The sequence below is a fragment of the Mixophyes fleayi genome, chromosome 6 (assembly GCF_038048845.1).
Source record: "Mixophyes fleayi isolate aMixFle1 chromosome 6, aMixFle1.hap1, whole genome shotgun sequence".
Lineage (NCBI taxonomy): Eukaryota > Metazoa > Chordata > Amphibia > Anura > Limnodynastidae > Mixophyes > Mixophyes fleayi.
In genome coordinates, this window is record NC_134407.1 from 109,636,081 (window position 1) to 109,708,169 (window position 72,089).

A 72,089-nucleotide genomic window follows, 5' to 3' on the forward strand; every position below is an offset into this window, starting at 1 on the left:
TTGGTAAGACCTCATCATGAATATGCAGTACAGTTCTGGGCACCACTCTATTAAAAAGATAATTTGGAACTAGAAAGGGTTCAGAGAAGGGCGACAAAATTGATAAAGGGTATGGAGTCATTAAGTTATGAGGAAAGGCTAACCTTTAATAGCCTAGTAATTAGGCATGTTTACTTTAGAAAAGAGGTGTCAAAGGGGAGATATGATTACTATGTACAAATACATTAAGGGTCAATACAGAGAACTTTCATGGGAACTTTTTACCCCAAGGACTATACACAGGACACGTGGTCACCCACTAAGGTTAGGGGAGAGGAAATTTCACAACCAGCAAAGGAAGGGTTTTCTTACAGTAAGGGCAGTCAAGATATGGAATTCATTGTCAGGGAAGGTTGTGATGGCAGATTCAATAGATATGTTTAAGAAAGGGTTAGACAATTTTTAGCGGAAAAGTGTATCCAGAGATACGACCTTTAATTAAAATGAAGAATAGTAGTGGATATAGGGTAAAAATAGGAATGCACAATTGAGTCTAGGGAGATTTTCACAATTTCAATAGATTGGCGGTTGCTTACTCTGGATCAATTTCAAATATAAGTGCAGGATCGCAGGAAATCCAAAATAGGTTTAACTTGATGAACTGGTGTCTTTTTTCAACCTCATCAACTATGTTACTATGTTACACTAGTTTAGCTCTATTCAGCACTGTTACCTGCTCTTTCTATGCTCCAGAAACCCCTATCAACTCAAATAAGGAAGTACCTTGCTTTTTATCATGTTGGTGAGGTCAAAATCGCGGTAGTTTTGCATGTAAAACTTCCAACCAATCATAAATGAGTGTTGGTTTGAAAATGGCGATTTTACAGCTAAACACGGGCGATTTAAAATTGCGAGAGTTTGACATTGATTTCTTATTTGAGACTGCAAATACCCAGTTAATATGTATGGCGACTTGGTGGCTCAAATTGTATTATTTAGTTTTGGATCGGTACACTCTAGGTGAGGGCCTTCCCCCAGAGTGCCAAGCCTGATGTTGATGTTGTTTTATGCTACAGCAGGAGGAGGCAAGTTCTCTGTCTCACTGTTATTAATGTTAAAAGAGCCACTGGCAGGGCATTACCACCAATGTTTTCCTCCTTTTCGTGGGAAACAGCACAAGTTGCACAGCAAAGCAAAATATTTAAGAATTGAAACGGGAGCACACTTTTTATAAAATGAATTATTTTACTCTTTCAGAAAGACAAGATAGCTGAAGCAACATGTGATATAATCTATCTTGCCTGTCAGAATCACAATCTTACTACATGGTGATTTGCCATGCTGTTTGGTGTCACTTGATAAATAGTATTGTTTGTATCCCAGCAAGGCCAACAAACCACAAATTGTTTTGAAACCTTGAGATTTTGCTTGATGCCACTGTTTACAACTTCACATCCAACATCATAGGTTTTGTCAAACCTCCCTTAAGTCTTAGCCCCTAACTCTTAAGGTGCAAAATCAAAGAAATGATATTGCCACATCCTCCCAAATATTATTATTATTATTATACTTTATTTATAAAGCACCAACATACTATGCTGAACTGAAGACTGAGAGGATCATGACATAAACAAATTTAATACATTTAAATTAACTAAAGATAAAGATGGCACTGCCCAAATGAGCTTACAATCTGTGAAGATACCAGGACATTAGGGTAGGAACTGTCGAAGTCAGCAAATTGGATAAAGTCATTTCAATTAATATCGAGCAAACTTGATTGTCTTTGTGAGGTTGTCGTACACACAGAAGAGTCAGAGCAAGCGTTCTTTAATCTTAAAGATAGTCTGACTAGAGCACCTGCATTGGGAATACCTGATTATGAAAAGCCTTTTGATCTTTACGCTAGCAGACCGGTAGCATACTACAGTGCAGAATTAGACACTGTGGCATGATCACTCCCAACATGTCTCAGAAGTGCAGCAGCAACAGCTCTTCTGGTAAGTAAGAGCGAGGACGTAGTATTAGGACATGATTTAAGTGTCTATACACCCCATGCTGTATCAGCTCTGTTAAACTCAGCTCAAACCAGACATGTTTCCTCAGCTAGATTCACAAAATGGGAACTAGCTCTGATGGCACCCTCAAACATCACCATCAAACGATGTAGCACCTTAAATCCAGCTACATACCTTCCGTATGTGTCTCTAGAGACACAAAGGGTGGGAGGTGAGGAGACACTGGGTAATGATGAGTTTGGCAAGAGTACTGATACGCATGACTCTATAGAATACCTGAACCAGACCTTTACTGCCAGGCCCGACATACGTGACACCCCCTTAGAGAATGTAGATTTTACGTTTTATACAGACGGGAGTTGTCATAGACAGACAGAGACGGGAGAGCTATGTACTGGTTACGCTGATGTAGATGATCAGTATGTTGTAGAAGCTGAACCACTTGGCCCACCTCACTCAGCCCAGGTGGCGGAACTAGTAGCACTAAGGAGAGCTTGTGAGTTGGCAAAAGGTAAATCAGCTAATATATACATTGACTCTAGGTACGCCTTCGGTGTAGTGCACGATTTTGGGGCCCTTTGGCATCTTAGAAACTTTATGACAGCAGTAGGCACGCCAGTGGCACACTCACAACACATAAAAGGACTTTTGACAGCGATACAGTTACCCAGGACGGTAGCCATCATAAAGTGTAAAGCCCATACCTCTGAAGAAGACCCAGTGTCATTGGGCAATATTACGGCGGACGAAGCTGCTTAATGGGCAGCAGGGCAACCTATGACTGTATCGACCGAGACTATGATGGTTTTTCAGACATTAGACATGCAGAAATTAATTCAAATGCAAGATTTGTGTTCCCTGCAGGAAAAGGCGGTCTGGAAGGCGAAGGGATGTGGTCAAGATTCCTCAGGACTCTGAAGGCATGGACAAGGTAAGCCTGTAGCTCCCTGAACATATTATCCAAGCCTGGCTGAAGCAGCACACGGTCTGACTCACCTGGGTAAAGAAGGTATTTGCAAACTGGTGAGAGCATACTGGTGTGCTCCTGGATTTTCCTCTCAGGCTGGTAAGAAAGCAATGTCTTGTCTTACTTGTTTGAGGAAAAATGTCGGGAAAACTATTCCAACTAAGCCATCTCACATCCCTCCTACAGACGGACCTTTTCAGGTAATACAAATTGACTATATCCAATTACCACCTTGCAGGAATCTAAAGTATGTGTTAGTATGTATTGATGTGTTTTCCGGTTGGGTAGAAGCATATCCGGCAGCCACTAATACTGCTGTGTTCACTGCAAAGAAAATTGTACAATAGTTTGTGTGTAGGTTCGGTATCCCTAGAATCATTGAAAGTGAGAGGGGTACCCACTTTACTGGTGATATCTTCCAAAATATGTGTAAGCTCATGGGAATCAGTAGCAGACTTCACACCCCTTACCGACCACAAGCCAGTGGTAATGTGGAAAGAGTAAATGGTACTTTTAAGAACAAGCTTGGTAAGGTAATAGCTGAAACTGGGTTAGCGTGGCCTGAAGCTTTGCCACTAGTCCTCCATAGCATCCGAACCACTCCTAGACCTCCTCTTAATCTGTACCCCTTTGAGATACTGTTCGGCCGACAACCTCATTTGATCGTGAGTCCGCAAGACGACTTAAAGTGTAATAATGAAGTGACTGTACACTATCTTATCAAAATGAGCAGACAGCTAAAACAACAACAACAAAAACTCAAAATGCTGTCACCTGGTATGCCAGAAACGAACTGTCATGATGTTGAACCTGGGGACTATGTTATGATCCGCAATTTCTTACGCTCAGGTTGTTTAACAGACCGTTGGGGAGGCCCGTACCAAGTGCTGCTGACCAGTACCACATCACTGAAGGTTGGAGAGAGAGACACTTAGGTCCATTCCACCCACTGCAGGAGAATCAGTAACCCGGAGAAACTGCGAGATAAAGCTGAGACCGACGACACTGATCTGTCACTCGTAAATCTGTTCCGGGAGACCTAAAGGCTGCAGTCAAGACACCTGAACCAGAGACGTTGCCTCAGAACTATCTTTCCAGCCATGGAGTGGCGGTTTTTCTTTTTCTTTTGTTCCAGGATTTTCCTTGTTTTTACTTTTTCTAGGACACTCGATTTTTGTGAAGGAGGATGGAGGATAGAGGCAGGTTCTGGTAGTGATACAGATGAGATTAAGTTATTAGAATACCCAGAGCAGCCCATTATCAAGCTTGGTCAAGGGGTCATGTAAAGGTCTACCAGCTCGGGAACTCTGAGACAGTGTGAGGGGCTATTGTCTGATGAGTAGTGTATCTGTAAGTTCTGTGACTCCCTAGTTGAAGAAAAGTGCATCCAGCGATGCCAGTCCACCAGTACCCTGGACATGGGCGGGCATACTCTGGAGGATTATCACTCCTTAGTGGGTAATGTTCTAAATCAAACTGAGTGCTGGGTGTGCTCACATGTGCCTCAGGGACAGCATAACATAGGACTAGTACTATTCCCACTAAACATCTCTGAGGTACTAGAATTGAAGGGAGGGAGACCCATAGAAGGGAGGTACAATAACACTAGGTCCCCTAGTCTGAAGCTTCGACAATACTCCTTAGACAGATCCTTACTGTGCCTAAACATCTCTCATGCAAAGTGTCTGGAGAATTGGGAAGCTGACCTATCAGATCAGACAATGGCTCGCCACACTCATTTTGGAGGGAGACTTGTAAGGTCACCAATAGGCAGGACTGTTGATGGACACCACAAATTAGGGCGTGTAACTAAACATAAGAAAGTATCCATTGGAAAGGTTTCTATAAGTAATTGTAAGAATGTCATCCATGCTGACACGTGTCTCAAACAAATGGAGGCACTAGGCATGGGTAGTTTTGTCAAAACCTTATGTGACATAATTAATGGGCATACTGTTCCTAATGTTCTCCCTGATGATGTGTACTTTGTTTGTGGGAGAAAAGCTTATTCCTGGGTGACTCTAAATTCCAAGGGTTTGTGTTTCTTAGCTAAACTGGTTCCTGAAATCATGACTATTACTCATGAAGAAATGGTTGGTATTTACAAGACTACATCACCACCTTACATACACACACAGTATGGACACCGTGGCAAGAGAAATATGATTCCTGTGAGGAGCCCATAGCTACAAAATTGATTAGTGAAACTGCTGGTTTTCAAGTTATGGTTGCTCTAGACCTCACCAGGACTGCTCGGGGAACGTTAAATTTTAAATATATTCAAGACTTAACTAAAATAATAGACAATATCACCGAGATGTATGATGACACTTTCAGGTATACTGGAAGAGAGCTACAAGCGTACAAGAAGGAGTTGGCGCAACATAGGTTTGTACTGAATTATCTCACCTCTATTACTGGTGGATACTGTGTGACTTTGGCCACCCATTTTGGTGTCAAGTGTTGCACGTACATCACCAATAATACAGACGATCCCAAAGAGGTTATAGACCGGAAGATGGATGAAATTCTGCAACTGAAATGGGAATTTCGAAGGAACCATAATTCTTTGTTATATGAGGTCAGGGAAAAGGTGGCAGGTTGGTTCTCGTGGTTGAACCCTGTGAAATGGTTCTCTGGTCTGGGAGAGTGGGTACAGGAAATGGTTGCTAGTGTAGGTAAGCTCCTTCTCCTTATACTTGGTGTCATCTTAGCAATTGGTTTATGTTTCAAGTGTGTTCCTACTGTGTTGAAGTGTGCAAAACAGTCTTCTGGGAGAATCACTGAGAACGAGACTGAAAGGGTCGTGAGAGATACCGCGATCATGGTCTGTGAAGAAGTGTTGTATAATCCTGAACTTGAGGCGGTGATTAGGTGATAGTTTATAACACTATCAAAGGGTGGAGCTGTCGAAGTTAGCAAATTGGATAAAGTAATTTCAATTAATATCAAGCAAACTTGATTGTCTTTGTCTGAAATTATGCGTAGAGCACGCTACGGCGTGGAAGGGCGTATCCAGCCGCAACACGTGGCAATAACAGTTTTTACACTTTTGTATACATTCGCACAAACACACACAGTTGTAAATAGTACACATTAATTGTAGTCGCAACACATAGTTATTTATGTCAAAATATAGTAGTGTTTATATGTAATATTATAAGTTATATGCATATTAGTGATACATATGGTTCAGGTTAAAGTAAATGTGTCATGTCTGGTATCATATTGATCCCCTTTACATCAGCAGCTGTTCGGTGAATTCGGCGAAGAGATCGGACATTGCATACTCTAGTTATTGTTGTTAGGGAATAAACCTTTAATATGATACTGACTGTAAAATGCTAATGGACTGGTTGTAATTGGAGTTTTGGCGGGAAGAACAGAGCTCATCTCCTGGAGAGATGACCCCCACCTTTGGATTCCTTAGATTGAACCAGCCTATGATCTGCAACCCCCCTGGACCTTCCTGAAGCCTGGACCAATAGAAGCAAGCCATACCATATCCATTGTTTCACTGTATTTCTGTTTGCATATAAGCAGTAGCTCTCATCTAGTGTTCAGTCACATTGACCACAGACTTCAGACCTGAATGACTGTTCACTGGATCCAGAGCCCCTGCGATAAGTAACAGCTGTACTTACTATTATTTCGCTTGAATTATTCTGCTACTTTTTGAGAATAAATATTTGTGCGTTGGAAACACAAATCGAGATTCGACAATCGCTATTGGATAGCGACAAAATGTGCATAACAGAACCTAGAGGAAAGTCCTGTTATCTAGGGGATCGGGATCACACGGAGAAAGAGAGATCATCATCATCATCATTTATTTATATAGCGCCAACATATTTCGTAGCGCTGTACAATTGGGGACAAACACAGTAAACTAATAAACAAACTGGATAAAACAGACAAAGAGGTGAGAAGGCCCTGCTCGCAAGCTTACAATCTATGGATAGGAAATATACACCTTTATCTTTATTACAAAAGATGAACATCAATTGCAATCAAAGCCAAACTAAATAAGATAATAGAAATAAACCACCAAATGATCACCACACTCCAAATAACACTCAATAAATGTCCAGTGCTTTTAAGCCAAACCTAGTAAAAAGAGGAACATTCTTGGTTGCATACGAACCAAGTTCCATTAGACCATTCTCTGGACAAGCTATAGTTGAGTGGAAGGGTGCTGAGGATGTTGCCATAGCAACAAATCATTTTTTTTTTTCCGAGAGCAAGTACCTGGCCAAGCTGTTGCTGCAATCCTCTTCTTGTCTGATGATTCAAGTCATTCATTCCAAAAGCTCTCTACCGACTTGGTATGAAACTGAAACCCAATTCTCTGCTCCAGCATGCTCACCAGGTGAACACATTTCCGAGCAACTCCAGATGGAGAATCGGCTCTTAGCAGCAAAATCGATTGACAGGATGCATACCACAATTGCGTTTTAGTTGCAGGAACTGGTGCAAGAACCATGATGGAGCTGGTGAGAGACAAGACCAAGATCAAGAAATCCTGGTACACCCCTTGATCTCCCCATGCAGGCTCTTTTAAACTGTTCAAATTCTCCACAGTGAGAATCCCACCCTGCATGACACTGACCCCCATGTTCTGGTTTTGGTTTTGGAGCTGGATTAACTTCGTGTTTTGGTTTTGGTCTTGGCAAAACTGCCCTTGCGTGTTTTGGTTTTGGATCACAATTTTTTTCAAAAACCCTATTTTTTTTGCTAAAATCACATATTTTTGCTTTTTTTTCCCCTACATTATTATTAACCTACTTTCTTTATTATTAACCTATAACCACAATATTATTTTCATACACTTTCAAACAAAGACTGCAGAGACCTCACTGGATGCTAAGCATCAGAGCAATGACTCAAACACACGGCAGTTCCTAGCACATGTAGGAAATATTGCCACGCAGCAGTGTCAGTAAAGAAAAGTGGTGCAAGATGGTGTTATCCTTGGATCATGAATTCAGTTATGGTTCATTTGATCGCTCCACCTGTTCCTTGGATAACAAGCTAATACATGGCGGTCGACAAGCGCTGACAACTCCCCTTCCCCCCCGGATGCGTGCTTTTATCAGACCCAGACCAATCCAGAGTGCCAGACAATGCACTAAAAGAGCCATTGTAATTCAAAGCAAAAAGCAAGTTCATCACTGAGCTTCGAATCAGCCCCAATTCCCACAAAATTATAATATAGTTAGGTACCTTTGATGTAAAGTGTAGATTACAAACACTTTGTGCAATACTGGTGAATCAGCAGCAAAGTGGAAGGTAATACATATTCGTCTCTTTAGACATCCATGCTTACATTACTTCTGCAAGCAACATTGTTGTTTGTTAATAAAACTGTTGTCTTTATACCGTTCAATATTTTTTTAAGTAATCCTCCACCATTCTTTGGATGTTTATAGTTGATAGTAGGATCAGGTGGAGTTACAGCAGAGGTGTCACTAATTATGGTCAATTCTTTTACAGTAGACAAGACAAGATGTCAAAATGGTGTGCTGAATCTTCTGCATCATCAATGTGTGTCTAAGATTTTTGCAAAGCACACAACACATGTAGGTAACATTGGCACACAGCAGTAACTGAAAGGAAAAGTGGCGCAAGATGGAATTGTCCTTGGGCCCTTCCACCCACCTTTATGTTGGATCTTAAAAAGGATATGCACACTTTAACAAACCAAGCACTTCAGTGACAAGGAGTGACACTTTTGAGGCTGATGTGCTTGGTTTGTTTGGGCCCAAACAAAACAAGCTAACAATGGGCTTAAGGCACCTAAGGTAACAGTGCTGTTAATGAACTCTACTGTGACAAGATGATGTTGTCATCATCCTCAGACTCATCCTCACCCTCAATAGTTTGTACATTATCCTCACACATTATTAATTCATCACTGCTGGAATCCACCATTACAGAAGTCTCAGTATTTTGATGTTATTGGCTGGAAAGGCCTTCCTCGTGGAAATTAAAGTTAATTTTTATGAACATCATCTTTTCCACATTTTGAAGAAGTAGCCTCCTACGTCGATCGGTGACAAGGTTCCCGACTGTGCTGATAACTCTTTCCGAGTTCACTCTGGAGGGTTGGCAGCTTATGCAGTGCAAAATGAGTTGATACATGGGTCTCCAAATTCCTTTTTTTTCCTCCCAGTATGTTAAGGAACTGTCTGATGTGTGTCACTCACCGGACTGTGAGTGCTACTTCTAAGGTAGCTAGGAACCGTGTCCGTCCATTATAATGAGGTACTGCGCATGTGCAGTCCCTTTTAACCTTCAGTTCTGTTCCTTTAACTTAATTGGCTGATCAGGCAACACTCCCTATATTAAGCACCTGTGGTCAATACCACGTTGCCTGATCTTGGAGTCTCATTCCTCATGAGTCTCTGAAGGTGTTCCAGTGCCTGCTCGTGTGTTCAGCTTATGCTGATTCCTGTTTGCCGTTTGTGGTTTCCAGACCACTTCTATTCCTCGTGTTCCTAGTGTCTTCAGCAGCTGATTCCTATCCGCTGCCTCCGTATATTTACAGTTACAGATTACTGCAAACTCTCCTGTGTTTCATCGTGACTCCAGCAGCTGATTCCTATCCGCTGCCTCCGTATGTCTACAGTTACAGATTACTGCAAACTCTCCAGTGTTTCATCGTGACTCCAGCAGCTGATTCCTATCCGCTGCCTCCGTATACCTACAGCTACAGATTACTGCAAACTCTCCTGTGTTTCATCGTGACTCCAGCAGCTGATTCCTATCCGCTGCCTCCGTGTATCTACAGTTACAGATTACTGCAAACTCTCCTGTGTTTCATCCTGACTCCAGCAGCTGATTCCTGTTCGCTACTTCAGCGTGTCTACAGAGTCTGCTCGTCTCAGCGCTCCAGTCTGCATTCTACCTGCCGTCAGCTGACCCGCTGCCTACTGCTTCTACAGTGTGTCCATTTGTGTCAACTTGCCTGTTGCATGGAGTCTACGCTCCTCGGCCTCCAGCTTTGCTACATCGCTTCAACTCTCCCGTGGTCTCCTGCTGTTCTATTCGATATACTACTGCTTCCTGGGTATTTGTCATCCTTGCTGGCCTACCTACAGTGCGCTGCACCTACCTGCCGCTTCCATTCTGCAAGGACTTCTCATCTCGTCTGTTCCCGGCCGCTCAGGTATCCCTGCAGCTATCTCTAACAGCCTGCTCATCTGAACCACGGTATGCATACTTCTCATTGACTGTGCTGGTGTATTGCATATCCATCTGGACTGAGTTGTTCTCCTCCGGAGTTTCCATCCTCTGAGACTATTGCTATTATTGACTGTGTTTCCTTTTGCTGGACTATTTGAGTGACCTTGTTTATCAGTGAAGTGCTGTTCATTCATTATTATTATTGTGTGCAGTTCAACGTGGGATCAAGTTCAGTGTACCCGTGTAGACTCTGCATAGCATTTATCTCCTCGTGTCCTTCCTCACATATATATTCAGTGGTACAACTTGCTAGAGGCAGACCACTGATTCCTGTTTCCCTGTGTCACCAGTTGCATATATCCTCTCACATAAGCTGTGGTACAACTTGCTACTCGCAGACCACTGACTTCCCCGTTACCTTCACCTGGATTCCGTTCCTTCACTACAGACAGCGGTACCACTTGCTATACGCAGACCGCTGACTTCCACCTCCTTATTACTCCTGGACATTCTTCTCACTATAGCAGTGGTACAACTTGCCGTGCGCAGACCACTGACTACCCTCACGTGTCATTGTCCATCCAGATCCTCGTGTTCAGTTACCTATTGTTTACCAGTGCTGCTAGTCATAGACTTTCTGAGCATTCTCTAACCATCTGCTGTTTCCAGTTCCATTATCACCCTGCCATCAGAGTATCATATATCAACTCTACTGCTCTGATAAGACCATCAGCGGGTGATACTGGGTAAAGACTCCTAGTGCCCGTGACAATGTGTCTATTTCTATGCTGTTGTAAAAATAATCCTCCACCATCCTTTGGATGTTGATAGTAGGATCAGATGGAGTTACGGCAGAGGTGTCATGTTTTTTTGGTCAATTCATTTAGACCAGACCAGATTTCAAAATGTTGTGCTGAATCATCTGCGTCATCCCTGGGTCTCTTGGGAAAGCTAAGTTTTTTCCTAGCGGCAGTTGACTGAGAGAATGAAAGAGGAGATGCCGTCCTGTCACATAACACTTGAGCTGTTACCAGATCTGAAGAGATGCAAGGAGCTCCTGGTGAGCAAGGTGACAGCTCAAGTGTCACATAACACTTGAGCTGTCACCCTGCTCACCAGGAGCTCCTTGCATCTCTTCAGATCTGAGTCAGTTGGAAACAAAGAGAAGGCATAGCTCTTAATCCTAGAATCAAGCACAGTCGCCAAAATGTAGTGATCCGATTTCAAGATTTTGATAACTCTTGGATCCTGGCGAAGCAAATAAAGTACTTGATCTACAAGTCCGACATACTTAGCAAAATTGCTTTGTTTAATCTCCTCCTTCAGTTTCTCAAGCTACATAGTTACATAGTTGATGAGGTTGAAAAAAGACACCAGTCCATCAAGTTCAACCTATTTTGGATCTCCTGCGATCCTGCACTTATATTTGTAATTAATCCAGAGTAGGCAACCGCCCATCTGTTTCAATTTTGAAAATCCCCCCCAGACTCAATATTGCAATCCAATTTTTACCCTATATCCACTACTATCCTTTATTTTAAATTAACGGTCGTATCCCTGGATACACCTTTCCGCTAAAAATTTGTCTAACCCTTTCTTAAACATATCTATTGAATCTGCCATCACAATCTTCCCTGGCAATGAATTCCATATCTTGACTGCCCTTACTGTAAAGAACCCCTTCCTTTGCTGGTTGTGAAATTTCCTCTCCTCTAACCTTAGGGGATGACCACGTGTCCTGTGTATGGTCCTTGGGGTAAAAAGTTCCCATGAAAGCTCTCTGTATTGACCCCTAATGTATTTGTACATAGTAATCATATCTCCCCTTAGACGCCTCTTTTCTAAAGTAAACATGCCTAAACTGGCTAACCTTTCCTCATAACTTAATGACTCCATACCCTTTATCAATTTTGTCGCCCTTCTCTGAACCCTTTCTAGTTCCAAATTATCTTTTTTATAGAGTGGTGCCCAGAACTGTACTGCATATTCAAGATGAGGTCTTACCAATGATTTATACAGTGGCAAAATTACACTGTCTTCCCTTGCATCTATGCCCCTTTTTATGCATGCCAATACTTTGTTTGCCCTTGCAGCTGCTGCTTGACATTGAGCACTATTGCTAAGTCTACTGTCTACGAGCACTCCCAAATCCTTTTCCATTATAGATTCTCCCAAATTAATTCCATTTAATTTATAGATTGCGTTCTTGTTTTTGATCCCTGAATGCATAACCTTACATTTATCTGTGTTAAACCTCATATTCCATTTAGCCGCCCAATCCTCCAGTTTATTTAAGTCTCTCTGTAGAGAAGCTACATCTTGCTCTGATTTTATTATAAGCTGCTTTTCCAAAAGTCTAATTAAGGGAATTACTTCACTCAAGCCAGTAGTGTCTGATCGCACTTCACAGGTGACTACTTCGAATGGTTTCAACACCTTGCACAACATGTAAAGTATTCTCCATTGTGCTTGGGTAAAATACTTGTGAAGTAAGCGTGGATGGCTTTTCGCTGTTCCTCCATCCGCAGAAGCATATACAGGGTGGAAATGCTCTTGCAGCTGCTGCAATCTCCTACACACTGTTGCCGAATGCCTGGCATTATTTAAGAATCAGGTGGGGTTAAGTCTATTTTATATTATAAAGAATTGGTGAGCATAACAGTCCATAAATAAACACTCCAGTTTGAATGTTTAGGGTGAATGATGGGGAAGATGAGGTCTATCAAACCCATTGTCTCACACAATCTAAGAAGTTTGAGGAACACCTGAAACATACAGAAGTGGAATAGCAGTTGTAGCAGCACTGGCTGGGAAAGTGTATTGTTATTACAAGGCAGAAGTCAATAATAAAACAGTCCTTAGTGGATGTTATTTCTGTGCAGCTACTAGTTGTGCATCATGGGTAAAATGAGGAGAGGCAGTGGAAAGTGGTGACACAAAGCAAGACCATTTATAATAATTGAATCTCTGCTGAACCTTCATCTTCTCTCTGTGTTATTAAGACAGCTTTTGCTTTCATGCTGCATGGGCACTCTTGTGATTAACTGTCAACTTGTAGTAGCTGTGAGTAGCCTGCTGTCTTACTTTTGAATCATACTCACTGCTGTAAATTGAGCAAGAACTTATTTATCCCATGGTCAGTGGCAGCTTCTGTCACCAAGGATGCCATGGAGACAACCAAAGAAGGAAATTTGATTGCAATAGTCATGACAGTTGAAAAAAAGGCCAGCCTTGATAAAGCATGAGTAAAGCGAGTATGGGCTTCATATATCTTATAATTGCTTCTTACCTTCCTCCGATTTAAAACAATGAATCAGTGAGAATAGAGTTAGTATCTGCCGTTAGTACACAGGAGGCTTAGAGCAACGGAGTGTGTGACAACAGAATATGAAATGCTGTTCTCACAAGTGTTAAGAATTCTTTTTAAACAGCAGAAGCCACAGACAATTTCAAAACCCCTAAACCGCATGTGCTCTAGCTTGCCATTAACTACTGTACATGCAAAAAAATAAAAAAAATTGTAAGCAAATGTTTAAAAACCCCAGCTGATACTCAGCACCAGGCCCAGTCCTATATGGTGTTAATATAGGCAGAAATCATTGTGTCTCAATTTTTTTGTAGTGCAGTTCGATGAATATACTTGCCTATCAGCCACAGCATTAAAACCACTGACAAGTGAAGTGAATAACATTGACTATCTTGTTACAATGGCACCTGTAAAGGGGTGGTATGTATTAGGCAGCATGTGAGTATTCAATTCTTGAAGTTGACTTTGTTGGAAACAGGAAAAATATGCAAGCTTAAGGATCTGAGCAACTTGACAAAGGCCAAATTGTGATGGCTAGATGTCTTGGTCAGAACATCTCCAAAATGGAAGGTCTTGTGGGGTGTTCCCTTTGTGCAGTGGTTAGTACATACCAACAGTGGTCCAAGGAAGGACAACTGGTGAACCAGCAACAGGGTCATGGGCACCCAAAACTGATACGCGTGGGGAGCCAACACTAGCCCGTTTGATCCAATCCCACCGAAGAGTTACTATAGCACACACTTCTGAAAAAGTTCATATCTATGTTACATGGCAGCTTGCTGCAAATGGAACTGCATAGCTGCAAATCAGTCAGAGTGCCCATGCTGAACCCTGTCCACCATCAAAAGTGCCTACAATGGGCATGTGAGCGACAAAACAGGATAATGGAGCAATGGAAGAAGGTGGCCCGGTCTGATGATTCATGTTTTCTTTTACATCATGTGTAGGCCAAGTGCGTGTGCGTTGTTTGCCTGGGAAAGAGTTGGCACCAGCATGCACTATGGAAAGGACGCAAACCCGCGGAGGCAGTGTGATGCTCTGGGCAATGTTCTGCTAAGAAACTTTCAGCCTGGCATTCATGTGGATATTACTTTGACACATACCACCTACCTAAACATTGCTGCAGACCAAATACACTCCTTCATGGTCATGGTTTTTCCTGATGGCAGTTTCCTTTTTCAGCAGGATAATACTCCCTGCCACACTGCAAAATGTTCAGGAATGGTTTGCAGAACATGAAAAAGAGTTCAAGGTGTTGGCTTGGCCTCCAAATTCCCCAAATTTCAATACGATATTTACAGGCTTTAAATGATCTACTGCTAACGTCTTAATGCAACAGGACACCTTCAAAGTTCTTGTGGAGTCCATACCTCAATGGGTCAGAGCTGTTTTGTTGGTACAAGGAGGAACTACACAATATTAGGCAGGTGGTATTTATGTTGTGGCTGATAGATGTATACTTACCTGGGATAATCTTCTGCTCTTGATCTGGCTTAATCCATATGAATAAAACCCATAGCTGACACAGACCGAGTTTCTGAATCGAAATGAGTTAATGTCGGATAATCCTGCATTCTGGCCATGAGAGATGATAAACTATTCCCAATTGGCTGCCCATCTATTAAGTCAGCAGGTTTGCCTGGCATTAACTCATTTCACTTTGGGAGCAGTGTGTGATGGTTATGAGGGTCATTTTTTCTATCCATATGGACTACGTGGGATTAAGAAGAGTTGAAAATCCCAGGTAAGTATATATTCATCCCATTGCACTACAGAATAATGTGAGACAAAATTATTTCACTTTGTATGGTGCCCATATTATTTATTTAATTCATATATGGGTACACTATGAATTATTTAATGTGTTTAAGGTGGCGCTATGAATTATTCAAATTATTTTAAGTATGCACTATGATTTACTTAATTCTTATAAAGGAGCACAATTATTTGCTAATTTATTATGCTTGGACACAGTGCTTTATTACACGGCGGCATTTTACAACAATCTACTATTTCACTGGTACTCACCAGCCAGGAGTACCAGGAGAGGTCCAGTGCTACTTAGCTTTGGGCTAGGCCTCTATCGATTTTGAAGCAGTTTTCTCTTTACTAAAGCTGCCAGTTTTAAAACCACCAATAAAACGCATAAAAAATTGTGGTTTCACATAAACAAACTTAAGTAAATATACTCCCTGTGGCTGGATCACTTATAAATAACATATTTGTGGCTGGATCATATAGAAATAATTTCTTGTAGAAATGTATTTCAATTATTGGTGCAGGCACCAATGTATGTAATTGGAAATGCACTTATCATGTTACATTGGGATGTATTTTGTATGAAAATGTCTTGCTTGGGGTTGTAAATTTTCTTTGGGAATTCCCAAGTTAGCAATAGAATGGAGGGGATGTGTTTTTGAAACTGTGACAGAAAAACTCATGCTAATTAGTCATGTTCATCACTCAGTGACAAACACGTTTGTTTAGCCTGTATATGACAACAGGGGGCCCCTGCCTTCTTGCTTGGTGTGGTTGCATCTCAGATAATGCAAGCAGCAAGTTTTAGCATATAACAGAGTAGTGTAAATATTGTTAATTTTGCATTGCATGTAAATTCATATTTGGGAAAATATATTGTATCCTAATACTAAAAATAACCCAGACGTATTGGGGACGGGGAGGTTCAGGGGGCGGCATTACCCTCTGCCAGGAGGTTTGTCAGAACTGTAATAGGATCCTGTGTTGCGCCATAATAATTATACAATGCCTTTGATCTTATTAATAACTAAACTCATTAATTATTGGGATATAATGCAATTTGCATCTTTTTTGCTATTTTAGTCACGTTGAATAATACACACCAGTGACATCTCAGATGTACTTTAGAAGCATTATTTCACTCAACCTTTTGAGCTTTCGCCTTGTACCATGCCAACCATAAACAAGGTATCCCAGTTGTTATGCTTGCGCATCCCAACTAGAAATCCGTAAGAGCGACTTACCCGATCCCTGTGTTTGACAAGGCTATATATATATATCACCTAAGCATTACACACATTTATTGACCACCATCAAATAGCCCACCATTATGTGTTAATCGCATTAATGCATTAAGCTAAATAAATACCAATTTATCATTTACTTCACTATACTGCATTATCTATATAAACATCCATTCATCCTATTCATTCCAGTTATCTAAACATACAAAACAGGCATAAAGATACAAGTCTTTTACTTTATAAAGAGAATCAAACATACAATACATAAATGCATGCATACAATACAGATAATACATAATAGATTCAACAGACAATGTTAAAACTTCAGAAGTAATTATATAATATCCGATTCTGTTGTGTCTGTATATATATATATATATTAATATATATATAGATATATATATATATATATATACATGTGTACTAGTGTATATGCTGTAAGACAGAAATGTATATGAGTGTACGGTCAGTATTGCTCTTTTGTTAGTAGTTTGTGTTTAGATGTAACAAGAGAAAGAGAGAGCCTTTATGAAGAGAATGTGTTTTAAGCAAACTAATGTTTGTGTGTGTGTGTGAATGTGTAAAGAGTATATGTTTAAGTGGTAGATAAAGAAAGATAAAATGAGAGACAGAGAAAGATATGAGATACATAGTGCATGTCATACTTGCCGACTTTCTTCAGCTCCCTTCCGGGAGCCAGCCAGTGGAGGGGGGCATGAGGGGGGCGGGACGGCCAAAATCGCGTCATTTGGGGCCAAACGCCGCGATTCACCGGGAATCGTGGCGTTTGGGATCTAATTCTGCCCACTTCACTAAGAAGTGGGGCACTTCCTAGGAAAGTGGGCAGAATTCGGGAGATTGCCACACTCGCCCGGGAGTCCGGGAGACTCTCGCAAAATGCGGGAGTCTCCCGGACATTCCGGGAGAGTTGGCATGTATGGTGCATGTGTGTGCACTATGTGAAGGAAACTAGAGAAACTAGAGTCCATTGTAGTGTAAATTGCAAGCATTCCTGAGAAGCTAGCCTTTGTAAAGCATGTGTGATAATGTTACTTAAAGATTCAGAAAGTTAATAGAAATAGATATGAACTTTATTATAAGTTGCAGGCAGAATACATGTAAGGTAAAAAAACAGAAAAAGATTCAGAGGAAAGTTAATAGAAATACATGCAAGCAAGGAAATTTATACAGACAGATATAAGAAGATAAAAGTTACAGACAGATAAGGTATAAGCTTATTGTGGAGTGTATGTGTCCAGGTGGAAGCGAAGTCCCAACTTCCAAGTGTGTATGTGGTGTGGACAAAAGAGAGCTCTATTGCCTACTGCAGTGGCTTATAAACCTTTACCCAGAATCCATTGCTTCAGGTGGGCTTGTGAACTTTACCACACCCACGTAACAGGACACTCGTGCAATGATGACTCACTGCTCTGTGATTCTTAGCTCTGACTTCCTGTCAGAGCACATGTTTTCTTTTGTTTGCAATGCTCTCTGCCAAATGCTACATGTAAGACAATTTCTTTGGTTGAAATGCTCTGGGTTTCATTCAGCCAGTTCATATCTTAAACTGCGCATAAGTTCGGCGCATGTAAACAGCAGTGGAATGCTAGTGGCCACTATGCGTGGCTCAAGCTCCGCCCACCACAACTGCGTCATCAGTGGCGACATAGGAGTTCCTTCACAAGAACTGTATAAAAAGTGGATTGTTTGAGCATGTAATGATCATACCATCTGTACTTTTCTGGATGTCACTAGTACCTTCAACTAGTGACTGTACCTGTCCTTATTGGGACACTGGAGCTAATAAAACATAATTTTGCTTCAAGAACCTGCTTTGACAACTATTTACCCTGCTGTTAATTCCTGTGAACTACAGATTAGACCCAAAACTAATCCGTTCTCCAGTTGTTTTGAGGCGACCCAGCATTTCATTACCAATGATTTGCCCGCTCCCTGTAGCTCTGACCAGTGTGATAGGCCAGGGGGGAACCATCCACAGCAATCCTGATCTGAAGGTGAGAGGTCAGGTATACCAACCCAGTTGTACTAGTAAGAGGGTAACTTAGCAGTGAGAGTTACCTAGAAGGAAGCAATTCTAGGTGCCGGTGTAGGAGCCTAGTTGTGGCAGCAGGCTCCTCCAATTGTGAGAGGAGAGGTGTATTTGGGATAAAGAAAGAGCACGGTGGCAAAGTAAACCCAGACAGTTCCCTGCACCAACAGACAGGGTGGCATATGCGGTCCATCCTGTCACACTCCCTGGCTGTGATATCAAGGGTCCTGGCTCACAAGACATTTTCTGGTGTCACTTCTATACCAGTATTATATAGTAGTTGAGTGTGAAGGGCATTTATTAAAACATGTCTATCTTACAAGAGCAGGATTGTGTCACATGAGGCACAAAACTCTAGTATTTTGTAACCAAAATAAATACACTGCTTAATCTTTGTAGTTCCCTACCCAATATGAATTACATTATATTATATTATATTATATGTAGATCCCTGTTTCCTGCCAACCATGCTGTATTTCTTTGCCTACAAACTGATGCTGTTCTGTAGCTCAATGGACACAACCCTAAGCAGTGAAATTCAATGCTGATGTCCGAATTACTTCTTATATATACTACATTACAGTACGTCTGCTTTCAGTATCTTCGTGGGCTATTAAAAAGTAATACCTGGAGACAAATTGTATTAATACACTTTCACCCAAAGGCAATGATTTGTATACAGCACTGTGAATCCAATGACTAATTTGAATTTTGCAGAAAAATGCAGGACACACAAGCTGTCATGAAGTTCAAACTCAATCCAAGAAACCATCTCCCAATGTTTGCCCACAAGTGGACTGCCTTTGATTGAAACCTCCATGCAGGCATTACTGTATTTCTCTGAAAGAAATTAAGAGGAACTGAAGGGATCATCACATCAGGGGGTAAATGTATCAATATGCGGGTTCTTCAACACCCACGTGTTCAGCCTCTTCCGCGATTAAATTTCAAGCGGCGCTGCATTGTAAAGGGTTAATTTCCCTTTACAATGCAGCGCCGCTTGAAATTTAATCGCGGAAGAGGCTGAACACGCGGGTGTTGAAGAACCTGCATATTGATACATTTACCCCCAGGTCTGTTGTCTTTGGGTTTTCATAGAATTATCTCTCTATACATGTTCTGGTATATATTTTCAGAACAGTTTTTATGCATTTGCACAATGTTTGCAGAGATGCATTTACTTAATTTCCTCTATATGTATTATTAGCTTTTGCTGTGTTTCTGAAAAAGAAAACTGCTGCTAGAGACTATCCTTGTCATTATCAACATTTATTTATATAGCACCAGCAAACTCCATAGCGCTTTACAATTGGGAACAAACACAGTAATAAAGCAATGCTGAGTAATACAGGCAGACAAAGACGTACGAAGGCCTTGCCTGCAAGGTTACTATCTATGGCACAATGGGAGAGAGGTTAAGTTCTACATATAGCATTATTGTCCAGCCATGTTGCACATAGCAATGTTGATCAAAGGGTTGTTTTCTTGTGTTAACTGTGTAAAGGGGGTAATAAGATAACCGAGAGAGGTTAAAAGGATGGTTAAGGAATTTCATAAGCTTGCCTGAAGAGGTGCGTTCATATTATGCTGCTTTTCATAGACTATTTCAGCTTCAACTGTTTGTGAAGGTGATTGTGGTTCAACAATTTTGTTTTATTTCTATTTTATAACCAGAATGTTTTTACATTGTACCTTATGCACAAGAATGTGATTTTAGTGTGAATTTTAACCACTTGTTCAGGTATATTGATGAATAATTAAAGGTGTCGTTTGATCCATATAAATTACAATGTAGGATATTCTCCAAACAGCAGTTAATTGTGGTTAAATGGGGGTATTGTACTTCATATTCAATAAAACACTTTTACTCCAGTTTAACAACACTTTCTTGGTGGCAAAATAGAGGTAAAGGTGTGGAAATTTAAAGAATGTGGATTACTTTTATCACTAATTTCCCAGTAATTTACAATCACTTTCTGCTTCCACTTCACTTGAAAAATACCTATTCATGTGTTTCTCCATAGGGTTTTGCAACTGTGAACACACCAAAAAGAATTGTTTGCCACCAACCTTCCTGGAAAATATATATTGGGAAACATGTTTCACAGATAACTGCATAGAAAAGGTGCTGTCCATAGCAACCAATTAGACTGTACAAACACAATGCCAGAATCTGATTGGCTGTTATACACAAGGCCAACTTTTCTGCAATTGCCTTTGGAAAAATTTACATAAATGACCTCCTTTTGGCATGCATTTTCTAAGAACAAACTACTGTACATTATATCTATTTACAAGTTTGCCACCATGCTGCAAAGTGAGCTGTGTTCATCTATATTTAACCAACTTCAAAACAGTATGAAAGTATTGGAGGAAGTAATAATGAATATGTCCATTTGATGTCAATAACGTACAAGTAGAGGCACAAACCTTTCAGTACAATGAAGTTTAATTAGTTCCAGCATTCCCTTTCCACACAACACAATCATTGGCATGTAATGAAAAACCTCAATCGGCAGCAAATGTAAATTACAGGGGAGGGAATCTTACACAATTCAAGTCTATTCTTGCAGAAAATTACAGAGAATATATGTTAGAATTGCAGACTACAGGCATATATTGTCTGGTATAATTATTGTTTTCATTTGATTTTTTGTGAGAAAATGCAAACAGTGGTCTTCACAGAATCTGGGAACATTTGTGTTTTTTAGTCAAAAATATTCTTAACAGGCAAAAACATTATGAAAATGAATCCAAATGAGCCATGTTACATATTTCCACAATTAGGATTGTGCTTTCAGAAATGGAATCTATCATTTATACTGCCTGCCCATTTAAAGTGTAACTAATCATGATTAAATGAAAGAATATGCCTAAATAAATAGCAACATGGGTAGAGAGCCTAGCCTGTAACCTTGCCTATTTTTGTTTTAATACTATTATAGCCTATGTTATGAAGGTCTGACTATAAAAAATATTTAATTTGTTCACCTGGGCAGCACAGTGGCCTAGTGGTTAGCACTTCTGCCTCACAGCACTGGGGTCATGAGTTCTATTCCCGACCATAGCCTTATCTGTGTGGAGTTTGTATCTTCTCCCTGTGTTTGCGTGGGTTTCCTCCGGGTGCTCCGGTTTCCTCCCACACTCCAAAAACATACTGCTAGGTTAATTAGCTGCTATTAAAAATTGACCCTAGTCTCTGTCTGTGTCTGTGTCTGTGTCTATATTAGGGAATTTAGACTGTAAGCTCCAATGGGACAGGGACTGATGTGAGTGAGTTCTCTGTACAGCGCTGCGGAATTAGTGGCTCTATATAAATAAATGATGATGATGATGATTTTCAAAGATAAAAGGATACAAGATATTCACACAAACCTCATTATAGTCCTATGAATCCATTATTTTATTGGAGTTACAATAATTGTTTGAAATCTTAATCTGACCATCAGCACAATTTTATTTGGACATTATTAAACAAATTGGTAGACAGTTGGCATGTGTATCCTGCAAATGACCACTTAAGAAAGCCAATGAGATTTCACCAGTCAGGAAGGATATTGTGTTGCTGACTGTATGCATAGGCTGGTGTGTCCATTGACAGAAATGGAGCATGAGGCATTTGTAAATCACCAAACAACTGCGTCTGCCTTATGTTACAAATGTGACCAAAGTAGAAATTTATTGCTATCCGTTTAATTTGCCACTGAATGTCAAGCTATAAATGTGTTATGCGTATGTCTAAAATTAGGTTGTCTAGTGATCTTTGTTTTGAGAACATCAAAGTTATTTGAGTGATGATTAAATTAAATTTTTCCTAAATATAACCATGATTCGGTTGAGGAAATGAAGCATTGTAACTATGTTCAGTTTGTGGAGATTCTGAATGTGCTATTAATATGAAGGATTGTAGACTATTGAGAGTGGAACTATTTCATTAATTGGTTAGAATGTTAATAAATTGAAAAAGGGTTGAGTGACTGAATATTTTAATAGGTAATGATTGTGATTATTGATTAAATGGTTTGAAGCAGCATATTAGAAGTTTAACAGTTCTTGAAAAAGTGGGACATTTGGAGTAATTAATATACTATGTCAGTAAGTTACTGTAAAATTATCTTCCCAAATGTGTTCTGCACTAGAATCACCAGTAGGAAACTGCACCCCATAGCCTGTGACTGTGGGAAATCATCAGTCCCTAATCACTAGCCTGACATGTAAGAGTATGTTTACTAAACTGCAGGTTTGAAAAAGTGGACATGTTGCCAGTAACAACCAATCAGATTTTAGTTAACATTTGTTTTGTACATTCTAGGCCACATATCTACTTTTTCAAACCTGCAGTTAGTAAAGTGGCCATTACTGGACCCATGAAAGTTTATCTAAACCCCAGCATGTTGTACATTTTATTTTTTCTTGAACACTGCAATTATTTTACATTGTTTCTATAAATGCCTGACTGCGAAATTCCCCGTATTCTTAACGGGAATATATCAAATCCCAAAATTAACTATTAAATTCTCATGTCCTATTGTTTGTTTGGTGGAGTGCCCTCCTTTTTGTTTGCTGTATTATAAAACCCTGTCTCCACTATATATATATTACTATGTTGCTTTGATTTGTCTATTTAATTTACATATAAGGTCTTGGTAATTTAAAGAGCAACAGAAATAAAACATATTTGCCAACTCTCCCGGAATGTCCGGGAGACTCCCGAAATTCGGGTTTCTCTCACGGACTCCTAGGAGAGAAGGCAAGTCTCCCGGATCCCGCAACTGCCTAGCCTAAATGATGCGATTCGCGGTGAATAACCTCATATTAACAAACCCCCCGCAACAAAACAGCATTTCTGTCGCGGGGAGGTGTGTGACACCCTTCTCCCGGACTACACTTGCCGAAAGTGTAGGCAAGTATGAAATAAAATATTTTAAATAAACATATTTGCCTTGCTATTGAATGAAATGTAGTGTCACACAGGGGCTTTGTGATGAACTTATAGTTTATATGCTGCTTGCCTGCACTTAGCAAGCAATGAAACCACATGTCTTTCTTGGATACTAGCACTGAAAACTTCTTAGCACTGTAGACAAATAGTAATCAATGTGTACTTATGGCTAAATTACAAAGGTGATATCACAGGTGAAAAGAGAGCCCATGTGACTTTATCTTAAATGTGGTTTCATATATTTTTAACCAGAATAAAATAAAATGCAATAATGCATATTAATATTAATGAGTTATATAAAGTACATGTATTTCTGTTATTATGGCAAAACTTTTTAAAAGCAGTTGGAATGTTGCAAAGTTCACAGAAGTATTGATGTACACAGAAATATGAAATAAAGTCAATGTGGTTTATGAAATTAGTAAATAATGTTTAGTATAATTTGTATAAAAACTCTTGCTAATCCAAAGATCTATGCAGCAGTAGCATTGGTGAATTTCTGATAGGAAATCATCATGAATAATTAACTTTAAAAAAATGATATTTAAGCAGTTTTGTGTACTAGTGCACACTGAACACGCCTTGCCTTTAGTAGTAGTGTATATTGAAATATCTACAATAATTGTAAATCTAGAATAATATACCAGAGACTGATCGCATAGTTCAATATATGATTGCGCCCATCTGATAATAGTGAGTAATCCAGTATGGTCATCTGTCATCACACAAAACAGTTACTCACTGCGCAGAAGATGCCATTTCGGCATCCGGCCTAGCAAGGTGTCTACTGTGCATGCACAATCAAATCTGCCTGAAATGTCTACTGTGCATGCGCAATACTGTTTGTTAACTGCATATGAGTGTCGCAGTGCTGCATGGACGTGCAGTACTTAACTCCTTGTGTAATTATACTGATTCCATAAGACTATATATTACACATACAAACCTGATCCTGTATTCAATAAACCAATAAGTGATGACGTGTGAATTAACCTCATTACTCACATATTTAGATACCTGTTATAATCTAACAGGCATCTGCCAATAGGTTATGGGTTCAGGTCTACAGGTGTGAAGAACACGTTAAGCAGGAGACGCAACTTCAAATAAGAGTAAACTGCAAGTGTAGCAAAGTCCTTTATTTCAATTAAGGTCAAAATATATACTCCAAATGCAAGTGTGGGATTTGTAAAATTGAGAGTCTTTGAGAATTATTGCACATGGCAATTTGCTATGAAGATGCAGCTAACATGTGAGAAATCGTGGAAGGTTACAAGTAACCCAGATGACAACCCAAATCTCGATGATGAGCATAGAGCCATTGAAACCATTGAGTTAGCTGTAGAACAGATGTCTACTCAGTCATCAAAGGGAAACCATCAGCAAAAGACATGTGGGTTGCCCAGCAGACAGCATAAGTAGATAAGGGTCTCATGAGAAGGATAAACCTGAGGAGCACTTTGTACAGAACCAAGTTAAGTGAGTGCAAAGACATGAATGAATATATCTATCAATACATGTTATCTATTTTACAGCAGTTAATGTCCTTTGGAATTCTAGTGGATGACGAAGAAGCCACCATGGCTATGTCATAGAACATGACCCCTGAATTTGATTTCTTAGTAGTGACATTGCTACCAAATTAACTACAGAAGTCATAAGAGCAAACCTGTTAGAATTATAGGAATGGGTTCTGTCTACAGTTATGGTCTTTTCTCTTTCTGGACTAATTACTGTTTGTTCGAACTGCTGATTCTACAGCAACTGAGAATGCAGATGTGTTATTGCAACCCAATTGTAGAGGCGAATGCCGACAGATTAGTCAGACTATGCGAAATAGGAGCACCAGGCACCCTGCTCAGGAAAGCCACATAATACAGCCTTCAGTAGATACCTGTGGACACTAAAACTGAAACAACCGCTTTGCTCACTAAGGACAGTGAGCCTAAAAGACCAAAGTACACATTCTTCATTTGTCACAAAATGGGACATAAGGAGCGCAGAGTAAAAATGCAGAGTGACGCGAAAAGCAACCGTGATAAAATCAACAAGTCAGCTTTGAATGTGGCAGACAGCCACAGAAAGGAATGTTAGATCATGGATTTAGATGCCACCAGACACTTCAGTTGTAATAAGCACTTATTTATTGAGTGAGGGATCAGAAACAACATCCTATCTGCAACGGAAGTTGGAACAATCACAGTCCGCCTGAAAATAAAAGGTAAAACTGTGATTACAATCATTGAAGAAGTTTTATTCTAAACGGATTTAAAAACTAATTTAATTACCATAAATGTCTTAGAAAACAGAGGTTAAAAAGTAGAATTTGCAGAAGGCAAATACACTGTGCAAAATAAAAGAGGGACTTTAATAGTAACAGCTACCCATTGCCAGTGACTGTATGTCTTAGATACTGAAGCGTGTTAGGGCTACTTCTAATACAAGTTAGACTATGGAACGGTGGAATATGTGTTTAGGACATTTTGGGTTTGTTAATATGCAGGAGCTTCTAAATGGAATGGCTGCAAGTAATCCTGATAAACCATTATGTGAAAGTTTCATCAAAGATAAACAAACCCAACATCCCTTTCCGAAGTCAGCAGTGAGAACCAGTAGCATTGGTGCCCACAGATGTATGTGTTGCTATGGAGACTGAATCAATTAGTGGTTACCATTACTTTATGACATTGATTGATGACATGGCACTGGTCTAGAAAAGAAGTTTGGGGCCGAAGCAGTACAAACAGCGGGTTATTTAAAAACAATATGCACCCACTGTTGCAACAAAAGACTTGAAGAAAGCCTAACCTCACTCATCTTAGACTGTTTGAATGCAAAGCATATGTAAATATCCCTAAAGAAAGAAGGCATAAATTGAACTTTAAATCATAAGACTATATTTTGCTTGGATATTGTATTGATATTGAAAGGATACAAGCTTTGTGAGTAAGAAACTTATTAAATCCAAAGATGTCATATTTCATGAAACAGCAACACCTAGTGGAAAAATAGAATGTGAAGTTCAACAAGTACATCTCCAATACATCTATGTCAGAAACTTTAAATGATAACCAGCAGGAGAAAATAATTTCTGTGAGAAGTAATAAAGGAAAACCTTCAAGAAAAAATAGAAAGGAATATGCTGATATTGCATTCCCAGAATCACACAATTTGCATAAAGCAAAATTCTGTAATGAATGGGAATATTGGAAATCAGCTGTAGATAAAGAGATGACATCACGGATCAATTGCCCATTATAAAGCTCATCTTGTTGCAAAGGTCCATAATTGAATATGGGGAAATCTTCTTGTCTGTGGCAAGGTACACTTCATTTAGTTATTGCCATATATACTGTCGAAGTCAGCTAATTGGATAAAGTCATTTCAATTAATATCTAACAACATGATTGTCATTGTCTGAAATTATGCGTATAGCACGCTACGGCGTGGAGGAGGGTAGCAAAGTTTTACACACAGTTACACACCTTCACACGAACATGCACATTTGTAATTAGCTCATATTAAATGTAGTAGCAACACATAGTTATTTATGTCAAAGTGTAGCAATGTTTATGGTTGATATTATATACACATTAGCTATTATAATTATTATTATCTTTGACTTATAAGGTGCCACAGGTGGGACAGATAGTGAAAGGTATGGTAGAAATCAGCGAGAAGAAGGCCGAAGTCTAAGAAAACAGGGCTTGCCAAGTAGAAGGAGCACAAAAGGAAAGATGGCCCTGCTCATGAGAGCTTACATCCTAAAGGGAAGGGGGAGACACAAATAGGGTGGTACTAACTGGGGGAGAGTGCTAGGACAAGGAAGTTAGGAGGAAGAATGATAGACTTGAATAAAGAAATGAGTCTTAAGGGCACGCTTGAAGCCTTTGAGAGTAGATGCTAACCTGATGGAACGTGGAAGATCATTGCACAGCAGGGGAGCAGCCCGGGCAAAGTCCTGAAGACGAGAGTGAGAGGAGGTGATCAGTGAAGTAGTGAGGCAGCGGTCACAGGCAGAGTGGAGGGGGCGGGTAGGAGTGTAGGTAGAGATGAGATTGGAGATGTAGGGAGGGGAAGATTGACTAAGAGCTTTAAAGGAGAGGAGAAAAATGAGGCAGGCAGCAGCATTGTGGATAGACTTAAGAGGGTCAAGACTAGAATCAGGAAGGCCAGAGAGAAGGAGGTTACAGTAGTCAAGGCGAGAGATAATAAGCGAGTGAACAAGGGTTTTTGTAGCTTCCGTGGTGAGAAAGGGACGTATCTTAAATATATTCCGAAGGTAAAAGTAACAGGATTTTGAGAGGGACAGAATGTGAGGCTTGAATGAGAGGGAGGAATCAAGGATGACCCCAAGGCATCTGACTTTAGAGACAGAAACGAGGGTTGTGTTATTACCAGAAATAGAGAGGGGGGGAGGTGGGAGAGTCCTGGAAGGGGGGAAGACTATAGGCTCAGTCTTGGAAATATTGAGTTTAAGAAAGCGTTGGGACATCCAAGATGAGATGGCCGAGAGACAGGAGGAGACACGAGACAGAAGGGAAGGGGAGAGGTCAGGGGATGAAAGATAAATTTGGGTATTATAAGCATAGAGGTGATACTGGAGACCAAAGGAGCGGATAAGGACACCAAGGGAGGTGTAGAGGGAGAAAAGCAGGGGGCCAAGAATGGAGCCTTGAGGAACGCCAACAGGTAGGGGAAGAGGGGGTAATATAGAATCATGAGTAGAGACTGAGAAGGAGCGGTTGGTAAGGTAAGAGGAAAACCAGGAGAGGGCAGTGTTACATAGGCCTATAGATTTGAGAGTTTGCAAAAGGAGTGTGTGGTCAACGGTATCGAAGGCAGCAGAGAGGTAAAGAAGGATAAGAAGGGAGTAGTGTCTATTGGATTTAGCGAGGAGAAGGTCATTAGTGACCTTAGTGAGGGCAGTTTCAGTGGAGTGGAGGGGGCGAAAACCAGAGAGAAAGGAGGTGAGACGGTTGACGCAAGGAGTTTGGAGGCAAAAGCAAGAAGCAAAATAGGGTGGTAACTAGAGGGAGAGGTGGGATCAAGGGACGGTTTCTTGAGTATGGGGGAGAAAAAAGCATGTTTAAAAGAGGAGGGGAAGATTCCAGAGGAAAGGGATGGAATGAGGAGGTGTGCAAGGTGGGAGCAGGCTTCAAGAGAGAGGGAGCGAAGGAGGTGGGAGGGGATTGGGTCCTGTGTGAAAGTGGAGGGGGAGAGGAAGAGAAAAGGCTATGGACTTCATCAGCAGATACCGGAGTGAAGGAAGAAAAGGAGGGTGAGCTAGCAGGAGGGGAGACGAGAAAGGAGATAGCAGCAGCAGAGGAGGGTGAGAAGGGGGACAGAGTGGGCATGGAGGTGGGAGAGGGTGGGGTACGAAGGGACTGCTGGGAGATGTCATGACGTATAGACTCAATCTTGGAGGTGAAGTGGGTAGCAAAGTCGACAGCAGAGAGCGTGAGGAGGGAGTGGGAGAGGGGGAGGGGAGAGGAGGGATTTGAAGGTGGCAAAAAGCCGACGTGGGTTGGAGGATTGGGAAGAAATGAGAGCTTTAAAGAAAGATTGTTTAGAGAGCGATAGAGCCGAACTGTAAGACTTTCTCCAGACCCGTTCTGCACTGCGGGAGCATTTTTAAAGATAGCGGGTAAGTTTAGTGTGCCATGGTTGCAGCGAGGACCGTCGAAGCTTGACGGTGACAGCCGGGGCGACAGAGTCAAGTGCAGTGGTAAGAGTGCGATTGTAAAAAGGAGACAGCCTTATCAGGGGAAGAAAGAGTGGTGATGGGGGAGAGTAGCGAGCCCAAGGAGGAGGAGAAACTGGGTCAAGATTATGCCAGGTAAGAGTAACCTTGGGGTATGGGGATGATGAGAGGGGTGGAGAGATGCTAAAAGAGAGGAGATGGTGGTCCGAGAGAGGAAAAGGTGAATTAATGAGGTCAGAGACAGTACCGAGGTGTGAAGAAAACAGATCTAGGGAGTGGCCACTGCGGTGGGAGGAAGAGGAGGTCCATTGAGAGAGACCAAGGGAGGAGGTGAGGGAGAGAAGCTTGGAGGCAGCAGTGTCTAAGGGATTGTCTATAGGGATATTAAAGGCCCCTAAGATGAGGGAGGGACGGTCAGATGAGAGAAAGTGAGGGAGCCAAGTGGCAAAGTGATCAAGAAATTGGGAGACAGGACCGGGAGGACGGTATTTAACCGCAACACGGAGGTGGACTGGGTGGAAAAGGCGAATAGAGTGTACCTCAAAGGAGGAAATAGAGAGGGAGGATTCAGTTCAGGGGGACGAATCCGAAAAGAACAGTAGGAGGTATTAAAGTAATTCTATCGTTTTCAAATAAGCATTGCCCAAACGATTGTATTGTGTTTCTAACGCACAAAGTGATTTATTTTAGCAGATGTAAATAGTCAAAAATTCAATACATTATTATATTATGATACAGTACAGTACAGCCAATACCAAAAGTTACATACATACCTTGCTCTTATCGCATGCGCTCGCTGAGCTAACCACGGGCACCCCTGGACTTTGATTCACCTTTGAATACTGTGATCAGTGAAGTCTGAGACTGGTGGGGGTGCAGCTATGATTATATACAGTACAGTGTTACACAGTGAACAATAGAGAGGACGTAGCTTGCTTCTATAGGTCCAGACAAGGGTGGTTCCAGGGTAAACAGGTCATAGGCTGATTCAATCTAAGGAATCTAAAGGTGGGGGTCGTCTCTCCAGGGGATGTGCTCCAGATACAATGAATTCATTAGCATTTCACATTCTGATATCACTCTGGCTATTTATTCCCTAACATCAATAACTAGAGTATGCAATATGCAATCTCTTCGGCGATGGAACCGGACAGCTGCTGATGAATAGGGGATTGGTATGATATCAGACATGAAACATTTCCCATAACCTGAACCTTAGATAACACTAAAGTGTACATATAATCATAATATATAAACTAATAAACCAAATACTGTCTGCTCATAAATTACTGTGTAAGGGATCCAATATGAATATGAATTATATAAATAACTAAATGTTGCAATGCGAGTGTGTGCGTGCGTATTTTACCGTGCACCATGCACCATGCCACGTGTTAGGTGGCGTATGGATCTGTGTTACGTGGCGTACGAATCGCAATCGCACGGCTAAACAATATTAACCAATATACTCTCGTTCATCCAATTATACGACTTCGACAGAGGAGAGAAGTATGCCGACGCCACCACCATGCCATTCCCCAGGTCTGTGTGTGTGGGAGAAGGACAAGCCCCCGAAAGAGAGAGCAGCAGGAGAGGTAGTGTCCTCAGGGGATAGCCAGGCTGCAGTGATGGCAAGCAGGTTGAAGGATCTAGAGATATGGAGATCATGTATAGAGGTCAATTTGTTACAGACTGATCTGGTATTCCAGAGACCACAGGATAGTGGAAGAGAGAGAAGAGGAGAGATGTGGATGAGATTGTTGGGGTTGATCGTCTGCAAGGGTGAGTATGATATGGAGCGAAGGAAACGACAGGAAGAGAGGGTTGAAATTGGACGAGAAGCATAAATAAGAGGGGATTTGTCAGCAGACAGGAGACGAGGGACAGGGGAGCAAGAAGTAGGGGAGGAGTGGAGATGGGCCAGATAGGGGGGTTTATGAATGGGAGAGGCAGAAGGTAGGAGTGACGTGAGGGAGTAGATTTCCAGGGGGGAAAGAGAGGGAGGTGGAATGTAGGAGCAGACTGACGCTGAGAGAAGAGCAGCGAAGGGGACAAGAGGGAAAGGGTGTGAGTGGGGAAAGGGAGCAGAGAGGAAAAGATGGAAGAGGGGGCAGCGTGTTAGATCAGGGGCCCAGAGGCACAAAAGAGAAGAGAGGAGCGAAATAGGGAGGGGGGTGGGAAGTGAGAGGGGGGAGTGAGGAGGAGGAAGAATATGGAAAGGTTGGACATGGGAAGCAGGGGGATAGAGGGAGAGGACAGAAGTAAAAGAGGAGTAAATCATGATAAAGCTAGAGAAGGTGTGGAATAGGCAGTTGAAAGAATTCAGAAATCAAGAATGGTAAGGGCTAACAAGTGGAATGAGGAAATGGTGAGAGCAGAAGAGATGAGTAAAATGAAAGAGTGCAAAGGCAGAAGGAGAGAAAAGAAGAAGAAGAGATGTAAAATATGAGTCAGGAAATAGGAAGCAGTAAGGACAGCAAAGATACCAGATGGGTGTGTTTAGAAAAAACAGTTAGATGAGACAGTGACATCATGCATGATTGGAAGGCAATAGTATAACATAAGGCATAATACAAGGTGCACTGAGCTGGTTATACAAGTCCACAGGACAAGAGTGAGCCAGTTCAAAGTTCAAGCTAAGTGGAGCAACAGTGTGGATCAAGTCATAATACTGCAGCAGCCAGAATAAGTGTGAGAAACAGGTCAGCAAAGAGAGTCCAGGCGGTTAACAGTCCAGGTGGTGAAGGATATCAGAGCTCAGGGCTGATTGTTGAATGTTGTCCTCATGTAGCAGTGTTTGCAGGTAAAAGGTTCCCCTCCTGTTCTCCAAGGTTCAGGAAACATGTCATGTCTGGTATCATCCCCAATTTATTAGCAGACGTCCATTTCTATCGCCAAACAGGATACACATGGCGTATGGTAGTTATAGATTGTAGGGAATAAATGATTAGAATGATATTGTCTGTGTAATGTAAATAGACTGGTTTAAACTGGATTCTTGGTGGGAAAATTGGAATGCATCTCCAGGAGAGCTGACCCCCACCCTTGGATATTTTCGTTTGAACTGGCCAATGCATTACACTGGACCCTCCTGAAGCCTGGACCTATGGTAGCAAGCCACATCATCTATATTGTTTTACTGTATTCGCTGACTGTATATAAGCAGGAGCTCTGGACCAAGTAGTTAGTCTACTTGACCACAGCCTTCAGACCTGAATGACTGTACACTGGAACCAGAGTGCCTGCGATAAGTAACGGCTGTACTTATTTTATTCTAACTTACTCTGCTACATTTTGCTAATAAATTGAATTGTGCTTCGGAACCACATCATTGGAAGTGGACAATCGTTATTTGACAGCAATTAGACACTCATAATAATACATTGCATGATTGTTTTGCGCTACCAATTAGATTTTAACTCTTCTTTCTTTAATGGGGAATTAGTTAAGGAAATATATGGAGCCTGAGAGCATTATAATAAGAACATGTTTCCACAATAAAAAGTGTATTTACTAAAAAAGAAAATCTTTGTACAGTTTGAAGCAAAGTGGTTGATGTTGGTACATCAAGCTAGACACTATGGCTCTGAGCAAAGCACAAAAAATTAGTAACTTTGCACCTGGGCAAAACCATGTTGCATTGGAGGGAGAGGTAAATTTAAAATGTGATGACAGATTTGTAGTTGGGGTAGGGTGTGTCCTAGATCAAATTTAAATTTCAGTGTAGAAATAAAGCTATCAAGTATCTGTATGCTAAATGAAAAACAGTCAGTATTTAACTTACATGAAAAATAATAAACTAATTTGCACCCCTTGCATTGTGACATGGTTTGTCCTGGAGTAAACTTACTCCTTTTTTTCGCTTTGCTCTCCTTAATGACTCAAACCCTATGTTGATTGACATGGATTTTGTACGATCAGAGATTAAACACTGTTTATAATAAATAATAGATGAAAAGCTGCTGTATATGTTGATGTTTTGTTGCTTGCAAGTAATAAACACATACACAGTGTAAAAAGTCTGTTGGGAGACAAGTTCATAGCGACAGGATTAGGTCCTGCATATCACCTGAATGATGAGAGCATAGAACAACAAAGTTACATTGAGGCTATACTTCTTAAGTATGGGGTGACAGATAATTAACTAGTACATACTCTTGTTGATAAAAGTACAAAATTAACCAAAACTATGTCACCAATAATTGATCAGAAATAGAGGAGATGAAAGAAATAGCCTATCAGAATAGTATTGGAAGTTTAATGTATGCAAGTGTTGGAACTCGTCCCAACATCGCACATGTAGTGAGCCAAGTGAGTCAATTTGCAATAAATCCTGAAGGTTAAGTCATTACCTTGTGTGCTGAGGGTACAGTCATTGTGCAGCCTGGGCTCCTAGAGGCAAACTGGGCACCTAGAACTGCCCAGTCCAGGCTCCTAGAGGTGACTGCTGAGTCTGGGCTCCTTGAAGTGACTGCACAGTCTGGGCTCCTTTTTACTACAACACAACCTAGCTATGTATTTAATTTCCTAACAGCAGACAGTAGATCAAGTTTTGAAAGAGTTTACCCAGGCTTACCTTATCAATATATCAATCTTTAGCAAGACATAGGATGACCATATCAGACATGTAGTGGAGATAATGGATCACATATGCGAGGCTAGCCTAACAATCAGACTGGACAAGTGTCAGAAGTGTCAGATATGGCAGAGTTGTTATACTTGGGCTATCGGGTTAGCAGTGCCAGGTTCGTCTGGAACCAACTAAGGTAGAGGCTATTTTGTCATGGCATCAGCCCAACAACCAGAATCAAGTTAGAGCCTTCCTTGGAATGCTGGGATATCATTGGCATTTTGTGCTCCAGTACAGCACAATTGTTAAACTGTTACGCGACTTCACAACTAAGAGAAAGGCTAATAAAATGACGGTCCCCAGACTGTGAACAGGCTTTTATACAACTGAAGCGCACCTTTGTTAGCCACTCCAAACTTCCAATGAAGGTTTGTAATTAGGGTGCGTAGAGGAGGATGGTCAGTAGGGGGATGGTTTGGAGGAAGCTGTAGAGTACCTCTCATGAAAATGTGTGGACCGAGGGTGGGAATTTGCTACCATTGAAAAAGAATACCAGCCGTATTTGGATGGAAGGCAGTTTACTGTGGTGACATAACCTCCTTAGCTGACTCCAGCGGCCGACCAAACAGATTGCGCAACTTTTACGGTTGAGCCTAGCATTACGAGACTTTAATCTTACAATCTTCCTCGAAGGGAGCAAGGAGCATGGAAACGAACAAGGGCTTTAAAGGCAGGAGGAACCAGAGTCATCTCCTAGCACACTGCTGGCTTGGACATCTGTACTTGCATGGCCTCTGAACCAGAATCCTTCACCCAATTTTAAGGAATGGAAAGAATTTGGATAACACATGGTGTCCAGCTTGAGTAATAAACACAGACACTTTTAAACACTCTCTTTCTCCTGTGTATGAACCGTAAATATAGGTGTGACTGGATCACTTATAAATAACTTATGGTATAAATTTATGTAAAGTTAATAGCGCAGGGCGTTTATTTATATAATTGCCAATGCACATATTTTTGATATTGTGTATACTTGATATAGAAAATCTTTATTTCTGAGGCCAGGGGAGAAAATTTGTTTTTTTCTGTTTTAACCTTGCTAGAGGAAATACATTATTTCTGATGTATATATTTGATACTATAAGCCTTTGTTTAGAAAGTCTTTTGTATATCTTGGTGTAAAGAAATGCCTTGTTTGGGGTTTGCAACTTTTTTGGGGGATTTCTTTTCTTTGGAGGAAATGTGTGTTCTGCAACTGTTGGAAGAAAGCACCCATGCTAACCTCATTTTGACTAGACCTTTTGATGTGAGTGTCCAATACCCTTTAAGGGAAAGGAAGGGGTAATTAGACTTGCTGTCAGATGTTCACTGTGTCCAAGTTAAGATGCAGGAAGTCACAGCAAGGTTTTAGGATATCACAGATAAGCGTAAATATTGTTAGCTTTGTATTGCATGTAAATCCATATTTGGGTAAACAGATTGCATCCTGATTCTACAAATAGCCGGTGCTAGGGTCCATGGCACCCTAGGCATTTTTACAAAATCGGCGCCCCCCCCCCCCCCCGGAAAAAATCGCCGCCGCCTCTCTACTCCGTCTCCTCCCCTCCACTCACTGTCTCTAGTGAGTGGAGGGGAGGAGACGGAGCAGAGAGGCGGCGGTGGTGAGCAATAGCCTCTTCCCCCCTCCCCGTGCATCTGAATGCTGTTGCGGCGGCCGTGACAGGTATGGTCAGCGGTCGCCACACAGTTTTAAAGTCATTTAACATTCTGTGGTGCCCTCCAGGCGTCCTCCAGAGCCCGGCGCCCTAACCTTGCCTAATGGGAGCGCCGGGCCTGCATGTGAGGCTGGGTCTAAAATTATATATAAAAAAAGAGCCCTTGTAAACTGAAAGGTATCATTTTGATGTTCCATTTGACCTGACCACTGATACCTTTAATCAGTGGAACTGTCCTTGCCAGGACACTTGAGCAAAATAAAAAACGCTCTCTGCTTCAAGACCCTGCTTGACAACTTCTTCAATATTACTGTAATCCTGTGACCTACAGATTAGACCCTAAATCTAATCCGTCCTCTGGCTGTTTCTGAGGTTTGGACCCAGCTCTCCAGTACCACCGCTCTGCTGCTACTCAGCAGCTCTGGCCAGTGTGATAGCCCCCCCCTGGCCTATCACACTGACCCATCCACAGTACCCTGATCCATACTAAGCGGTCACCAGCAGGGGAGTACACTAGCAGCGACAGTTACCCAGAAGAAACATGGTTCTGGATGCCATAAAGAAGTCCAGTGGTGGCAGCAGGCTCTTCCTACTGTGGCAGGAGGGGTGTGTTCGGAATAATGAAAGGGGACAGTGGCAAAGCAAGCCCAGTCGGTTCACAGCAACAGATAGGGTGGCATAGGCGGTCCATTCTGTCACAATATGTATAATGAATGTTAACTTTTGTTGATAAACTTTGTGTAGCATTACTAAGTATGCACCTATGGGTTTATTCCTACAAATTCATATGTGGCCTTTGTAAAATAATATTGTGTGTGATGTATTTAACAGTTAATTACTTTAAGAGTATGTAGAGAGAACAGGTACATTGAAAGTTAAATATATTATTTACTATGTTTAATTAAATGTTTATTTTTTTTAGAAATGCTATCTGTATGTTCCTTAAAGTTTAGACATGTGGGTGCCAAAGATAATAGGATACATTGTTCAATCACTGGGCTTTAATGAGCTTTGTAAAGGTTGGAGAGGTGATTTCATTCTGTCTTTAGTTAACCCCTTTTGTTTAAAAAAGGATCTGATAAACATAGTGCATTATGGGTATAAAGATAAGGTGCAAAAGCAATGATTGGGTGTGCTAATTTAAGAGAAGGCTGAGCAGGGATCCAGGTTCCGTCAGTCCAAGATTTTCCATCATCCGTTTAGCCTGACATTTAAGACAACATCCCAAGCCATGAGACTCGGAGCTATTGCCTGTTACTAGAGAGAACTAAAGACCTGGCATAGACCTACTGCATACTGTTGGTGACTGCTTCATTGCCAACACCATTTGCTAAAATCCACTATACCTTGCCAATCATTTAGATTTGCGATATGACGATTATAGCGACTATTGCAGTTGCTTCCCATGCAAATTGTGAGGTAAAAATTTGGCTGTATATTGGAGCTGCTGTTAATGTGCAGTGTGAATTTTCAATAAAAAACACAATTATTTCATTCCTTTGCTGTTGTGCCCGAGTGATTAGGTAACCCATTAGAAGGTACCTACCCTGGTATCTTCACAATGATGTTTATTTATTTAAATGTTAAAGTAATTAATCTGTTTATGATCATTAAATAGATGATACACTGCAATCCATATCTTTTTTCAGTCAAGATAACATTCTACTGGTAATTATTTTGGCTATTAAGCTTTTATTTAGGTGTGTGTGCAAGCGTGTGTGTGTCTATGTGTATAATATGTTTTGTTTTGTTTTTTAGTTTTAAACAATACTAGTTATACACTAAATATACACCAAATATAGTTTTATCAAATAAGCATTTGTATTTAACAATAGGAAATTACAGCAATTGGTGTAAATTATAAAATAAAATAATTAAAATAAAAGTAAGTATGTTATTACATATAAAAAAGACAACAAAATCAGACAATATTGCTCAACTTGCATAAAAAGTATTTAAAATACAAGCATACAAAGGTGGTATTTAAAGTCTTCACACCAGAATCGAAACAATAAATTGCTCACAAAATTATCCCTACTACTTCTGGACCTATTACAGTGATTGTCCACAGCACATAAGCAATGGGAATAGCCATTTATTTTGCCAGAGTATATTCCAGCTCAAGGCCATGTGTCAGTAAGAAAAATGAAGCAAGAGACAGAAAGAATTTCCAAAGATTCATCTTAATGAAAGATACTGTTTGTGTAAACAAGTGGTGCACCAGTCATGGGTTCAGTGTGCAGGCTTCTGTAACACAGTTTAAGGGAAGAAAAACAGATAAATGGTTTTAAAACAATATTTAAAATTTGTTAAATTTAGTTCTGGAAGGAAAGGAGTAATCACTGTATCTGCATCAATCATGAACAATTTATCATCTTATGAGACAATAAGCCAGTGGTTCCCAAACTTTTGCAGTTCGCGGCACCCTTAGAGTCTCCATAATTTTTTTAAGGCACCCCCGAGCAGTCCTGTTTTAGAAGTAGTTGGGTCAAAAAATTGTAATAAGTATTTAGGTCAGGACAGAAATGCTTATTTAGTTGTATGCAAAAATGCCCCCTCTGCATCCAGACACTCTGCCCTCTCTCACGCTGCCCCCTCTGCCCTGTCACGCTGTCCCCCCTCCTCTGCCCTCTGTCACGATGTCCCCCCTCCTCTGCCACGCTGTCCCCCCTCCTCTGCCCTCTGTCACGCTGTCCCCCCTCCTCTGTCCCTCTCACGCTGTCCCAGCTCCTCTGCCCTCTGTCTCCCTCCTGTCACGATGTCCCCCTCCACTGCCCCTCTAACGCTGTCCTCCTCCTCTGCCCACTGTCCTCCTCCTCTGCCCTCTGTCACGCTGTCTCCCTCCTGTCACACTGTCCCCTCCACTGCCCCTCTCACGCTGTCCCGCTCCTCTGCCCTCTGTCCCAGCTTCTCTGGCCTCTGTCACAGCTCCTCTGCCACGCTGTCCCCCTACTGTCACGCTGTCACTCTCCTCTGTCCCCCTCCTGTCACGCTGTCCCCCTCACGCTGTCCCCTTCCTCTGCCCTCTGTCACGCTGTCCTAGCTCCTCTGCCCTCTGTCCCCCTCCTCTGCCCTCTGTCCCAGCTCCTCTGCCCTCTGTCCCAGCTCCTCTGCCACGCAGTCCCTCTCATCTGTCCCCCTCCTGTCACGCTGTCCCTCTCCTCTGTCCCCCTCCTGTCACGCTGTCACTCTCCTCTGTCTCCTCCTGTCACGCTGTCACTCTCCTCTGTCCCCTCCTGTCACTCTGCTCTGTCCCCTCCTGTCACGCTGTCACTCTCCTCTGTCCCCTCCTGTCACGCTGTCACTCTGCTCTGTCCCCTCCTGTCATGCTGTCACTCTGCTCTGTCCCCTCCTGTCACGCTCCTCTGTCCCCTCCTGTCACGCTGTCACTCTCCTCTGTCCCCTCCTGTCACGCTCCTCTGTCCCCTCCTGTCATGCTGTCCTGTCCCCTCCTGTCACGCTGTCACTCTGCTCTGTCCCCTCCTGTCACGCTCCTCTGCACTCTCTCACTTTGCCCTCTCTGCCGCGCGCCAGCCATAAAAAAAAATCAAACAGAAGCACTTACCAATCCGTGAGGCGCCGGGACCCAGCATCCTCCTCTCTCACGCAGCAGCTGTCACTGATATGACAGCTGCGTGAGAGAGGAGGATGCTGGGTCCAGGCGCCGCGCGGATTGGTAAGTGTTTCTGTTTGATTTTTTTATGGCTGGCCCGCGGCACCCCTGAGACAGCGCCGCGGCACCCATGGGAGCCGCGGCGCACAGTTTGGGAACCGCCGCAATAAGCATTCATTAAAGTTGTCTAAACTTTATTTTTAATATTATTATATAATGGGATATAAATTTTACCCATAGCATGATAGAAGTGGCATCATTTTACAAACTACGCAAAAATGTATTGTGATATGCCTCAAGTTGTGTTTCCTATATGATCTCCTATGTTGCTGCAGTTTCACAGAAAGCTTTGTGAATGATTGTTCTTTTGTAGCCAAAGAACTAACTATAGATGCAATTGTTGCAGTCCATAGTTTGTTTCTGTGGTTACAGATGATTGTAGGTCAGTTCAACACAATCTTTTTGTCAATGGCAGCAACAGTGTTTCTGAGTATTGAACAATTATTTTCTGGAACAAATGCAATATTGAGTATCTGTAGTACTTCATCATCATCATCATAATTATCATCATTTCTTTATAAATCGAGAGCAAATTCCAAAGCACTTTACAATTGGGAACAAACAGTAATAAAACAATACTGGGTAATACATACAGACAGGAAAGTAAGAGGGCTCTGCTCGCAAGCTTAAAATCTATGGTACTTCATCATCATCATCATCATCAGCAGCTATTTATATAATTCCACTGCGTTGCACAAAGAATTCACTCACATCAGTCCTTGCCCCATTGGAGCTAACAGTCTAAATTCCCTGACATACAAATACACACAATGAGAGAGGCTAAGGTCATTTTTTTTAATAGCAGCCAATTAACCTACTAGTATATTTTTGGAGTGTGGGAGAAACCGGAGCACCCTGAGGAAACCCACAAAAACATTGGGAGAACATACAGGATCCACACAGATAAGGCCATAGTTGAGCATCGAACTCGTGACCCCAGTGCTGTGAGGCAGAAGTGCTAACCAGCTATGATTTTAGGCCAGTTTGACATATCAATACTATATACACATATGTCTGGATGGAACACACTCTAGCTAAATGATGAATGATCATGCCCCATGGGTAGCATATAAAACATGCAAAACTAATCCCCTTAAACTCAAGATAACAACTGAAAAAAGGCAGGTGAAGGCCTAATACATTGAATTGACCATTAATAAAATGAGAAGCATGTAAACAAATGTCTGATCAAGTAATATATGTACATTGTGTATTTGCTTTACTTAGGAAAGCCATCTATTTGTTTGAAATGTCCCAAATCACACAGTGAGGCCTGATTAAACTATACAGTGCCGTACAACTAAGAACTATTGATTTTAATTTGCCTAAACTGCTTTGTACCATCTCACAACTTACTCATTTGTCAAATACACTTGAATATTTCTATTTAAGCAACTTTCCATCAGTACCTCAGATTTTAGTCTCTCAAAAAAATCATTAATGCTCTAGGACTGAGACTTTATAAAAGAAAGTTGTTTCTCTCATGCAACATGCTAAAGAGAAAAAAGCAAAATAAGTGGCAATAAGCATTGCAACTGTATTCCTGAATGTTAGAAAATACTTCCATCAACTATATCCAGAATGAACATCAAACTGTCCCTTTCACAAGTATTTCTGTGGCTTTTAAAATCAAATATGGGTAAGCAATTGCAAGATATGATGTATTTGGGACCAATGTCAGCCTTCTACAAGGCTGCTTGTACTGCTACTGTATTTTTGGTAATGCCATTTGGACATGGCTTTTCATAATGAAAAAATATGGTACAGGAGTCACTTTTAATATTACTAATAATAATGTATGTATGTAATGTATTTAAAGAAATCGACCTGCATATAGTATACAACAAGAATGTCATCTGCTAGACACAAACAAATTCCATGGGGTAAATGTATCAAAGTGCGAGTTTGCCAGCGTATTTAAATCGCGGAAAATCGCGGGTGTTTACCTGCGAGTTTTAAAAAAAAAATGAAAATGTATCAAGCTGCGATTTTGAGACTCATGTTCAAAATCGCTGGTCATCTCTGGCGATTTTGAGCGATTTAAACACTCCCGAGTTTAGCAAACTCTCCTGTGTTTGGCAAACTCGCCTGTGTTGTAACAGTGAGTTGTCAACACATCACTGTTACACTGGCCCTGGTTAAAAGTTAAAGAATAGATAAAAGTAAAAAAAAAAAAAAGCGTGGGGTCCCCCTGCCATTTATGCTTAACCCTAGTGCTGCCTGACTAGTGCTGGTCCCGTGAAAATCGGGAAAAATTTTTGCGTGGGGTTCCCCCGATTTTCACTTTACCAGCACTAGGCAAACCAGCCAGGGTTGGCGGCACTATAGCAAGGGGACGCGCGGCAGGGGTCCCCCTGCCATAATGACTAACCAACCCTAGACTGTTCAGCGCTGAGCTGGATTCCCTAGGGAGTGGGGTCCGCTGAAAAAAACGAGCGGGCCCCCCCCCCCTAGAAAGAACCAGCCCAGTGCTGATGGCACTAGGGCTCTTCCTACTACCCCTGGGCTGTGGGTAGTAGGGTAACACGGCGAGAAAGTGTTAAAAAAACAAACTGACACCAATTTTTTTGGTGGAACTACAAGTCCCAGCCAGCCAGGTTGCCCTAAAAACTGTGGCCATGCTGTTGCTTGTATAACTACAAGCACCAGCATACCCACGGCAGCCAGGGCATGTTGGCACTTGGAGAACCACAAGTGCCAACATGCCCTGACATCCCTGGCTTGCTGGGACCTGTAGTTCCACAAAGAATAAGTTTACAAAACAACAACTCCCTCATAAAAGCCACAAACATTTATTAAAAATAAAAACCCCACAATAAATACACTAACCACCCTCTTTTTAACCACATCTATTTAATAAAAATAAAAAAAAACTAAATACTCACCAATGATGTTTTCTTTCTTCATCCAAACTTCCAGGCTTGCCCCAGTCCCTTAATATTTATACCTCCAATCTTGCCGGCTTGCCCCAGTCCCAGCCATTTTGTACTTCCAAAAACGATTGAAGAAAAGCAGGAACACTTCGTCCAGAAGGGGCCCATATTTGTAAGATCCCGACTCTGTGTACTTGATTGCAGAAAAATAAAAAAAAACTTTCACCGCCGCAAACACCTCCTACCTAGTAGGAGGTCCGAATCGCAATGCCCTTACGTTGGTTGCGTAAGTTAAAAGTACAGTATTATGGGATTTTCCCACGCTACTGTACCTAGAGCTTACGCAAGTAACGTAGCTCATTGCGCATGCGCTACGCTACTTGCGTAAGCTGTAATACAGTAAATACAGCTTACACAGAGTCGGGATCTTACAAATATGGGCCCCTTCTGGGCGAAGTGTTTCTGCTTTTCTTTAATCGTTTTTGGAAGTAAATAAATATTAAGGGACTGGGGCAAGCCTGGAAGTTTGGATGAAGAAAGAAAACATGGCCACAGTTTTTAGGGCAACCTGGCTGGCTGGAACTATAAAAATTGGTGTCAGTTTGTTTTTTTAACACTTTCTCGCTGTATTACAATACTACCCACAGCCCAGGGGTAGTAGGAAGAGCCCCAGTGCTATCAGCACTGGGCTGGTTCTTTCTAGGGGGGGGACCTGCTCGTTTTTTTCAGCGGACCCCACTCCCTAGGGAATCCAGCCCAGCGCTGAACAGCCTAGGGTTGGTTAGTCATTATGGCAGGGGGACCCTTGCCGCGCGTCCCCCTGCTATAGTGCCGCCAACCCTGGCTGGTTTGCCTAGTGCTGTTAAAGTGAAAATCGGGGGAACCCCACGCAAAATTTTTCCCCGATTTTCACGGGACCAGCACTAGTCAGGCAGCACTAGGGTTAAGCATAAATAGCAGGGGTCCCCACGCTTTTTTTTTAAGAAAAACTTTTATCTATTCTTTAACTTTTTAACACTGCCAGGGCAGTGTAACAGTGATGTGTTGATACAACACGCTGCTATCAAGCAGCATGTTGTATATGGTGTGTTTAGAAGCAAACTCTCCTGAGTTTGCTAACTCGCAGCTTCATACATTAGAGACTTGTATAGCTGCAGTGGCAAACAGTGGTGAGTTTGATCTCTGGCGATTTTGCAAGTAGCGATTTTGACAGAAGCAGAACTCTGGCGATTTTTTTATGAAAACTCAGCTTCATACATTGGCGAGTTTCAACTCTCCCGAGAAAAATCGCTGGAGTTGCAAACTCGCACTTTGATACGTTTACCCCCATATCTCAGTTTACAAAAGGCATTATTGAAAGATTAAAATGGAATTACCTAACAGCATAATTTGATAGAATCAGGGCTGGATTGGTCATCTGGCACTTCTGGCAAATGCAGTGCGCAGGGAGGTGCTGCTGCTATGGCGGGCATGCGGATGGCTGAATCGTAAAGTGAAGCAGACTGTGCGTGTGCAGATGTAAGTAGGCAAGTGTATGTGTGTGTGGCCAAGTTAATATACTGTGTGTATGCGGCCATGTTATTATAGCGTGTGTGTGCGGACATGTTATTATAGCCTGTGTGTGTGGACATTTTATTATAGCGTGTGTGTGCGGCCATGTTAATATAGTGTGTGCATACTTGCCAACTTTTCCTCGTTGGCTTCAGGGAGATCCCAGTGGAGTTGGCTTGACAAATCACATCATTTTGGCCCCACCCCTAAACAGCTGTCACAATTTTGGCCAATTACAGCAGGGGGCGGGGCTAAGATGACGCAATGTTTGCGTCATTAAGCATGCCCCTTATCTATTGCAGGGGCAAGAGCCAAGAGGTTGTCCTGCTCTCCCGGTAGCCCAGGAGGTCTCCCGGTAATGCGGGCGTCTCCTGGTCATTCAAGGAGAGTAGCAAACTATGCGTTCAAAAAAAAAAGCTAATGAATCTCTAGAGACTGAAGTGTCTTTTACATTTCTGTCTCCATTACTAAAGTCATGTTGTCTTACCTGCGCAGTCTTTGATTGAATCTTGGTCTCCATGAAAAAGGTCACCTCCATAGGCATCAATACATGGACATAGGACACAATTTCTGAACTGTGTCATCATGCCACAGATGGCGAAGCCAAACCATGTCTTGTACTGACTCAGCATCAGGGAGAAAGGCTGACTCTTCAGGGAGTGAGGGAGATCACCCCTGACATTCAAGGAGAGTTGGCAAGTATGAGTGTGTGTGTGTGTGTGTGTGTGGCCATGTTAATATAGTGTGTGTGTGCGGCCAGTTAACATAGCATGTGTGCGGCCATGTTAATATAGCATGTGTGTGGACACAGTCTTTTATTATAGCGTGTATGTGTGGGTGCAGGATTTTAATATAGCGTGTGTTAAGGATGAGCAGGCTCGGATTCCGCTAATCCGAGCCCACCCGAACAGTGCGGATCCGACGGGATCCGAGCACTGTTAGGGTACATCCGCCCGGGAAAAAAATCCGAAACGAGGCTATGACATCCAAATCTCGTGTCGGATCTCGCGAGACTCGGATGTCATAAATTCTCCGCTTGCGGCCGCCATCTTCATTTGGGCTGTGATCAGGGAAGAGGAAGGTTGTAGGGTAGTGGTGCTCCTGCTCCTGTGTGATCAGTCCAGTGGTGCTTTATTCTTTTGTCCTGTGCTCTGTCCTGCTGAGTCCAGTGGTGCTTTTGTCCTGTGCTCTGTCCTGCTGAGTCCAGTGGTGCTTTTGTCCTGTGCTCTGTCCTGCTGAGTTCCGTGGTGCTTTGGCCAGTGTCTGTCCTGCTGAGTCCAGTGGTGCTTTTGTCCTGTGCTTTGTTCTGATAAGTCCATAGTAATTTTATAATTATTAACAAATCATAAAAAGAAATAAAAAAAAAAAATATACAAAAATAATTAAAAAAATATATAAAAAAATAATTTAAAAAGTATAAAAAAAATTCTAGAGAAATATATTCTTGCAGTCCAGAAATATTAATACTGCTAAATTTACCTACGTTCACTGTTCTTGCAGTCCAGAAATATTAGTACTGCTAAATTTACCTACGTTCACTGTTTCTGCAGTCCCAAAAAATAGGTACTGCAATCTATATTACTATGTTCACTGTTTCTGCAGTCCCAAAAAATAGATACTGCAATCTATATTACTATGTTCACTGTTTCTGCAGTCCCAAAAAATAGGTACTGCAATCTATATTACTACGTTCACTGTTTCTGCAGTCCCAAAAAATAGGTACTGCAATCTATATTACTACGTTCACTGTTTCTGCAGTCCCAAAAAATAGGTACTGCAATCTATATTACTACGTTTATTGTTACTGCAGTCCCAAAAAATAGGTACTGCAATCTATATTACTACGTTCATTGTTTCTGCAGTCCCAAAAAAATAGGTACTGCAATCTATATTGCTACGTTCACTGTTTCTGCAGTCCCAAAAAATAGGTACTGCAATCTATATTACTATGTTCATTGTTACTGCAGTCCCAAAAAATAGGTACTGCAATCTATATTACTACGTTCATTGTTTCTGCAGTCCCAAAAAAATAGGTACTGCAATCTATATTACTACGTTCACTGTTTCTGCAGTCCCAAAAAATAGGTACTGCAATCTATATTACTATGTTCATTGTTACTGCAGTCCCAAAAAATAGGTACTGCAATCTATATTACTACGTTCATTGTTTCTGCAGTCCCAAAAAGATAGGTACTGCAATCTATATTACTACTTTCACTGTTTCTGCAGTCCCAAAAAATAGGTACTGCAATCTATATTACTATGTTTACTGTTTCTGCAGTCCCAAAAAGATAGGTACTGCAATCTATATTACTACGTTCACTGTTTCTGCAGTCCCAAAAAATAGGTACTGAAATCTATATTACTACGTTCACTGTTTGTGCAGTCCCAAAAAATAGGTACTGCAATCTATATTACTACGTTCACTGTTTCTGCAGTCCCAAAAAATAGGTACTGAAATCTATATTACTACGTTCACTGTTTGTGCAGTCCCAAAAAATAGGTACTGCAATCTATATTACTACGTTCACTGTTTCTGCAGTCCCAAAAAATAGGTACTGCAATCTATATTACTACTTTCACTGTTTCTGCAGTCCCAAAAAATAGGTACTGCAATCTATATTACTACGTTCACTGTTTCCGCAGTCCCAAAGTGTGTGTGGTTTAGGGGTACGCTCTCTTGTGCTGCATATAATGGAGTAGAAAAATTTGGAGGATAAAGTAGGGAAAGATCAAGACCCACTTCCTCCTAATGCTGAAGCTGCTGCCACTAGTCATGACATAGACGATAAAATGCAATCAACGTCGTCTGCCAAGGGCGATGCCCAATCTCCTAGTAGAGGGCATGTAAAATCCAAAAAGCCAAAGTTCACTAAAATTAGTAAAAAAAGAAAATTCAAATAATCTGAGGAGAAACGTAAACTTGCCAATATGCCATTTACGACACGGAGTGGCAAGGAATGGCTTAGGCCCTGGCCCATGTTCATGAGTAGTGGTTCAGCTTCAACCAAGGATCTAAGCCTTCCTCCTCCCCACCCCTCTAAAAAATTTAAGAGACTTAAGCTGTCATTAACAACACAGCAAACAACTCTGCCTTCTAAAGAGATAGCATCACAAATCCCCAAGGCGAGACCAAGGGTGTTGGTGGTTGCGAAGCCTGACCTTCCCATCACTGTATGGGAAGAGGTGGCTCCTTCCACCATTTGCAGCACGTACTCTGCATATGCTGGAAGGAACACCCACAGTCCAGTTACAGATTTGGCTAATGAAGGTGTCAATGTTGTACACCGGGAGGAGGATATTGATGTAGCTGGCGCTGAGGAGGAACTTGACGAGGAGGATGCTGATGTGGTTATCTTAAATGAGGCACCAGGGGGCAAAACAGTTGTTGTCCATGGGATGAAAAAGCCCATCATCATGCCTGGTCAGAAGACCAAAAAATCCACCTCTTCGGTCTGGAGTTATTTTTATCCCAATCTGGACAACAAATGTATGGCCATATGTAGCTTATGTAAAGCTCAAATAAGCAGGGGTAAAGGATCTTGGCCACCTAGGGACATCCTCCCTTATACATCACCTGAAGAACCTTCATAATTCAGTGTTTAGTTCAGGACCTGTGGCTAGGACCGCCAGCAGTCCAGGGACACCTAAATCCCTTGGTCCTGTTGGATACACACCACCAACGCCCTCCTTGTCAACTTCCTCCATGATCTCCATCAGATATGTCACCAGCATGACTGAGTCGTCTACAATCCGGGATTCATCCGAGGAATCCTGCAGCAGTACGCCTACTACTGCCGCTGCTGCTGTTGCTGCTGGTAGTCGGTCATCTTCCCAGAGGGGAAGTCGTAAGTACGCTACGTCTTTCACCAAACAGTTGACCGTCCAACAGTCATTTGCCATGAGCACAAAGTACGACAGTAGTCACCCTATTGCAAAGCGGATAACTGCGGCTGAAACAGCTATGTTGGTGTTAGACGTGCGTCCGGTGTCCGCCATCAGTGGACTGGGATTTAGACGGTTGATGGAGGTATTGTGTCTCCGTTACCAAATCCCGTCGAAATTCCACTTCACTAGGCAGGCGATACCCGGGATGTACAGAAAAGTGCGAACAAGTGTCCTCAGTGCTCTGAAAAATGCGGTTGTACCCACTGTCCACTTAACCACGGACATGTGGACAAGTGGTTCAGGGCAAACGAAGGACTTTATGACTGTGACAGCCCACTGGGTAGATGCATCGCCTTCCGCAGCAACAGCAGCAGCTGCATCAGTAGCAGCATCTCCACAACGGCTGCTCGTTCCAAGGCAGGCAACATTGTGTATCACCGGTTTTAATAAGAGGCACAATGCTGACAACCTCTTAGAGAAACTGAGGGAAATAATCTCGCAGTGGCTTACCCCACTTACACTCTCCTGGGGATTTGTGGTGTCAGACAACGCCAGTAACATTGTGCGGGCATTACATATGAGCAATTTCCAGTGGTGGTGCAGCATTACCTGAAGAGTGACAGGGGTGTGCAGGAGATGCTTGCGGTGGCCCGCAAAATTGCTGGACACTTTCGGCATTCTGCCAGTGCCTACCGCAGACTCGAGCAACATCAAAAAAAGGCTGAACCTGCCCTGCCATCACCTCAAACAAGAGGTTGTGACGCGCTGGAACTCCACCCTCTATATGCTGCGAAGGATGGAGGAGCAGCAAAAGGCCATTCAAGCCTACACAGCCACCTACGACATAGGAAAAGGTGTGGGGATGCGCCTGAGTCAAGCGCAGTGGAGACTGATTTCCCTGTTGTGCAAGGTTCTCCAGCCGTTTGAACTTGCCACACGAGAAGTCAGTTCCGACACTGCCAGCTTGAGTCAGGTGATTCCCCTGATCAGGCTGCTGCAGAAGCAGCTGGAGAAAGTGAGGGAGGAGCTGGTACACCATTGCGATTACACCAAGCATGTAGCTCTTGTGGATGTAGCCTTTCGTACGCTTTGCCAGGATCCGAGGGTGGTCACTCTTTTAAAGTCAGAGGAATACATTCTGGCCACCGTGCTGGATCCTCGGTTTAAAGCGTATGTTGTTTCTCTGTTTCTCTGTTTCCAGCGGACACAAGTCTACAGCGGTACAAAGACCTACTGGTCAGGAGATTGTCCTCTGAAGAGGACCGTGACATGCCAACAGCTCATTTTCTTCAACACCTGTGGCTGCGAGGAAAAAGCTCAGTTTTCCTAAAAGACCCACTGGCGGATATGCTGAGAACATCTGGTCCGGACTGAAGGACCTGCCAAACATTGCAGACATGTCTACTGTCGCTGAATTGGATGCTGTCACAATTGAAAAAATGGTGGAGGATTACTTTGCTGACACCATCCAAGTAGACATGTCAGACAGTCCTTATTTTTACTGGCAGGTAAAAAAGGCAGTTTGGAAGCCCCTGTACAAACTGGCTATATTTTACCTGAGTTGTCCCCCCTCCAGTGTGTACTCGGAAAGAGTTTTTAGTGCAGCGGGGAACCTGGTCAGTGAGCGGCGAAGGCGGTTGCTTCCGCAAAACGTTGAAAAAATTATGTTCATAAAAATGAATTATCAATTCCTCAATCAAGAACAGCACTGGCCTCCAGAGACTACAGAGGGACCTGTGGTTGTGGAGTCCAGCGGGGACGAATTGATAATGTGTGAGGATGAGGAAGTACACACTGAAGGGGGCGAGGAATCAGAGGATTAGGATGAGGACGACATCTTGCCTCAGTAGAGCCAGTTTAGTTTGTACAGGGAGAGATGAATAGCTTTTTTTTGTGTGGGGGCCCAAACAAACCAATCATTTCAGCCACAGTTTTGTAGGACCTGTCGCTGAAATGATTGGTTTGTTAAAGTGTGCATGTCCTATTTCAACAACATAAGGGTGGGTGGGAGGGGCCAAGGACAATTACATCTTGCACCTCTTTTTTTTTCTTTGCCAGCTCGTTTTGGGGGGTCCAAACAAACCAATCATTTCAGCCACAGTTTGGTAGGCCCTTTCGCTGAAATGATTAGTTTGTTAAAGTGCGCATGTCCTATTTCAACAACATCAGGGTGGGTGGGAGGGTCCAAGGACAATTCCATTTTGCAACTCTTTTTTTGGCATTATGTGCTCTTTGGGGCCTAGTTTTGTTTTTCAAACTGCCATCCTGTCTGCCACTGCAGTGCCACTCCTATATAGTCATCCTATGGCAAAGCGGATAACTGCGGCTGTAACAGCTATGTTGGTGTTAGTCGTGCATCCGGTGTCCGCCATCTGTGCAGTGGAATTTAGACGGTTGATGGAGGTATTGTGCCGCCCACTTGTGTCGCTTAGCTTAGACATCCAGCTACCTCAGTGCAACCTTTTGGACTAAAAACAATATTGTGAGGTGTGAGGTGTTCAGAATAGACTGGAAATTAGTGGAAATTAATGTTATTGAGGTTAATAATAGTGTAGGAGTGAAAAAAAATAAATATGGATTTTAGCACTTTTTATGCTTTTTAAAAAAAAAATCAGAACCCAAAACCCAAAATCAGAACCAAAATCTTTCGTGCGGTGTTTTAGCAAAACAAATCACAACCCAAAACCTCAAGCTAATGAGAACCCAAAACCCAAAACACCAAAAGTGGCCGGTGCACATCCTTAGCGTGTGTGTGTGGTCACAGTATTTTAATATAGTGTGTGTGTGTGTGTGTGTGGGTGCAGTATTTTAATATAGTGTGTGTGTGGACACAGTATTTTAATATAGTGTGTGTGTGGGCGCAGTATTTTAATATAGTGTGTGTGTGGGCGCAGTATTTTAATATAGCGTGTGTGTGGGCGCAGTATTTTAATATAGTGTGTGTGTGCATAGTATTTTAATATTGTGTGTGTGTGTGGGCGCTGGTTTGGGACTATTAATTGAACATGGGGCTGATTTTGTGGAGGAGGGCTATTTATTAAATGTGAATATGAATTATTTAATTTTGAGGATGGTTGTGGAAAATAGCTATATTTATTAAACATTAATGCTATTTAATTTATTGCTGGGACTGTTTGGATGGAGGGAAATAGGTTATGAGTAAATTGGTATACTGTTAATTTAGTGTTGGGGCTGGTTGGAGGGAAATAGGTCTACTTATTAAAAGTAAATATTATTATTGTTTAGAATGGAGGGAGGCCTAATTATAAAATGTGAGTGCTATTGATTTAACATCGGGGCTGGTTGGAGTTTTCTAAATCTCATGTACCCATTTTTTTTTTTCAAAATAGGGCATTAACATTCCAGGATCAAGACAAACAGGAACTGAGCTAAAGAAACCAGCTGCCACAAGTATTGAAAGTGACAAGAACAGGTAGGAGAGAGCAGGACAGTCTGCCAACTGTTTTGAATCTGGTGGGGCAGTCCAGAACTTGGGTGACTGTCTCGCTTAGTCAGGATTTAGTCCGACTGCAAAGACAATTGGGAGATATGTCCCGCTTCACAACGTACTGCTTGTGAAGGCAGAGCTGTGTGCATCTAACAGTAGTGCACACAGTATTACCTGTGTATTTGTCTAAAATGATAACCAAGTTACATAATAGGGGCCCTGCTGTCTTAAAAAACCTGGGCCCCCAAGCCTTAATCCAGCTCTGGTTAGGGGAAGGAACTGATAGCTGCTCCCGTTCCTTGAACAGGGCACAGCCTGCAGAACAAGTCGAGGAGCTCTAAGTATCACAAGATTTTGCAATCGTGTGAGACAAAGAGCTTCCCAGCTCACTCTGCAGGAAGTTACCGCCCTGATGAATGTCAGCACCGTCAGAAGCATAGATAAGTACAGTGGGCTGGGGGTGTCATATTGTGGCTGGGAGGGTGTGATAAATGAAATGTTTTATTTCAATATATGTATCAGTGCCCCATGTTGATCACACCCCCAGCACAAGTAGTTGTATGTGTGTGTATATGTATATATATTGACACCTCCATATGTATCGTATTAAATAAATATTCTCCAATTTTATCGCTGTGGTTCTAAAGCACAAGAGTTTTATTCACAAAATATATTACAGGGCAAAGTTTTACATGCATACACTTGCGTGGCCAGCATCAACAAGAAACTTCTATCACAGTGCTCTGTTTTCCAAGGTTGACCAATGTATACACTGTACAGTCATAAAAATGAGTGATATCACAAAGATACACAATTACAGTATTAAGGTCCACATTCATAGGTCGATGGGTCATGACTTCCTTAGAACTCGACGCCTCATTGGTTGACTCCTCTGGTCATTGTTCCCTGAGGTGTGTGTCAACTTTCCATGTGTGGCTGTTATGCTCAAGAGTGTTCTAACAGCCCCCTGGTCTTCTCCAAGAACCACCGCAAGGTGGGATGGATTTAGCTGCTAGGAGACTGCAGGTTGTGGCCCTTGGCATCAACTTCTAGCTGATAAAGGTGAGAGGTATCATGTTGTTGTAACACGGGTGCAATAGTAAAGGCTTTTTTAGTGATGTGAATGCTCTAACTGCTTCTGGCGACCAAACTTTAGAATTGGCAGAGAGTTTAGTCAGAGCAGTGAAAGGTGCCACTAGAGAAGAGAACCCACAAATGGATTGTCTATAGAAATGAGCAAATCCTAAGAATCGCTGAATTGCTTTAAGGCTGATAGACTGGGGCCAATCTAAGATTGTTTGAAGTCTTGCGTGATCCATCTGGAGACCAGAGCCATAAATTATATAACTCAAGAAGGGCAGACGTTTACATTCAAGGAGACATTTTTGAAGTTTGCAGAATAATTGATTCTGCCGAAGGCAAGTCAGAACAGTAGATACATGTTCCCAATGGGACTTGAGATCAGAAGAGTAAATAAGGATGTCATCTATGTAAATGACTACAAAATGATAAAGCATGTCTCATTCAAATGTGGGAAAACTGCCGGAGCGTCGCATAACCCTGAAGGGCATCACCAAATACTCGAAATGGCCGTCATGCCTATTAAATGCTATTTTTCATTTATCCCCCTTTTTGATCCGGATTAAGTTATAAGCGCCCTTTAAAACCAACTTGGAGAAGACAGAAGCTCCTTTAATTCTGTCAAAAAGTTCTGAGATTAGGGGTAAGGGATATTTATTCTTTATAGTAATACCATTAAGACCCCTGTAGTCAATACATGGGCGTAGACTTCCATCTTTTTTCATGACGAAGAAAAAACCAGTCCCAGCTGGGGAATAGATTTCCTTATAATCTCTCGTTTTAGGTTGTTCTCAATATAAGTAACCATGGATTTTCGGCATACAGATATACTCGTCCACGAGGAGGGGTTCAGGAAGCAATACTATTGCACAATCCCAAGGCCGGTGTGGTGGTAGCTTGGGAGCCTCTTGTTCACAGAAGACATCAGAGAAAGAGGCATATGGAGCAGGAATATCCATAGTAGTAGAGGCTGGAGCTATGTTTTTTCTTACAGGGATAGCCACCCTTTGTAAGCAACGGGAATGACAAGATGATCCCCAAGGTAACACTTGAGGATTCTGCCAATCCAATACTGGAGAGTGTGTTTTGAGCCAAGGTAGTCCCAAAACTAGGGGGTTAATAGCTTTATGAATAATTAAGAATGAGATGCTCTCAATAATCAGGACACCAATTTGAAGGGACACAGGCATAGAACGAAATTTAACTGATCCATCCACAATTCTACTACCATCTATAGCGGTAATAGCAATAGGTTGAGGAAGAGAAAAGGTGGGTATGGAAAACTTAGCAGCAGTTTCTGCAGAAATAAACTTCCCCATTGCGCCTGATTCTATAAGTGCTAATAAGGAAAGTTGGTGATTAGAATAATGTAGGGACACTTCAGTCAAGAAATTAGATTCACATGAAGAAGTCCCAGTCATAACTAACTTAGCCTCACAGGAGCCGGTTAGGCTTTCCTGTTTCCCGATCGTATAGGGCAATTACAAAGAAGATGTCCAGGCTCACCGTAATAGAGACATAGGTTACTTTTGAACTGCATCTCTCTCTCTTCAGATGTAAGGCGTGCTCGACCCAATTGCATTGGCACCTCAGCAGGTGTTACTAGAAACTGGAAACTAGGTGCCAAACGAGGAGTGGTACAGCAGGTATTATTATTATTATTATTATTAATATTTATTTATAAGGCGCCACAAGGCATCCGCAGCGCCGTACAGAGACAAACAAAATCACAATACAATGGGAGACAGCACAGTAGAGTAAACACAGCAACTCAGTACGCTCAATGCACAGCTAGAGAGGGCGGGGAAGGGGGAGGGAGGATCCGCAAATGACGGGGCCCAAGAAGGAGGGCGCGGAAGACAGGGAGACCCCCAGGGGGGAGGAGGGAGCGAGAGTGGACGTGGGGTGGAGGACCCTCGAGGAGGAGGGCTAAGTAGCTGGAGAGCAGAGTTAGAAGTGGTGGAAACAGGAGGAGAGATGGCCCTGCTCAGAGGAGCGTACAATCTAAGGGGAGGAGTGGACAGACAGAGAGACGCAGGGGAGAGAGGGAGAGTAGGGGGACAGAGGCAGAAGATAAGGTAGGAAGTTAAGTGGCAGAAAGGCTTTAAGAAAAAGGTGGGTTTTTAGGGCCCGTTTGAAGCTGGACAGATTAGGGGAAGTTCTGATGGAGGGAGGGAGCTTGTTCCAGTGGAGGGGGGCAGCGCGGGCGAAGTTTTGGATACGCGCGTGGGAGGAGGTTATAAGGGGGGAAGAGAGGCGACGGTCAGAGGCAGAACGGAGAGGGCGGGATGGAGCATGAATAGAGAGGAGGGTGGAGATGTAGGGCGCAGTGGAGTTGGCGAGGGCCTTGTAGGTGAGTGTGAGGAGCTTAAAGAGGATTCTGAAGGGGAATGGGAGCCAGTGAAGTGTTAGGTAGAGGGGGGAGACAAAAGAGGAGCGGAGAGAGAGGAAAATAAGCCTAGCTGCAGCGTTAAGGACGGATCGAAGGGGATCGAGATGAGAGTGGGGGAGGCCAGTGAGGAGGAGGTTACAGTGTCCAGGCGGGAGATGATCAGAGAGTGGATAAGGCATTTGGTGGCATCTTGGGAGAGGAAGGGCCGGATGCGAGCGATGTTGCGCAGCTGGAAGCGGCAGAATTTAGCAAGAGAGAGGATGTGGGGGCCAAAGGAGAGAGAGGAGTCGAGGATGACACCAAGGCAGCGAAGTTAGGGGACAGGGGAGATAGAGGTGTTGTCGACAGTGATGGAGAGGTCAGAAGGGGATGGGGTATGAGAGGGAGGAAAAACTATGAGCTCAGTTTGGCAAGGTTAAGTTTGAGGAATCGAGAGAACATCCAGGAGGAGATGGCAGAGAGGCAGGCGGACACTCTAGAGAGGAGGGAGGGAGAGAGATCAGGAGAGGAGAGGTATAGTTGAGTGTTGTCAGCAAAAAGGTGGTAGCTGAAGCCGAAGGAGCTGATGAGTTCACCCAGGGAGGAGGTGTATAGAGAGAAGAGTAAGGGTCCCAGAACAGAGCCCTGAGGGACCCCGACTGGAAGGGTGGATGAGGGGGAGAGAGACCCAGAGGTGGTGACAGAGAAGGAACGGTGAGTAAGTTAAGAGGTGAACCAGGACAGGACTGGGCCGGAGAGGCCGAAAGACTGGAGGGTGTGAAGGAGGAGGGGGTGGTCAACGGTGTCAAAGGCTGCAGAGAGGTCAAGGAGGATGAGAAGGGAGAAGTGGCCCCTGGCTTTTGCAGAGAGGAGGTCATTGGTGACTTTAGCCAGGGCAGTTTCAGTGGAGTGGAGTGGGCGGAAACCAGACTGGAGAGCATCAAGGAGGGAGTATTCAGAAAGGTAGGAGGTGAGACGGCTGCAGACGAGCCTCTCGAGAATTTTGGAGGCAAAAGGAAGAAGAGATATGGGGCGATAGTTCGAGAGAGAAGTGGGGTCGAGATTAGGTTTCTTAAGAATGGGGGATACGAGAGCATGTTTGAAGGAGGAGGGGAAGATGCCAGTGGAGAGGGAGAGATTAAAGAGGTGAGCGAGGTGGGAGCAGGTGGTGGGGGAAAGGGAGCGAAGAAGGTGGGAGGGGATGGGATCCAGGGGGCAGGTAGTGGGGGGGAGGAAAAAATGAGAGAGTGGACTTCCTCGCCGGTGGTGGGACGGAAGGAGTGGAGGGGAAGGTGGTTGGGGGGGAGGACAGAAGAGTGGGAGGGGTGGAAGAGAGAGTGGAGGAGGAGATTTCAAGTCGGATGGCCTCGATTTTAGAGGAGAAGAAGGAGGCGAAATCAGAGGCAGTCAGGGAGGAGGGGGTGGGGGGAGGGGAGGGGGCCAAGAGAGTGCTGAAGGTGGCAAAGAGGCGGCGGGGGTTAGAGGACTGGGAAGAGATGAGGGATTTAAAGAAAGATTGTTTAGCGAGTGAGAGGGCAGAGCTGTAGGATGAAAGGATGAATTTAAAGTGGAGGAAGTCAGCCAGGGAGCGAGATTTTCTCCAGTGACGTTCGGCGGAACGGGAGCATTTTTGGAGGAAGCGGGTAAATTTGGAGTGCCAGGGTTGGGGTTTGGAGCATCGGGGGTGGACGGAGTGGGCAGGGGCGACCGCGTCCAGAGCGGAGGTGAGGGTGTGATTGTAGAGGGAGACCGCCTGGTTGGGGCAGGCCTGGGAGGAAAGGGGAGAAAGGAGGGTATCGAGAGAGGAGGACAGAGAGGCAGGGTCAAGAGCATCGAGGTTGCGTATGGACAGAGTAGGTTTGGGCAGGGGGAGCAGGAGAAGAGGAGAGAGAGAAGGAGAGAAGATGGTGGTCGGATAGAGGAAAGGGAGAGATGGAGAAGTCGGAGAGATTACATAGGTAGGAGAAGACAAGATCAAGGGAGTGACCAAGGCAGTGGGTAGAGGAGGAGGTCCATTGGGTGAGACCAAGGGAGGAAGAGAGGGTGAGCAGTTTGCTGGAAGCAGGGTAGGTGGGGTTGTCGATGGGGATATTAAAGTCACCGAGAATGATCGAGGGGAGATCGGAGGAGAGGTAGTGAGGAAGCCAGCTAGCAAAGTTGTCAAGGAAGAGGGAGGTGGGGCCAGGGGGGCGGTAGATGACAGTGACGCGGAGATGGATGGGGTAGAAGAGGCGGATGGAGTGAGCTTCAAGAGAGGAGAAGGAGAGGGAGGGTTCAGGGGGAATGACACGAAAAGTACAGGTAGAGGAGAGGAGGAAGCCAACTGGTGCCCGCCCTGGCGGAGTGGGTGAAGGAGAGGCCACCATAGGAGAGGGCAGCGGGGGAAGTAGTATCAGAATCGGAGAGCCAGGTTTCAGTAACGGCAAGAAGGTTAAAGGAGTTGGATAGAAAGAGGTTGTGGATAGCAGTCAGCTTGTTGCGGACGGATCTGGCATTCCAGAGGGCACAGAAGAAAGGGGGAGAGGAGAGGGGGGAAATGGGGATGAGGTTAGCAAGATGAGCAGCGCGCGGGGGATGGCGGGGAGGAACGGGAGAGGTAGGGCGGGGGGAGAGTATGGGTATGGAGTGAGAGCGGGGAGGCATAGTAGGGAGAGAGAGTAACAGAACAGTGAGATAGTGGGGACAGTGAAAAACAGGTAAGAACAAAGGCAGGAAGACAATGAAAAGGTGGAAGATAATAACGAATTAGGGCGTGAAGGGCATGGAACAACAGTACAGTGAGATAATAAGGACAATGAAGACAGGTAAGAATGATAGCAGAACAGTAAGATAGTAAGGACAGCGGATAACAGGTAAGAATAAGCAGGGAGACAATAGCAAGATGGAGGACAATTACCAATTAGGGCATGGAAGGCAAAGAATAATAGAAGGAGAGGTAATAAGGACAATGGAAATAGGCAAGAATAATAACAGGTAAAACTAGTTGCAGGTAAATATAAAATCAGGAAAAACAAGATAAAGGCATATAAATAGTAGAATAATAACAGGTAAAAAGTAGAAACTTGTAAATGTACAATCAGGAAAAACAAAATAATGGCATATAAAATAATGTTTTATATGCAGTTGATGCAGTTAAGCCAGGGATTCAGCAGGAGAAGGGTTAACTGACAAGTCGGGTCGATACACAGTAGAACAGTTGATGCAGGTAAGCCAGGGATTCAGCAGGAGAAGGGTTAATTGACAAGCCGGGTCGGTACACAGTAGATCAGTTGATGCAGATAAGCCAGAGATTCAGCAGGAGAAGGGTTAATTGACAAGCCGGGTCGGTACACAGTAGATCAGTTGATACAGATAAGCCAGGGACTCAGCAGGAGAAGGGTTAACTGAAAAGCCGGGTCGGTACACAGTAGATCAGTTAATACAGATAAGCCAGGGACTCAGCAGGAGAAGGGTTAATTGACAAGCCGGGTCGGTACACAGTAGATCAGTTGATGTAGATAAGCCAGGGATTCAGCAGGAGAAGGGTTAACTGAAAAGCCGGGTCGGTACACAGTAGATCAGTTGATGCAGATAATCCAGGGATTCAGCAGGAGAAGGGTTAATTGACAAGCCGGGTCGGTACACAGTAGATCAGTTGATGCAGATAAGCCAGGGATTCAGCAGGAGAAGGGTTAATTGACAAGCCGGGTCGGTACACAGTAGATCAGTTGATGCAGATAAACCAGGGATTCAGCAGGAGAAGGGTTAATTGACAAGCCGGGTCGGTACACAGTAGATCAGTTGATGCAGATAAACCAGGGATTCAGCAGGAGAAGGGCCAACTGACAAACCGGGGTTCGGTACACAGTAGGTCAGTTGATGCAGATAAGCCAGGGATAGATGGTATGGCCTTGTCTTTGGAGTGATGATGACACTCCTTTGTACCCCCACAATAATTTCCCACTGTCTTCACAAGTTTTTAGATGTTTTATAATTGTGGACAGATAATTGTGTGGGAGGAAAGACACAGAGCTGATCTAACGTGCAGCCTTCTCCAAGGTAGGGTCTTCCCTTCCAGGTAGGGTCTCTCTCCTGAATCCTTTCCCGAAAACGAATGTCAATCTGATTGCAAAGGGATATTAAGGCATCAAGAGTAGAGGGGAGTTCCCGGACAGCCAGCTCATCCTTTTTTCTGTCAGACAGGCCCTGCCAGAAGGTACGGAAGAGAATGGCATACTGACCCAAAGGGATTGTCCCTTGGCGTAAATGAAGGAGACCAGAAGCTGCACTGGAGACTCTGCCAGGCTCATCAAATACCTTTTTGAAGGATTCTAGGAACGTATTGTACACTTGTAGAAGGGGATCAATGCACTCCCCAAGTGGAGAAGCCCATGCAAAGGCCTGACCCGACAGAAGGGAGATGATATATGCCACTCTAGTCTTGTCAGTAGGTAAGTTTCCAGGCTGAAGTTCAAACTGAATAGCACATTGGTTTAGGAAACCCTGTAAGACTTGGGTTGACCGTCAAACTTTGGAGGATTTGGAATCCAAAGCGGGGAAGAAACAGCCGGAGAAGCAGCGGCACCCTGGGCTGGAGGGTCTGGAGGTAGCGGATTGACATGGGCAGCCAGAGTATTCTGCAGGGTATCCATGCGAGATGTAACTCCCCTCAAAAACTGTCAAAGTTGGGCCTGGTTCTTTCATGATTCTCCACATGTCCTATTAATTGTCCCAAAAGATCTCGTGCCGAGGGATTGCCAGTTTCCTCCATATATAATTTTTTAGTCAGAGCAAACTGTTATGCTCAAGCGGCACAATAGATGAACGGTACAGCAGACACTCTGCAGAGAAGAGATCCAGAAAGGGTGGTCAGAAAACTAGTCGGGTCAGGATTCAGATGGCTGACTTTACACAGGGATGGAGCGAGAGAATAGTCAGAAGGGTAGCCGATTTCATTGCACAGGTCAGATGACTGAACAGCAGAAGGGAGAGCCGAGGAGAGTTTAACAGCAGGCAAGCTGGATCTGGTACACAGGATGGAATCAGCAGACTGAAGAATCACAAGGACAAACAAAACTCACTGTTGTCAGAAGGTAAGTAGCCTGTTGCTCTTACAGAGGTTTAGTGTCAGAGCCTCTCTTTTATTCAAGAAGGAATTTCAAACTCCCGGCTCGGGATCAAGTGATTTTCCCCACCGAGGGGTCATGAGACTGCCCCCCCCCCTCCAAACCCGGGAGTGCCGTGTGGCTGACAGAACAGGAGCATGGAGAAAGTAAGAATCCTCACAGTGGCCAGGTGTCCTTTCTCAGCCTCCCGCTCCAGGACCTGTATAAACTGGTTCTTTTATAAAATCTCCTGAGTTGCTATCTGGTGTTTGAAAAGTGATATTAGTTATAACTAGTGTTCACAATATGCGAATGCTTCTTAAATACTACCAGGAAAGTTCCTATGTGGTTTGTGAACAGAATGATACCAAACTTGATGCAATTAATATGTAGGAAACATTAAGTATTGCCACACTTCAAAGTAAATCCCAGCAATAGAACCCGGGATGTGAAGAAGCATAAAGGTGTTTATTGCTCAGCAAATACAGGTAAATATAGCTGAAACTGCACAGTGAATACTGCAGACGCAGATACAATGGAAGGTAGAGAGACATTTGGTAAGTTGTGTAGCAGCAGGATGTGGAGTCCAAGAGCACAGAGGCAACAGGGAAAACAAACCATAAGGAAGGCAAAGAAACAACAATGACCAGTACAGGAGTGGGAGAGAGACAGGTATAAGTGGGGAACACCCAGGTACACTAGATAATTAGTGACACAGATTATCCCCTAGTAATACCAAAGGAAAAAGGCACAATAGCATCACCTCTGGTGAACAGAGATACTGCCAGATAAACATGATATAACAAGTTCAAGGTCCAAAAGGCATGAGCTGCCTATGCAAAGCAAAAGCCTGCAGGCAGATCCTGACATTTATCTTCTTTACAACATAATATTTTATATAAACTAAAGGAAATAGAGGAAACTTACTTACATATTGTTAAGATTATGATTCAGTTGCATATTAATAGAATCACAACCGATTATAGTGTACAGAAATTATTGATTACCATCTTCACCCAATTAATAAACTTCAGCACAAAAAAAAATATTATATATATATATATTTGGTGGAAATTAAAGCGGTGGTATGGAAAATGTAGTTGAATGGAATTTGATGGTTTTCAGTGCAGCAAACAATCACATATATTGTATAACATGTAATTCAACTAGGTGTAGTTGCAAGTGTAAAATATATGTGTTGTGTATACTGGTGCCATATTATAGTGTTATTTACTGTGTTTTTAAATTTGTTGAAATGTGTACAATCTTAGTTATTTACAATATTAACATTCTGTGTGCATGTAGAATAATCCATGCCAGTGTTTAACAGTTTAAACAAAAGAGTTACAGGAATACAAATTATTAATAATATTTACATATTTGGTTGATAAGAATAAGACATTTTTTCCTAAAGTGCTTGCGATGTGTGTGCAGTATGTTCCTCCTGAGTTGCATTCACCCTAACTTGAATGGCTGGTAATATAAGGATCATTGTTCCATATAGCAATATGTGCTGACATTTCTAGGTTTTTCAACTCTAAGCATTCAGTAACCTCTACTCTAAACCTGCTCAACTATAATGGAACTAGTGTAACTATATTAGTGGGTGTATCTAATAATGAATTTGGAAGGGTAGTATTGTGAGTTTCTTTCTCCTTCTGTAACATTAAGCTCCTCCTGCTATTAAATTACAGGTGGGTTTATATAGTAGGGGGTGGGGCTATTGCAACGATTGAAGGACAGGTTTTAAAAGTGGGCAAGTACGTGCTACTGTTGACTGCATTTTCAGTACACTCTAGGGTTAGTTGCCATTATGGCAGGGGTACCCCATGCTGTGGGATTCCCTGCTATAGTGCCACCAGCCCAGGCAGGCAAAGCCTAGCGCTGATAGCAAAATTAGGGTGAACCCACAATGTTTGCCACCCCTTGTCTTCGCTAGTGGCAGCACTAAGGTTGGTTAAGCTGGGGAGTGGTCACCAATGTTTGAAATGAGGATTTGCTTTTTTTATTTTAATTTTGACTTGATTGTCCGTATAAATGTAGGGATTTATGGCAATATTGTGGCATTATCCCATATGATGATAATGGCATACTGGCTTTGAGCCCATATTATTGTTTGTGGAAAGGAAACGATTATCACCCACACAAACTGTACCTCATTCATTACAATAATAGGGGATGATATCATATTTTGTTAGACCTGTTGCCCTCATCACACACTTCATAATGTTTAAAAATGTAGTGTAGTTAATATCCAGTCAAAAGAGACATGCGCATGTATATCAGACATTCATTTAAGTTCAAAATGTCCCTTCATTGTGGTACCTTTTTAGAATTAATATAAATTAATGTACATTAATACACATTTCCCTTTATAAAAAAAAACAAACACACCCAAAAAGTTGTATTGGAATAAACTCAACTATAATAATATTTTTGTAGCATTTCTAAATTTTTAATTATTTTTTAATTTTTTTTGCTAAAACGTGTGTGGGGGATGTAAAATAGGCCTGGGGGATTGCCAACTGGGCGAAGGGGGCTGTAAATTGGGTGATTTGAAATCTTAGGACATTTTTACAACATATATTAGCTCTATAGAAGTACTTTGTTTACACATATGTCAGGCTCAGCAAAATTCTGAAGTGGTACAGTAATTGAAACTCTCTACAAAGGTTCATGTTATGCTAAACATGTTAGTAGATAGAGAATTACCGCTTTTTGGAGGCATATGCATATGTATTTGGTGGGAGGCACCTGTGGAATGACAAATCACATGTGTGAAATCAAGGCTGAGGACTACACTTTAATGCTGTCTCCCCACTCAAAAAAATATACTACACTATTACATCAAGATACTCACATTCTTCAACAGCCTCCTCCTCCTTGACCTCCTGGCCATGGTCCAACTCAATGACGTCCTCAGCCTTCTCCAAATCAATGGCCTTCCCGGCCTCCTGCTCCTCCTCAGCCTCCTCCATGGGATCCACTGTATCCCAGTTTAGTCTCTGCTGGATATTGATGGGGCGGAACACATGAGGCGTTTTGTTAGAATAGGTACATCAAAGGTCTACAAAGGTTATCTCTGTCCCATGCTTGCATAAAGACAGCTAGATGATGTTAGGTTGTATTGTGAAATATCCAATACCACACATAGACAATGAGTGGCTAAATAAACACACCACTACAATACATACAAATGGCCTTGTCCTTGGCGATTTATATTAATCACATAGTGAGCCAGAAACATCGCTTTTATATAGTATGAAGTTTATTACCATCCATTTTGCATAGTAATGGCTAATGGGCCAGATCTAAAACTTATTCAATTAGTAAAAGATAAATAATTGCGATTAATAGAGAACTTATGTCTACGAATCTCTGCCCTCAAATCTTCTAGGAGCACAGGCTCTCTCCTCCTGAGAATGCTCCACCTCTACTGGAGCCGTACAACAATACGCCTGTGGTGAAATAGTAACCACAGACACCAGTATGCCCTCAACTTATCCTTAATGGTAATGTACCGAGCTGCGGGTCGATAAAAATTATCCATAGCAATGGTTAGTACCTGCTGCTTGACAAAGATGAATGTGGCAGACCTCATGTTTGCAAGTGAATGAGACCTTCAACATGCAGCACACTGATTGATTATCAGTGTGCGTAAGCACATCACTTGCTAATCTCTGCAATACCATAGGTACCAATATGGCTCATCTGTCAATTATCCCCAATCATCAACCATTTCCAGGTAGTTAGAGGCATGGCAAAGCCTACTGATTCATGTACAATAGAAAGATCATGCACTTGTATGCCCTATATAAGAGCTGGTGAGACAATCATTCAGCCATGCTATTTTGTGAGTTCTAATAGCTATTGCTAGTAAGAACTGAGATTTTTGGATTCTGAGCTCATAGCTCTCTTTGAAACTATTGGTGAGTGCCAGGCCCTATGTGAGCCACTTTACAGGGCATTCAAGTCTTGTTATTAATGTCTGTTTTTTAGTTTCTCTTTAGATCCAAATCCCCACATAAGTTCCTCAGTCACATCATCCAGCACCTCTAATCCACCATTTTCTGATGCTGTACCACTACACTTTCTAGGCCAAATGCCCTATTTTGGCATTAGCCCATTTTTGTCCCAGCAAACTTCTGCCCAGCCACCACCTTTTTTCGAAACAAGTTATGCACCCCAAAGCATCTCTTTCCCCCAAACCTCCTGTCGAAGTCAGCTAATTTGATAAAGTCATTTCAATTAATATCTATTAACTTGGTCGTCTTTGTCTGAAAATTATGCGTATAGCACGCTACAGCGTGGAGAAGCGTATTCAGCTGCAACACGTGGCAATAACAGGTTTTACACATTTACACACATTCACACGAACATATACATTTGTAATTAGTGCACACTAATAGTAGTTGCAACACAGTTATTTATGTCGAAATGTAGCAATGTTTACGGTTAATATTATAAGTTATATACATGGTAGTGAAATCAAAGGTTCAGGTTACAGGAAACATGTCATGTTTAGTATAATTTTAATCCCCTGTTTATCCACAGCTTTCCAGTTCATTCACCGAAATGATCGTGCATTGCATACTCTAGTTTGCGATGATAGAGAATAAATGTTTAAAATGATATTGTCTGTGTAATGTAAATAGACTAGTTTAAACTGGATTCTTGGCGGGAAAATCGGAGTGCATCTCCTGGAGAGCTGACCCCCACCTTTGGATATTTTCGTTTGAACTGGCCTATGACCTGCATTACACTGGACCTTCCTGAAACCTGGACAAATAGAAGCAAGCCACATCATCTGCATTATTTTACTATATTCACTGACTGTATATAGGCAGGGGCTCTTGACCCAGTGGACAGTCTACTTGACCACAGCCTTCAGAGCTGAATGACTGTACACTGGATCCAGGACGTCTGCGATAAGTAACGGCTGTACTTACTTTTATTCTAATTGTTATTCTACTACTTTTGGCTATTAAATCACATTGTGCTTTGGAACCACATTTCGGTAATCGACAATCGTTATTGGATAGCAACTAGACGTGCATAACAATTCTCTGGCCAACCCCAAGCCATCTATTATTTTCTATATATTTTTGCCCCCACCCTCAGCAACTACATATCCTGCCCCAGCCACCTGTTCTGCCCCCCAGCCAACACTGCGGCCACCACACCTGTGTGGCATCAACGTCTTTTGTAGCACCTACGTTGTCTGTTGCACCTCTCTGCTGTCCCAATACCTTCTGCTTCTTCTGCACTGTTGCCTACCACATCACGGGGAACCATAAACCTTGTTCAACATCTAACCCAATGTGAATCAATGGACAAGAAGCGCCAGGAAAAATCACATTAATTTGTTATGTTCACTTTGCTTCATATGTGTTTTGTGTGGCTTTATTAATGCACTTTTTTCTTAAATTCAGATCTTAATTATCTGGTGTTTATGTTCATTTACTTTAAACTCTACATGTATACACAATTTCACAAATAACTTACAGACAAAGTGGTGGAAATGTGGAAAGTACATATTCTTTATAACATAGGAATTAGTGATAAAACAGTAAAATAAAAAACAAGTGCTTTTTTTTATAATTTTTTTCCCCATAGAAAACAATTATTAGGATGTTCTAAATTTCTACTGAACATAAAATACAATTTTACACTTGCTCTTGATTGTAGACACATGCATACGATACTGACATCACTAGGACTCAGGACTTAGGCTAGCCATATAGCTGATGCAAGAGATACAGAAAAACAACTACATTTTTAGATGCATAGAGCTTTATTTGGATGTTGCAGCGTGTCCTTGAGTTTGTCACGCCATACTGTACAGTGGCTATGGCAAAATGCCCATTCCCTGTCCCATTCACTCCTCAAAATCGTAGGCTGTAGTAAATGTCCTTTACGTGCGAGATGCAGTGGACAGGGCTGCGATCATGGGCGTATTCTGCAGTTCTGGGAATGCACCGGGTGATTTTACGCTCACAATCGGCAGATAGGTGCCTTGATGAATCGGGCCCCTTCTTTTCTGCTCACTAAACACAACATGCAATGCCATATAATACAAAGGTAATACTCTACTCCATACAGATATGGAAACATCTGTATAGTCCACCATATGCTTACATATTTACAGATGTTTCCTATAAATGTCAATCACTCAAAATAGATCTGTGAAATGACAAAAACAGTGTGATACACAGTTTATCCTTTAGCTTTAGCAGGATAGAGCATTTATAATTACTGTATCTTTTCTACAGTACCATGGATAGCAACATACTCTGTAATCTGGCAATTATGTATAGTAGTGTGTCTATCTTTGTTCCTATGACTAAATAACTGGGAAGTTTCTGTTTTATGCCTTATCATCCATGATTCATAATCATCATCATCATGTTCATCACCATCATCCATCAGTCATTATCATCCATAGAATCATCAAATAGCAAATGATGATGATTCATCCATCCTTCATCGTCATCATCATCATCATCATTCATCATATTTTATCATAATCATCATCCCTAATTATCATCTTCGTTCATCATCATCATCATAATCATCCATCATTAACAGCAGAAAATATATTTTCAAATAATAACATAGATAAAAACACTATTTCCTACATTGACATGGGTTTATCACTTGAATTTCCCTATTAAAAGCAGCGGCGGTTTTTCCGCCTCCCAATCCTCCTTTTGATGGACAAGTGAAATATTTTTCCAGCACTTTTGATGACTATAAAGAGATGAGATTCACTTGGCACTGAAGAGAGTAAACTGATTTTTTATTGGAATGTATTATGTTAGTGCATTGAAGAGTAAATACTGTATAACCAGAAAACAAAACAGAATATACTGCAGTAATAAACATAGACTAATTTGCTGCACCATTTGTTACAATAACTCTCAGTAGATTTTAAAATGGACTTGTCATCACTGCAATAAAAAAACACTTACTTTTAAAATCATCAAATAAAAAATTGTCTATGTGTTAAAAGTAGAAATTGATGGCTGCAACTGATTTTAGTTTCCTCTCCACAAAATAACATTTGAAGGATTAGCATTGTTTTTTTTAATATTTGGGCTTGATCAGACAAGTGTTTTAGAATCACGTTGAAATTTTCCTTTACCCACATTCTGAGTAAAGTGTTGCCCGAAGAAAGCATTTGCAAACTGCTATCATTACAGAGAATATTGTTCACATAAACTGCATAGCTAAACAGGGCCATCTTAACAACATTATGGGCCCCGGGCAAAGCAGTGCACCGGGGCCCCTAAATATAAATATAGATATAGATATAGATATAGATATATAAATATATACAGATACAGATACAGATATAGATATATAGAGATAGAGATAAATAGATGTACTTGCTGAGTGACCCCTGAAGGTTTTTTTTGCAGTTTTTTTTCTTTTGCAGGATTATTTATTCTCATTAAGAGCCGTGCCTATGGGGCCTCCTTGCCTGTGGGACCCCCGGGCAGCTGCCCATTGTGCCCAATGGAAAAGATGGCCCTGTAGCTAATCGCAGGTCAGAGGAAAAAGGGAGAAGCTGTATTTTCTTCTAACATGCATTTAGCTATTTGTGTGAACTGCTTTCGTATTTTGACACAGGGATCATTGATCATTATACCTGCAGCCTTTTTTAGTGTTTTCCTTTTCACTCCATTTGAAATGTGGTTATGGGAAGTGTGGCATTTAGACTAAACAAAGTTAAAATCATGCGGGTGAGTGACCTGCTGAATCACCAATCATATGTGGCTTACAAGTTGTATCAGTCAATAGGGGCTGTTAGGGGATTGTGCTTTTACACAGCTATAAGGCAGTTCGTACAGGACCTGTGTGTTCCTGCTTCCAGATTCCTCCCTCCCACCCTTCAAATTCATTTAGTAAGGGTTTCAGGTTTGGTTATGGTGTTTTAGGCAGGGTAGGAGAGCAGTGCAGTCGGTAAGTGTGCAAATGGTGCTCGGTTGATCTTGTCATAGGTCACTACTCCCTTTTTGTTCATGGTATCATCATATGTTTGGTCCGCCTGTGAGGAGGAACATCGGCCGGTATTTGCAGGTTTATACTGGTGGTTTATAGGGAGGTGTAGTCTTGCCATAGGACTTGATTTTTAGCACCGGCCAATAGATAAGGTATGATCCTGGGTTGGTGGCACTATGGTCTGTCCTTTCCATCTTTATTGGTTTTGCTGTTGCTGACTGCCCTGCTCTCGTCCGCCTTACAGTCCTCTTTAGCTTCTATTTAGAATTCATTCCAAAGTTAATATTTATAATTCAATTTAATAAATCATATAATTTATTCCAACATTAATTTGGTGTCCGTGTCTTTATTGGGGATGGTAAAAAAGGTTATGCTACGGTGTGTTGTGAGTCGAGGGGAGCTTCTCCGCTATGCATTTTATAGAAATTCTTTTGAAAATGCTTCCACCATGCTTATCTAAATAAAGTTTATTACAACAAATGTTTGCTAGTAGTTTTGTTGCTAAAGGAGATGTAATCTGTTGAGTTCAAAAGTTCCCACTTTTTAAATTATTTCATATCAGAACTCTGGAACCCCCATTGAAATAAATAGGCTATTTTAATAAATGGAAAAAACTCTGTGCTACTTTTTTTAATGTAATTACATGCGCATGGAAACATGTCCAACAACAACAGGTGAGATAAATTGTTCTGATTGACGTGACCCAGTCACTGAAGGGCTCATTGCTGAGTAAAGACTAGCTAGATTGCTGTCATCATCATCAATGAGTATTTGCACATAACGATATGTGCAAAAAATACACCTCTTAACTTGTGTATGAGTGTTTCTGCAGGTCTGCATGAGCTGCAGTTGAGTTAAAAATGCCTTTACTGTACTTAGCCAACATTAGAACATCCCTTCCTTCCCCAGTTCCGACTCTCCAGACTCGGATATAAGTGACAGAATTACACAAGTCTGCAGGTGCCCACCTGCTGGACATGCACAGAGCTGTTACATTAAAGATACACTAAGCAAACAGGCGTATGTTCCACTCTGAATTAGACTTTTTAGGGCGTATTCAATTGTTGCTCCGGCCGCCAGGAAAACGAGCGCTCTAAAAATATTACCGTTAATACGGTAATTACTCGCTGAATTTCATCTGAGCTGCAAAATGAAATTCAGCGAGTAAACTACCGTATTAACGGTTTTTACGCACAATATTACCGTATAAACGGTAATAGTTTTAACGCGCTCGTTTTCCCAGCGGCCGGAGCAACAATTGAATACGCCCCTTTGTGTTTTACTGTGCAATCTCCTCACTGCTAATTTAACATTTATAATGCTTACTTTTTGATGAAAAATAAGACCAGACCACAGAATTTTAGTTGAACATTGCCATTAATTAACTATTAATAGTTTATGCAAAAATTAGCACCATACCACTAGCCCCCAATGAATGCGCAAAAATATAAATTCTACCTGACATGAAATATCTGTCACAGAGCATACCCTACATTTACATAAGCACACTGTAAGTCTACTGTAAGGCAGCCATTAAGACACACAAATAAACACACTGCTTAAGCAGTGATGCAGATTGTAGGATTGACAAATAATATTATGCTCCAGTATGGCTGACATGCATGTCTATTATTTAACTGATCTAAAACTGTTTTTATGTGACATATTTAAAGCTACATGCAAGTTTAAAGATATGGAGATTTTGTGGCGCTATGAGGAAGAGTGCAATACAAGAAAAATCCTGGATGTGTGAATGAGAATACTTGGGGGTAAATGTATCAAAGTGCAAGTTTGCCAGCGTGTTTAAATGTGTATAAATGTATGTATAAACTGAAATTATTATTCAAATAACTATTGGCTTTCAGTACTTGCGCTCTCATCTCTAGTTGTGTTTTTGCATGTATGTATTCAGGTCCCAGAGCCTGTAAGGAGAGCTGCAACTGGCCAAAGGTTGATATAATCTATTTATAGATATCCAACAGGTGATTTTGAGCACCCATTATTCATTTATTTCTTTTTTGTTTTTCTGTATCTGGTTATATGGGCAGCTCACCCATTCATTAATTTATTTTTATAATTTACTAGGTAGTTTGGCTCATTTGTTTTAATATTATGTCTACATTAAGATGTATATCAGATAGAATTGAGAGAAGACAAGGTTATCTTTCTCGTGCAGCCCCTATGCCCTCTCAAGCTGAATCCAATAGTAATGTTGAAATGTACCGCTTATTTAACAAATTGGAAACACTTTGTCTATCAGAAACAAGACACTGGTGGGACCAAACCACATTACAAAAATATGTGGATGATAATATTATTCCCAGAGGTCTGTGGATTATCAAGATAGCTTCCTTCCAGGAGGATATTAACTTTACGAATGAATGGAATGCCATTCTTGACAATTGTTCGATTAAATTGATGAAACTTTTGATCCAATAGAGAAACCAGAAGGTTGACACGACACAGAAAGATATTGAGAAAGTTCAGGAATCTCTCAGAATTTATGAGAACTGTGATGGTTATAAAGAAAGGGATGAGAAGATCAACAAGAGAGTGGTTGATTTCAAGAGAACCCTAATAGGATGTAAAGATAATAAGCTTTTGAGAGACCGTACAGATTACAAAAAATGATAGAGTTAGGACCTTCAATAGGTTCTCTACAGATGAACAGCACAGGAGAGATAGATCTACTGGCTATAGATATCATGAACCCTATCAGAACACTCGACAATCATTCAATAGGAAATATAATACTCACAATACCCCTTTACCCAGGAATGGTCGATGGAGAGGTCCCAATACTAAACAAATGAAGGATAGAACAACCTATAAGCCTGACCAAGATAGGGGTATATATAATCCTGAACCTGATAGTGATTATGAGGATTTACCTCTGGAAGAGAAAAGGGTTCAAACCTCATATAAGAGGGATGTTGGATCCACTAGAAGAGATCCACCAGAACGAGGAGTTCCTCGTAGAAATACCACCGCCTCGTCTGCCTCCTCTGCCTCCTCTTCTTTTTTTAGGAAGGGGCCTAAATGCTCCTACATACACTCTAAGATATCGAGGTGTAGATACTCACACGCCACAAAGACTAAGAGAAGAAGAGCCAGAGGATCCAGAGGAGGGGTGTTCAAATCGAGCAAGAAATCCGTATCATCAACAATAGGCAAGAGGGTTTTTAATTTATCTTCAAAAATACTTTCACAGTCGGAGTTAAAACTTTTACAGAAAGGCTTGAAATTTGCTCCTGCAGTAAAACCTAATCTTTTTGTTTTATTTGTTGATTTGAATCGTTATATTAGGAATTTGAGTAGGAAAAGATATTTTGCAATTAAAGCCATCAAGAAAAGTAAGCAAGAGCTTTCTCCGATTCTTTGTGATGTGGATGAACAATTGGCATTGGCGAATTTAGAATCTTTATATATGGAGAGTAATGATAATGACTCTCCTATGTTGAGTCTTTTTGACATCAATTCTTCAGGATCCCTAATGAGATTCAAGACAAAGTCAAATTTCTACCCGCTTCAGTTCAAAGGCCCGTATATAGACAGCTTCTACAGAAGCACGATGGAGGACTTTAGACTACTTTGTGATAAGTCTGAGAATGATCCAATTAGGGATAATCTAACTCCACAAGAGAGATCAGCCCTTAATAAACTAATGAAAGACACTACTCTCATAATTAAATCCGCTGACAAAGGCGGTGGTGTGCTGGTCCAGGATCGTAATGATTACTATATGGAGGCAGTTAGACAACTGAATAATGATCGATTTTATAAGAAATTGGATAGAGATATTACATTAAGTTTTCAATCTCAGTTAAGGCATTTATTGGATTTGGCATTACTAGAGGGAGTTAAATCTAAAGATACGTTTTGGTTTTTGTTCTCTCAACATCCTGTAATACCCAATTATTATCACTTACCTAAAATCCACAAATCTTTAGTTTCACCTCCTGGGAGACCTATAATTTCGGGTGTGGGTTCCCTTACTAGTAATTTATCTTATTATGTTGATGTTGACTTACAACCACTGTTTTTTTCTTTAAAGTCGCACATAAAAGATACAACTAGTTTTCTTAAATTGATTCAGTCTGTCAGTTGGAAACCCACATATATTTTTTTGACCTGTGATGTTGAATCACTGTATTCAAATATACCTCAAGATCTAGGCTTAGAATCAGTAAAGTAATTTTTGAAAAAACAAGAATCCGGAGATTCAGCGCTATATGGCTTTCTAATATCTTTGATCAAATTCATTCTGGATCACAATTATTTTTTGTTTGATTTGCAATTTTACTTACAGGTGTTAGGCACGGCCATGGGGACCAGGTTCGCTCCGAGCTATGCAAATCTTTTTATGGGACTCTTTGAAGAGAGATACATATGGGATTCTAGCTTTGGGGCGAACCTGGTCCTCTATGGTAGATACATAGATGATTTGTTTTTTATTTGGGATGGGGATTTTTTTTCTGCTCTTTATTCACAGATCACCTTAATTCTAATACTTTGGAATTAAATTTACTAGTACCTGTCATCCTTTAACCATCAATTTTTTGGATATTATTTTAAAGGTAGTTCGAGGACAAATTGAGACAGAGAATTTCTCGAAAGAGGTAGACACCTTCAATTTCCTTCACTACAAAAGCAGCCACCACAAGCTTTGGAGAGT